The 71,870-nt window shown below is 42.9% G+C and overlaps 2 protein-coding genes across 3 annotated transcripts; both read right to left on the reverse strand.

Moving 5' to 3' along the window:
* Window positions 1-10,779: 10,779 nt before the first annotated feature.
* On the reverse strand, window positions 10,780-15,098 carry LOC103351870 (uncharacterized protein CXorf49 homolog). 2 transcript variants are annotated; one of them, XM_051827208.2, is made up of 6 exons: window positions 13,658-15,098; window positions 12,913-13,069; window positions 12,001-12,031; window positions 11,348-11,371; window positions 11,155-11,196; window positions 10,780-11,048 (listed from the first exon to the last, which is right to left on the reverse strand). In XM_051827208.2, the coding sequence occupies exons 1-4, from the start codon at window positions 14,984-14,986 to the stop codon at window positions 11,353-11,355; spliced, it is 1,536 nt and encodes a 511-aa protein (XP_051683168.1). In that variant the 5' UTR covers window positions 14,987-15,098; the 3' UTR covers window positions 10,780-11,048; window positions 11,155-11,196; window positions 11,348-11,352. The 2 variants fall into 2 exon arrangements, with proteins under 2 accessions (XP_051683168.1, XP_008271011.1); XM_008272789.4 differs by lacking the exon at window positions 11,348-11,371.
* Window positions 15,099-25,348: 10,250 nt separating this feature from the next.
* LOC103351871 (uncharacterized protein CXorf49 homolog) lies at window positions 25,349-30,799 on the reverse strand. The gene is made up of 7 exons (XM_051826900.2): window positions 29,423-30,799; window positions 28,700-28,856; window positions 28,088-28,164; window positions 27,760-27,805; window positions 27,328-27,342; window positions 27,126-27,167; window positions 25,349-27,014 (listed from the first exon to the last, which is right to left on the reverse strand). The coding sequence occupies exons 1-6, from the start codon at window positions 30,707-30,709 to the stop codon at window positions 27,127-27,129; spliced, it is 1,623 nt and encodes a 540-aa protein (XP_051682860.1). The 5' UTR covers window positions 30,710-30,799; the 3' UTR covers window positions 25,349-27,014; window position 27,126.
* Window positions 30,800-71,870: the final 41,071 nt, after the last annotated feature.

Here is a 71,870-nt window from a genome sequence, read left to right on the forward strand (position 1 = left end):
GCTTCCTCGTCCCATGTTCCATCTGACTCTCTCCTCGATTGTCTCCTAAATAATATTGTTCCTCTCCAACTGGCCCCAGATCTCAAACGCCATCACCTCATATTTCTTTGTAATCAGGCATGGTCTACATATGACCTTGACAACCAGTCCAAATGGCCATTTAACAGCACGTTTGAGCCCCGACATTATTCAGGATCTCTACCATTTCTGTGAGCATTTGGAAAAGTAGAAAGAGATTCCCTATGTTAAAGCTTTCTCCTATCTCCGGCCTAAACCTTTATGCACCTCATGTTCCCCAGCTCGAGTCCTCCTGCCCACTAAGGCTCCTACTAAAGATCCAGAACCAGAGTCAAAGCCCCATTGTTTTACATTCGATCCTGCAAATTAGTCCCCATTTTACTTCCCCCCCCCCCATCACACACACTGGCTCAGCCCCTTCCTACTTAGGCCTGGCACAGTTCACTTCCCACACAACAGCCTCAAAGCCCACTATCCACTCTGGCACTGTCCTCCCTGGCTCTCACTGTCTCATTGACACCTCCCCCTCCCCCTCTCATCCAAAAATTCCAAGAGGTAGTATCTGTTTCTATTCCACCTATCTCCTGATCGCCTTTATCTCAAAACCAGCCCTTGTCTATTTCTTCTCCCCCTGCCTTATCTCAAACCCTCTGCTCCAACTTTCTCCCTCCCCCATTCCATTGAACCAGCATACTCTTCCAGCCCCGTCACCACTGCTTCAAACCCTCGACTCCCTTCTTCCCACAGTCCCCAAGTCACTCACTCTCTTATAGCAGCTGGGGAACCTGCTTCCATGTTGCCCCTTCAAGAGTTGGCAGGAGCAGAGGGCATAGTCAGGGTCCGTGATCCTTTCTCACTTGCTGATCTATCACAAATCAAACAAAAACTGGGTTCCTTCACCTCTAACCCAGCATCGTAGATTAAAGAGTTCCAATATCTAACCAAGTCCTGTGATCAGACTTTTCACAATATCTTTACGATCCTCTCCCAGAGAAGCAAAGATGAGTTTGGAAATGGCCTGAATCCATGCTTATGCGATCCATCAAACTAACCCTACCCATCCCATAGGGGCAAATGTGGTCCCCAAACAAGATCCAAATTGGGTTTATAACGCCCTTATGACAAATTGGGAGAGATCATTCAAGGCAAAAAAAACCTTCTGTTTTTGTAGAAAGCCTTACACAGTCTCTCCTCTGATATACCAACTAGACCCAGAGTCACCTGACAGTCGTAGCTTTCTTATAAACCATTTCTTGACTCAGATTCTCCCAGATATTAAAACACCTTATAAGAGGCGGTGGGGGGGGTCTTCCATCTGATGGTTCACCCCCCAATTGGGTGCAATTGCCGAAGTTGTGCTGATCTGAAGCCAGGAGCCAGGAACTTCTAGGTCTCTCATGAGGGTGCAGGGGCCCAGGGACTTGGGCCATCTTCTGTTGCTTTCCCAGGCCATAGCAGAGAGCTGGATTGGAAGTGGAGCAACCGGGACTCCAGCTGGCATCCATATGGGATGCCAGCACTGCATGCAGTGGCTTTACCCACTAATAACAGTGCCAGTCCCTTGAGTGGATTTTTGTTAGGGGTCTTGCTACATACTACTTCACGCCAAGACCCAGTTTTCCCAGCACCATCTGTTGAAGAGATTTATTTTAGTTCCTTTTTTCAAAGAAAAATTAGTAGTGATGCATGGATTGATTTCTGGAGTTTCTATTATGTTCCATTGGACTACACGTCTATTTTTTGCCATTACCAGGCTGTTTTGATTATAGCTGCCCTGTAGTATGTCTTGAAATCTGGTATTGTGATGCCTCTGACTTTCTTTTTGTTAAATAAGACTCTTTAGCTATTTGGGGTCCCTTGTGTTTCTATATAAATTTTAACATTTTTTTCTAGATCTGATGAGAATGTCATTGGTGTTTTGATTGGATTAACACTGAATCTGTAAATTTCCTTCAGTAGAATGGACATTTTGGTGATATTAATTCTTTTAATCCATGAACATGAATAGTTTTCTCATTTTTTTGTAGCTTCTATTTCTTTCTTCAATATTTTGTGATTTTCATTGTAGACATTTGACATCCTTGGTTAAATTTAATTGACGATGTTTACTTTTTAAAAGCATTGTGAATGGGGTTGATCTTAGAAATTCTTTCTCAGTCATGGCATTGTCTGTGTATACAAAGACTGTTCATTTTGTGTGTTGATTTTATATCTTGCCTCTTTACCAAGCTCTTTTCTGAGTTCCAACAGTCTATTAGTGGAGTATTTTGGATCCCCTATGTATAGAATCATGTCATCAGCAAATAGGGATAGTATGACTTCCTTCTTTCCAATTTGCATCCCTTTGCTTTCTTTTTGTTGCCTAATTTCTCTGGATAAAGCTTCCAGGACTATATTTTATAGCAATAGTGGGAGTGGGCATCCTTTTCTGGTTCTGGATCTCAGTGGGAATGCTTCAAACTATGTCCCATTCAATAAGAAGCTGACTTTGTGTTTGTCTTAAATTATCTTGATTTTGTCGAAAAATGTTTCTTCTATTCCCAATTTGCTTAAGGCTTTTATCATGAAAAGATGTCGTATTCAGATGCTTTCTGTGCATCTATTGAGTTTATCATATGTTTTTTGTTCTTCAGTTTGTTAATGTGATTTATCACATTTTTTGATTTGCGAATGTTGAACCATATCCACATACCAAGGATAAATCATACATGGATCTGGTGAATGATCTTTCTGTTGTGTTGTTGGATTAGATTAGCTAGTATCAAGTTGAGGGTTTTTTGCATCTATGTTCCTCAGGGATATTGGTCTATAGTTCTCTTACTCTGTTGTATCTTTTTTCTGTTTTAGGAATTAAGGTGATGCTGACTTCATAGAAAGAATTCGGAGGGCCAGCGCTGTGGCATAGCTGGTGAAGTCACCTCATGCAGTGCTGGCGTCCCATATGGGCACCAGTTTGAGTCCCAGCTGTTGCATTTCCAATCTAGCTCTCTGCTATGGCTTGGAAATGCAGTAGAAAATGGCCCAAGTGCTTGGGCCCCTGCACCCATGTGGGAGACCCAGAAGAAGTTCCTAGCTCCTGGCTTCAGATCAGCACAGCTCTGTTTGTTGCAGCCATTTAGGGAGTGAACCAATGGTTGGAAGACCTCCCTCTTTCTCACTCTGCCTCTGCTTCTGTAATTCTGCCTTTCAAATAAGTAAGTACATAAATAAAACATTTGAAAAAATAGCAGATTAGCAATCTCAAGCATTACTGTCTTTTTTTTTTAAGAGAAAGGTTTATTGTCAGGTGGGGGAAACCCAAAAGGCGGCCCCCCTGTGCATGAGAGTACAGCAGCCTGTACTGGGAGAACAGGTCTTACATAGCTTTGCAGAGGTAAGGAAGTGGGGGCAACAAATACCGTTAGGGTGGGCGTGGAGCTGATGCTTGTGATTGGGCCATTTGGTCACCTGAGTTCTAGTAAGCCAGACTGGGCTTAGGAAGATGATACCATTTTACTAACATTCCCCCCCCCTTTTTTATAAAGCAAGTGTTGTATGAATTACATCAGCTCCAAAAGTCCAGGAGGGGTAGAGGGCCATTTATCTATCTTTTAGAGATGCTTCCTGCTGACATGGGGCAAATAGTTACTCTCAGTGGCGTGGGGCGATGTCTAAAGTCATGATGTCCTGGGTGGGGAGCTGAGTATACCCCTGTATTTTGTTGATAGCCTGGCTGATGAAGGGTTTGGTTCATTCCATTATCACTTCCTGTAAACCCTTAAACAGACAATGTAGTATAAAATCCAGGGTGAGAATAGCAGCCAATGATCCTAGGCGTGGCATTAGCCAAGTGATGAGGGGCTCCATAGGGAGGGAGAGAGGAAGAGTTTGTAGAAAAATTTCCAAATAATCATACAATGTTAAGTGGTGGGGGGAAGAGGACTATCAATACACACAGGTCTGGAGTTGAGCCATTGATGTAAGAGTAGAGGGTGTGATTACAAAGGAATGAGGCCCCAAGTGGGCTAGGCAGGGTCTAGAACATAGGACAGAGTCATTATTAAAGGACCTAAGAAAGGTGTTGTTTAATCCACAAGTAAGTTTTCCCATTGAGAGGCAAAAAGAAACTGAAAGAAGGGGCTTGACGATAATCAGGTGCTTTAATGCATTGCCAGTTATGAGGCCCGGACCTGTCTACCTCTTCACATGGGATACATCATGAGGGAGGTGAGAACCTCCTTGAGGAAGGCACCTTGTTGACTTCCATTACCTAGCTGGCCTGGAAGGAGAGATGGTCAGGTAAAGGCAGGTGGCATCTCTAACAGGAAATTTACAGTTCTGCCTGCAATGTTGCTGGCCCTACTTGGCTGCCCACTGAGCAGCAGTGGTTACTTTGGAAGCTGGGCCAAGTGAAGGGCTTTTCAGCTTAGAGCCAACAAAGTCTGTGTCTCTGACCTGGGCATCCTTCAAATTCAGGGCAGTTCTGTTTCCAGTGACCCAACTTTTGTCTGGCAGAGCTGCCAGGGCTCTTCATAAGCTGCTTTCCTCTGAAGTCCTAGATTTCCATATAAAGCAATGCAGTAGACTGGCCAGTTGGATCTCCTTGATGGCAGATCATTGTATAGAGCAGTCTTAATTGGCTTGCCACCTATCTTTACATTGTTTCTGCTGACTAGATTTCTCTTCCTCTGGACTTTTGTTAAAGCAGACCAGAGGAAACCTTTAAGAGGATGCAAGTCAAGGGGCGCTCAGTCCCATCTCAGATCTTTGGTGGCCTAAACTAGAAGTCTATAGTCACAGGCATGTTCTGATAGTGGTTTTTTCTGTGAGGTAGACAATGCCCATGAGGAAAGCTATGTCTTCACTTTAAAGCTTTCTTTCCCTTTTTTTAAACTTATTTTCTTTATTTATTTGACAGGTAGAGTTACAGACAGAGAGAGAGAGAGACAGAGACAGAGAGAAAGGTCCTCCCTCCATTGGTTCACTCCCCAAATGGCTGCACCGATCTGAAGCCAGGAGCCAGGTGCCTCCTCCTGGTCTCCCATGCGGGTGCAGGGGCCCAAGCACTTGGGCCATCCCCCACTGCACTCCCAGGCCACAGCAGAGAGCTGGACTAGAAGAGGAGCAACCGGGACTAGATTAACCAAGTGAGCCATGGCGCCCGTCCCTTCTTTCCCATTGTTTGGTCTGAAAGGGAGGTTTTATCTGTTTACTGTGCCCGTGCCGAAGTAAATCTAGCTGTGAAATTACAACTTAAGCTCTCCTTTTGGCTATGCTATTATTACAGTAAATGTTAGCCATCCCTTTTATAAGAGCTAAAGATGAAACCCCATATCCTGGAGTGTCCTTCAGTATAGAGTCAGCTTCCCATTTTAAAGAGAATAAAGGGGACAGCGCTGTGGTGCAGCAGGTTAACACCCTGGCCTGTAGTGCTGGCATCCCATATGGGCACTGGTTCTAGTCCCGGCTGCTCCTCTTCTGATCTAGCTCTCTGCTATGGCCTGGGATGACAGAGGAAGATGGCCCAAGTCCTTGGGCCCCTGCACCCACATGGGAGACCCAGAAGAACCTCCTTGCTCCTAGCTTCGGATCAGCGCAGCTCAGGCCATTGCAGTCATCTGGGGAGTGAACCAGTGGATGTAAGACCTCTCTCTATGTCTCTACCTCCCTTTGTAACTTTGTCTTTCAAATAAATAAAATAAATCTTTTTTCACAAAAAAGAGAGAATAGAGAAATGAGGGAACAAGCCAGCTTCCCAGATCACTTACCGACAACAACCGTATCAGGTGAAAACTTAACAAGCAATTTCAACCATTAAATAACAACTTATGAAAACATGTACTGAAAGGTCCAATGCCTTCAATAAATTTAAAGAATATATGTAATTGGAAACATCTCTTAAATATCTAACACAATGTAGCTTGATTGACCAGCAAACTCAAGCACAAACATGTAAAAACATTTTTAGTTTCTTTCTACCAACAAATTTAAAACATCTGATATAGAAATTCAGGTCACATGAATCAAAATGTATCTTCAATTAATTTTAGCAGTTTAAATTTATGAGGAATCCTTTATAAGTCAATTAGAACAGAGTTCTTAATAAATTTTCTCATGCAGATATACAGTATGTATATACATATAACATAACATACAAGATAGAACAATAAAGCAATTTTAGCAATAGCTTCTTAAAATTTTTAACTGTTCAATTCTTAATTTACCAATTGATTCAAATTATTTTCTGCTCTTAGTAGCCTTGATTAACCATACTTTCTCTCAGTTGGAACTTGTAGTTCATTATTGGCTTCATCTGCTTACAGAGCCACCCAAAAGTGCTGAATACAATAGATTTGGCTGGAAAAATTCCATCAGAACCTATAGGAGGACAGCCAAACACAGAACCAACAGTGTTTAGTTTTATGAGCAGGTATTCAAAACTATGGATGACAAATAGCCATGTTTAAAGTTATAAACTCATTAACCAACAAGAGGTATTTATTTTCTTACTCCATACAGTATTTTTTAAAGCACGTGTAGGATTTTACACAACATTTATCCCCTTTAGGCCTCTGGGCCTTTCTCATTAAAATAACCATCATGCCTGGTAACACAAGATTATTAGACTTTTTAACTTTCAGACATTTGTATCAGTAGCATTTTACATTATCATAACTTAAAATTAAGCACCACTTCACATCTTGACAGTACCTGTAATATAATCCAAATAGCCTGATTAGTTGGTGTTTTTACAGGATTAGAGACATATATCCTTTGCTATTTCCAGGGTCCCAACTGGAAATATCAAAGTCCAGAGAATTATAAACTTTTATTTTTTAATGTGATTTTTAAAATGTATGTCAAAGATGCCAAGAAAGCCTAAAATATCTGGTTGAAATAAGATCCCTTAACATCATGACATAATATAGACCCGATCTGACCATTGTTACAAGGTGATTATTCACATGTTTTAGAATAAACATATATTTAAACAAACCATAGCTCTTAATAGAAACTCAGCTGTTTTAAACAATCAGAACTTAAACAGATACATTAAGAGAACATAATAGATTAACAGAACACAAAATCTGTGTCTCTTTGGTCATTCCAAAAATCAGGAATAAAACCTTAAATTTAAGAGCTAGTGCATGGAATCACATCCCATAACTTGGAACAGTTTCAACAGAATCAGAACTAGGGAAGAGAAAATAGCTTACTGGAGCTGGCTAGAAATCTGAGAGTCACCAATTAATCAAAACTATTAAAAAGAGATGCTACAGGTTTTAAACAGAATTTAAGATGATTTCAAAATATTGTAAAAATCTCATTGCTTTAACAGAAGATCAGATTCTAGCTCTATGTCAAATAATAGCTTTTGCTTTCTACCTGCTGTTTTTCTTGATTTACATTTTTAAATAACCCTTTAGAATTCTCCAAATTAAGATAACATTTTCTAAATAAGATAACACATCAAATTCCAACCTTAGCTACTTTCAAGTGGTGTCGAACTATTTTCATATGGACAATTTATGAAAACATATTAGCAAACACAATTTTTCTATAGAATATAAGGTGTTGGGGCCGGCGCCCTGGCACACTAGGTCAATCCTCCGCCTGCAGCGCCGGCATCTCATATGAGCGCCGGCTCTAGTTCTGGTTACTCCTCTTCTGGTCCAGCTCTCTGCTGTGGCCTGGGATAGCAGTAGAGGATGGACCCTGCACCCACGTGAGAAACCAGGAGGAAGCACCTGGCTCCTGGCTTCGGATCGGCACAGCATCAGCCATAGTGGCCATTTGGGGAGTGAACCAATGGAGGGAGGACCTTTCTCTCTGTCTCTCTCTCTGTTTGTAACTTTGCATGTCAAATAAATAAATAAAATCTTTAAAAAAAGAATATAAGGTGTTAAGAGTACCAATGTTTACATTTAGACACATTCATCTCATCTGCTTTTACCCAATTTACATTTAGTAATAACACCTAGATGAGTAAAGATAGTGGTATTATACTGTATCTGAATTAAGGTCAAAATTGCATTCATATGGGATTCTACTCCTTTTATAAGACTCTAACTATAAAACAGTGACAATAATCTAGAGATTACAAAATCTACCTTAGGGATTATAACAAGTATTAGTTACCCATTGCTGTTTTATCAAGTACTGTTACCCATTGCTAGATCATTGGAAAGCTAGTAAGACAAATTGTACAATAAGTTTGGCAAGTTATTGTTTACCATTATGTTAGGTTTAAAGGGAGAGAGCATCCATCAGAGCAGATGGGTGTCCCTCTGGAGATTCCTAAGTAGAATCTGATAGGTGATCGAATAAGGGGCAATTATGGAAAAGAAGATATGTCTGGAAATAGTAATGAACCCAGTGAGTCTTCTGGTTTGAAGGGCCAGTAGTCTTGATCATTACTTCACATAGGTTGAGAGAGATATATGGGTGTAGAATTTCTGAAATTTATCTCAGGGCTCTGTGGTCCCCTTGGTGCAGGGCAGAACAGATGCCAAAGTGGCTAGGTTAAAAGAGAGGGAGTGGCAGAATGGAGGAGGAAGGTCTAGGGAGAGAGAGAGAGGCAGTTTTGACTGTTAACCCAGAGCTACTGAACGATATATGAACCAGGCCAAATGGTGGTGTAGAAAAAGACGAAGCATTTTTCTTTAAGCTCAAGGGTCAAGATGTCTCTCAAAACTCTCTCACTGCCTGTGGCGTCCAGACATGCACTGAAGCTGACAGGGAAGGGAAGAAGGTGAGGGTGGGATTAGCATGTATTATGTCCACTCAGCCTTCCACGCCTGTAACCTTGGGTATATATTTGTCAGAATAGCACATGCAGGGAAGTGATCAGTTCCCTTTACCAGTGGTGTGCTAGACTGGGCCTCTGTCTGGTCAAATATACTGTTGCTCTGTTCCCCTACATGAAGAAAAATTGTCCTATGTGTTTTAAACTTGTGTCATATCTAATAGACCTGATTTCCACAATGGGCTTTCATGGTGAGAGCCTTAGCAAAGGTGTTTTTAAACTAGAGAGTGCCAGCTCTTGTTACTATCTAGATTGGTGACTAGGCAGGTGAAGTTACAAAGAAGCATAGTACAAGGAGTAAAATTCTCCCCAGTAAACCTCTTCTCAGGTATGTACTACATAGGGAGGACCAGACAGAAGTAACCCAAAAGAGGGAACTTAAGAAGGAAGACAAGGGATACCAGAGACATGCTGAAACTTGTCTACACAAGTTCAGGTGAAGTACAGACTCTATCTAATGAGAGTCTGGGTCAAAAAACTGCCCGTCTGCAAACAGGATAATTAGACATTAACCCAGAGCTAACGAATGAAATATCTAGGAAATGCTTACTAATGGGACAAGGAAATCGAGTTTGTAGGAATTGAGGAGACCTGCTGAAGTCAGCTTGACATTCAGTTACAAGGATGGAACAAAACCCATCAAAAGATGTGATTTGCAATGCTTCGTCCTGCCTGACTTGCTCAGAACAAAGATAGAACTTGCTCAGAACAAAGATTGATAGAACAAAGAGCTATCAGAAAGGTGGGATAGGTAACTTGTTTACAGTAAACTGTGAGTTCAAATGGACAGAATTACACTCCCTTGCTGTTCTTATGGTAAAATTGAATCAGGAAGGGGAGGGGCAAAGACCAGTTGGAGGGCCAGGGCTTGGAGCCTGCCTAGCCCATTCCCAAACTTGCCTTTGTTTCTCTGGGGGGAGGAGGGTGTTAGCGACTATCATAGATAAGGCAGGGGGAATATACATAGACAAGGGCTGGTTCTGAGTTAGGGGTGAGCACTGTCACTGCCAGGCTTTGTGCCACAGTGGCAGATTCCAGGAATGAGGCCATGCACATCTTGGGGACCATGATTCTGCCCCCCACACACATGCAGCTCCCTCACTATTTCAGCTCCCTCTCTACCCCTCCTCTCTTCCTACCAGCTGAGGCCTCATGTAATTATAAGAATTGAGGATGCTATGCCTCCCAGGGCAGTGCATGGTGCTAGAATTCACCACAAGCAGAACTGATCTAAGATGTCTCTCATGACAGAAACCCCAGATGTAAAGTCCGTACGGAATGTTTTCATTCAGACACCAGCCCACTGTGTTACTCTATCTCCAAGAAATGGCCTACTGGTCAGTGTTAAACCCTCAGCTGAAGGACTCTAGGCCTCCTGGGTCAAGTGAGAACTTTTACATGCATGGTTTTGTCCCCACTGAGTTCTTTGTTGACGCTGAGGCCTATGATTCTAACACTGACCGCTTAGCAATGAGGAATATGGAGCTCATCACTGAGAAAAGGCCAGAATGCAAAGCATGGGGGAGCTCTGAGAGCAGAGCATCCACTCCAGTTTCCAGGGTGAAGGTCACACAGGATTGCTCACAGGAACCAGAACAGAATCAGTTTCTCTACCTCTAACCCAAAGAAGAACCTGCTCTTTTGTCCTGTGTGTCCAGCACCTGCCCTTTCCCCCACCCCATGCTGAACTGTGACTCCTCTTTCCAACCTTCCACAGAAAGTAAGGAGAGAGAACCACCAGCATCTGGTGGTTATGCCTTTAAAATTTTGGTAAGTAACTTTAAAAGTTGAGGGCTTAGAAGGAACTAAGAATGACACACAGCTTCTGCACGAGCTGTCCCTGTGAATAGTGCCACCAGAGGGAGATCAGTTATTCATCAATAGGATCATACTTGGCAGGGGGTGGGGGGTCGGTGGATGGGATGAGCCAAACTCTAGAAACACTACATAAAGGTGATGGAAAATGGAATTAAAAGATGACTTTATTGTTGCATGAATTAAGCAAGGGAACTGTTCTTAAAATTCTCTGACAGGGAGGAACCTCACACCCTTCAGAGAGAGCGAAACACAAAACATGAGAGGCAATTTAATTTGAAACTGCTGTGAACTGGGATAGGAAAGGAGACAAATGTATGGGTAGAGAGGGGGCACTGGCTGCAGAGAAACTGGAGGAAAGCAGCTGGGTCTCAGCTCCTGGACTCCACAGGTAGTAGCTGCTTTTCTGGTAGAAGATGTTGGATTCCACCTGTGAAGCAGAGCAGAGTCAGGACAAGGTCATGCCCAAACAAGGATCTACCCACATCCCTCCTAAACAGGATGCTGGCAAGGGGTGTGGTGTGTATAACACTAACTTGAAAGGGTCTGGAACTTCTCAGTAAAGGACTGCATCACCACTGAAACAGACAGAACAAGGCAATATAAAATAGGCCTATGGAAGCCTGGATCCATGCCCTCAGGGAGGGGAAAGTGATCACTTAGCCATGCCACCTGCAACCCCTCCATTCATATTCCAACAGCACTGGGACAGGCATACCAACCCATCACCTGAATTATATGTGGAAAAATCTTCTAAACAGGAACAAAATGGACCATTCTCAAACGTTGGGTCATATCAGAACCATCCAGAACATGTTAAAAAGCAAATAATCAAACAACAAGAGAAACCACACAAATCACAGCAAACAGCATTTGAAGTGATAACACATGCAATATTTCTAAACATGGTAAAGAATGTGATCCCTGGGGCTCTTTGGCAAAGTGCAGGCACAATTCAGACAATGCATTTCCCCTTGTGTTCACTGACAGATAATAAATCATGGCTGGGGAACCTCTTGCCCATGGGCTGTATAAAGCCAGTGAAATCATTTGGTCCAGTCCTGCCAAGGCAACAGAGGCAGGATTTTAAATTCAATAAATGTATAGCAGGTTCATTTTTTAGTTGATAATTTTGTATGGCCTGTGATTGATTTTGTAAATATCCAAATGGCCTTTGGCATAAAAAAGTTTCCCCACCACTGCTGTAAATGCAGTTAAGTGTCCAGAGGTAGGCCTCTTTGGTTTTCCTCCTCACAAGAATGTGGGTCCTAATGATGCCACCCACAGCTGCAGCCTACCACTGTCCCGTGTCATGGCACCTGCACAAATTCTCCATGGACTGCTCCAGTCCCAACCTCAGCCCAGCTTAGAATTCAACAAACCTGGTTGCTCTCGTAGATCTTCTGTTTCGTTCTGTAGCACAAGACAATAGCCCAGTAGTCACCAGAGAGAGAGAGAGAGAGAGCGCAGAATGGTGAGTATATATTGGCTTCCTCCCACCCATTCATGCCCCCATCCTTTTCATCTGACACTTCCCATAGCCCAGTACCCAGACTGGCTTGGAATCCTAACTGGAAAGCAGGCGGCCTCTCTCCTGTGGTGTGGGATGGTGAGTAAGGGTCATGGGCGTCAGTTTGACCTGGACATGTATTCCACCATCTTGTTTGGGCTTGCCTTTCTAAGAGCCAGAGAGCACTACCCAAGGACAGCCCTCTATTGCACTTGGCAAGTGCTACCTTTCTGATCTCCAAGGACGGACAGGTGGTTCCAGGTCACCTGAAACAGAATGCGAAATTCCCAGCCTGGGAATGAGGTGGAAAGGGCCTTGCAGGGACTAATATGAGTCTGTCTCAACCCCTCTGACAACAAGTTGCCCCTACTCTGCCCAGGAGCTCCAAACCGCTCTCTGAGCTAGAAAAGTTTCAGCTAATGTGCCATAGTACCTCCCTAAGGCTATGGCTCTTGGTTAAACACTACAAGAGCCACAGGCACAGCCAGATCAAAGGAGAAGCAACACGGCTGTGCAGGACACAAAGGGAAAAGTTCTCTTCCACTGATCATCTACTTCTGGTTTTGAGCTTGGGGCACTGTCACAAACCACCCTCACCTCATAAACCCCACTCAGAGGGTGATGTGGACTAATACCAGCCCTGTTTATGCCCAGTTTCCTATGAAGATTGACCTGGACAGGAAGGGAAACCTGGGAACAAGCCTGAGCCACAAAAAGTGACAGAGTCAAAGGTTTCTCTCCTCAACTCCTCTCCCCTCCATTGAATCTAACCCACTGAACTTACGGGAGTGTGCAGGGTCTCTGGGTATGATATCTCGCTGGCTTGGGGACAAAGATAGCCAGTTTGCCCCAACTTGGTGTTCTCTCATATTAGGGTCCCCGCTGATGAATTCTTTGTGATGACTGTACTGAGAAGGCATCCGTGGTCTATATGCTGGAAACTAAAACAGAAATATTCTCAGAGTTTGGGTAGGGTGTCAGTGCCAGTGTGGGTTGTGTGTGCAGCACCATGGTGAGGTGAGATCATGAGTTAACAAGAGAACTGTAGGCTCATCTCATCAGCTCTTTCTCTCTCATTCAGCCACAGGACAGGAGGCAGAGTTGAGCCAGGGAGAAGGGGAGGGTTTTGTAAGAAGCACAGCCCATGACAGACAGTATTGGTGAACAGCTGGGAGAGAGTAATCAGGAGCCTGACAGAAATAAACATAAAGGCTCTGCAGCCTAATCTGCAAGGGGGTCCCCTGATCTTTTAAAAATCAACTGGTAGTCCTGTCTTCCAACCAGTTCTTCTCTAGTAGGAAGCAGGAAACTTGTCAAGAACAGTGCCTGACACATACCCAGTGCTCTCTAAACCTTTATATCTTACCTGAAGATGTCAACTTTGCATCCTAGTTACTAGGGACTCCCAATGACTATGAGAGGGTAAGGGATGGAGGGAGGTGGCCTAGAGGGATGTGGATTGAGAATGGGGAAAATGGGGGCAAAGAGGAATAAGAGGGAGAGGGAGAGGAAGAGGAAGGCCTACTCACTTGGGTCCTTGGAACAGGATCTCTGTTTGGGCCACCACCTCCTCTGGCCATGGGCTGGGCTTCCCTCTTCCTCCTGGCCCCAGATTTCTTCACAGTGCCTCCCTGCCTGGACTGTTTGGCTCCCCAAGGAAGTGGGGAAGACGTACTGGGTTTCTCAAGCAGTGAAACAGAGAGTGGAGGGAAGCTATCTGGTTCCATGAGAGCTGCTGACTCTCTGTGCCCCCATGGTGCAAAGGCTGTCCTCAGGAGAACTTCTGGGTCAACCCCTAGGGATTTCTTCTTCTCACCTGGATTCCTCCCAGGATTGGCCTGGGGCAGGCACCATGCACTAGCAGGTGCAGCAGCAGCAGCAACACCCGAGAGGTTGGACCTATCCCATCCTGTGCAGGGAATCACACTCTGCAATGTCTTAGAGGAAGAGGGACCCATCTCCCCCACTGGCTGCCCTTCCATGGTCCAACTGAGCCCCTGCAGAATAGAGGTCAACAGAGGGTCTGAAATGTGAGGGAAATCAGCCCTGTCATGGTAAGTCGAGTGTCCAAAACTTTCTGCTGCTTCTTCGGAGCTGCTGCCCTTGGCTTGGCCTCCTCCTTCTTGGTGAAAACTCACACTCATGGGATGCATGTCCCTGAGCTCATCAGAGAACTCAGTGTCAGAAGGCAGCAGGAGAAAGCCTTCTCCACAGCTGCGCTGGATATCGGTGCGAATACTCAAGCCCTGCGTGGTGCCTCTTGTCTTACTGGGGCCCCAGACCCAGCCTTCTTTCCGGGCACTCACGTGCGGAGGAACAGCATAAGCCTGCAGCGACTCCACACTGTGTGAGCACAGCGCACCACTACAGGTGCAGTCTGCCTGGCGGCACGCCCATATGCCAGCCGCTTGGGCGCTGCCGCTTTCTATGCTTGGCAATTGGGGCACCGCCCCTTCACCTGGGCCACGCAGCGGCTGCCCGAAGGCCGCACACACCTCAGCGAACTGGGGCTCAGAACTGGCAGTGCGCTTCCCGTCCAGGGCAGGAGTGCCACGCCAGGCCTGGCAGCCCCAAAGCACCCTTGTTTCTGCCTGGGTCATTTCTACATCGGTCTCAGGGCCAGAGTCCAACTCCAATGGCCACGTGAGGGCCTGTGGGCTTGAAGGCCTGCATTCCCCTCCATCTGCTCCCTGGTCCTGGTCCTGGTCCTGACTCTGGCCCTCACCCCTTCCCACAGGATCCAAATCCAAGTCTAGCCCAGGTGCCCACGGGGCACTAGGGCCACCAGGGCCGGCCGGCTCCTTGATCTTTGGGCCGATACCATCACTAAAGCCACATTCCTTACTGTTGGAGCTCATGCTTCGAGTCTGGGCAGAACCGGCAGAAGGGAGCCTTCCACCTGGTCATGATATCCGCGCCAAGAGCTGGGGGAAGGCACGTTATAGGAGCAGCAAAGTCTGGTAAAGGCCGTTACCACAGGAACCTCCTCAAACACAAGGACTGCGTCTGTGCATTCCACGGCACATAGTGGCCCTCTCATTGGTCGGCCCCAGCCAATCAGTGACCGCCATCTTGGGCCACCCCTCAAGCCTCCACCTGAAAGGGACAAAGTTGCTGGCTGCACTGCCAAGCATGGTGTCTGACAGGGAGGTCACAAGCCAATCAGGTAGTGGACATTGAGTGTCTAGTCCTTGTAGCACCTCTTCCTTTCCAGCTGCCTCTGTCTCAGCACCCACTTTCAAAGGACAGTCGGGTATTGGAGTCTGTTTCCCCATTGTGCAGCTAGGAGTTTAGGGGAGATGACAATATCTGAGTCAAAGTCATAGGAGATTTAAGGTCATGATGACTGTGAATCCGAGAGAAGAAAGGATTGCAAGCATCTAGAAAAATGACCCTAAAATTCATATGGAATCATAAAGAGATCCAGAATAGCTAAAGCAATCCCAAACAAAAATATAGCTGTAGGCACCACAATACCAGGTGTCAAGACATATTACAGGATATTACAGGACAGTTATAATTAAAACAGTTTGGTACTGGCGCAAAAATAGTGTGGACCAATGGAACAGATTAGAAAGTAACCCACGCAATAAAACCAACTAATATTTGGCAAGTGAGATGAAATTATTTCCTGGGGAAAACAGTCTCTTCAACACATGGTATTGGGAAAATTGGATTTCTCCATGCTGAAGTTTGACAAACTACCCCATCTTACACCCTCTAAAGAAATCAACTCATAATGGGTAAGGGATCTAAACCTAAGACTTGAAACCATCAAAGTTCTAGAGCAAATCATAGGGAAAATGCTGCAATATATTGGCATAGGCAAAGACTTCTTGGATAAGAACCCAGAAACACAGGCAATAAAGGTGAAAATAGACAAATGAGATTACATCAAGCTAAGAAGATTCTGCACAGCAAAGGAAACAATCAATGAAGAGGCAATCAACAGAATAGGGGAAAATATTTGCCAACTCTATGCCTGATAAAGGAATAATATCCAGAATATATAAGGAGCTTAAGAAACTCAACAACTACAAAGAAAGTAATTCAGATAAGAAATGGGCTAAGGATATGAACAGGCATTTTTCAAAGGATGAAATAAAAACAGCCAACAGATGCTTGAAAAGGCGCTCAGGATCACTAGCCATCAGGGAAATTCAAATAAAACAACACAGTGAGGTTCCACCTCACCCCAGTTAGAATAGCTATCATCCAAAAATAAAAAAATTGCTGGTGAGGATGTGGGGGAAAAGATACCCTAATCCACTGTTGGTGTGAATGTAAACTGGTATAACCACTGTGGAAGACAATATGGAAATACCTCAGAAAGCTGAATGTAGACCTACCATATGACCCAGCCATTCCATTCCTGGGAATTTACTCAGATTAAATGAAATCAGCATATGAAAGAGTGATCTATACTCCCACGTTTTTTCAGCTCAATTCACAATAGCTAAGATATGGAATCAATCCTGATGCTCATCAGCTCACCTTCTTTCCCTTCCATGCTTCATCATTGTCCATTTCCTCTAGTGGTAAAGCCAACAGCCCTGTTTGCTTAGCTAGACCCTGTGTATTTTGACTGCCAGTGTGGCCATGGGAGATATCCTTCTGAGATCTTAGGGTTGTCATTGGCATAACCACAGTGTGATTGGCTCCCTTGCAGTTACACAGGGCTGAAGTCTAGTGACCACCACTTAGGGCGAGGTGCGAAGTGTAGCAGCCTCACCCTAACTACCTGCCCCTCGAATCCTATCAGATGTCACCTGACGTTCCAACATTCATTACCCATTTTCTTTAAAGGATTAGCAACTGTTCATTAATAAATTCGCCTTATGGAGATATAAAATTTAATTAGATGAGGCTAAACATAAACTGTATCCATTGTATACAATTTACATGTACAAGTGCATAAAACAAGAGCCTACAATTCAGAGAGTAATTACAATGTGTTCAAGTCTGGTTACGACTACCCCAGCCAGGAGACAGTGCATTACACCTTCAGAAGTGCCATCTGTGCCTCTGTCAGGAAAAGAAGCCATGTGGAAAATGCTACAAACTCTGATTCCATTTATGACAAGCTGAAAAGAGAAAACTATTGAGCAAAAGGTAGATCTCTAGTTGTTAGGTTCAGGGCATGAGAGAAGGAGTTAGCTACCATATGGTAAGAAGTAAATTGTGGGAGTGATGTAAAGGTATCAGCATTGTGGTACTGGATCCGTAGCAGTAGGCATGTACCAAGTCCATAGGCAAGTGCAGACATTATCCTGTCATCATCCCAACTTTTTGTCAGCAATTGGACCAGGGCATACAAGTCAAATTTACTAGTTAGCTTTTCTCAGTATGAGGATTGTATGTTTCACTTCTAGTGTGGTGTTGTATATATTTCCTCAAGTTCCACCCAGTGCATACTCCTGAGATGAACCCAATTCAGTCATAGAAAATTGTGGACTTTCCTTTTCATATTGTGTAAGAGTCACTGTATTAATGTGCTGTTTCTGATTTTGGCTACTATGCCATCAATGTGTGCTTCACCCCATTTTTCTCTCAAATTTTCCTTTTCTGGATTTGATGTACAAATGATTCAAATCTCAGAAAACGAGTTGAGTAGTTTTCCAAATTTCAACTTTCTGCAACAGCTTGTGTCAAATTGATATTATGCATTTCTAGGATATTTGACAGAATCTGGTATAGAAGCCTGATTTTTGTGGAAGGCATTTTGACTTATATCTCTCTGCAATGGTTATGCAGTTATTTGTTTTGGATACTCTTGTGTCACTTTTGACAACTTCTGTTTTTCTAGACACTGGTGACCCTTGTCTGCATTTTCAACTAGATTCGAATGGAGGGCGCATCATATCGTTGTTTACCCCAGAGTTTACTTTGTAGAATTTCTGACCCACAGAACAGCTTCAGGGCAAGTGAAACAAGCACACACTACCTCTCCACCCCCTTTAAGCTGCACTCACTTCCTGTTGTCATTTGGTCAAGTTTGCTTCCTCCTTTTCATCTTCTCCCCCCTGGTTCTCCTTGTGATGGGTAGAGAGTGATCTTACCTCCCATCCCTCACTGTGTATTCCATCAAAGGTAAGGTGCCTGTCTTTTCAGAGCTTGTCATTTCAGCGTTCACTTTTGATTTTTTTGTTGTTGTTGTTGTTACTTCCAGACTCCAGTGGAACATGTACTCATTCCCACCTCCCTATTTAGAGACAGACTTTCCCTATCAGGGTACCATTTTTTTGTTTTCATTTCCTCCCTAGATTGTGGGCAACACTTTGAAACACTCATGTTTTATAGTTTTGTATGTAGAGCAGCCACACTCACACAAGAATGTATATTTGCAGTGAAGAAGCTTTTTAGCTTGATGTAATCTGATTTGTGTGTTCTGGCTTTTATTCCCTGTGCTTCTGGGTTTTTTTCTGAGAAGTCTTTGCCTATGCCAGTATGTTGCAGAGTTTCCCCTATGCTTTCCTCTACTAATTGATGGCATCAGGATGTAGATTTAGATCCCTGATGAATGTAAAGTTGATTTCTGTAGAAATTGTAAGGTAGAGGTATTGTTTCATACCTACCATTGTTTCTGAAGCATAGATCCGATTTTCACAGCACCATTTGTTGAACAGACTTTCCTTTCTCCAGGGATTGATTTTACCTCATTTGTCAATTATTAGTTGGTTATAGATGTGTAGATTAATATTTGGGTTTCTATCATGTTCCATTCATTTACATGTCTAGGATTAATCTTGTGATTTATAAAATAAACTGAAGGCATTGTAAGAATTAAGAGAAAAATAAGAAAGGAATGAGGAGGGCATGTGGGATTATAGGTAGAAGGAAGGATATGGTGGGAAGTATCATTATGCTTCGTGTATATGAAATTTGTTCCCCTTATACAAATATAAAGTTAAAATCAAAAATGAGTATTTATTTAGTCCCTCACTGTCCAATAAACTGTATTTGTATGCAATACCAATTTCTACTTAGTATTTCTGTCTCTGTGAAACACAAGAACCTGGTTTATAAAAAGTTAGAAATTCATTCCCCACAACAGAAGGAAACATGAATATTACATGTGATGATCCACTTTCTCTAGAACCAGTTTTTTAAAGATTTATTTATTTAAAAGGCAGAGAGAGAGAGAGAGAGAGTTCTTCCATCCACTGGTTCACTCCCCAGATGGCTGAAACAGCAGGAGCTGCACCAATATGAAGCCAGGAGCCAGGAACCTCCTCCGGATCTCCCACGTGGGTACAGGGGCCCAAGGACTTGGGCCATCCTCCACTGCTTTCCCAGGCCATAGCAGAGGGCTGGATCAGAAGAGGAGCAGCTGGGCCTTGAACAGGCTCCCATATGGGATGCCGGCGCTTCAGGTGGCACCTTTACTTGCTATGCCTCAGCACCATAATTGACAACGCTTTCATTTACCTAAAGTATATCTTTCGAGCCTTGGCTGAGAACCCATTTCCTATTGATGTTTGGATATATTTTGGTATCTCTGTTGCATTGTTCTGTGACTCTTTTTATGCCAATTCCATGGTGTTCTGGTTGCTGTAGCTGCTGTACTATGTCTTGAAATCAGATATTGTGATCCCTGCAGGTTTTTTCCCTCAAGTTTTCATTAACTGGTATCTTTTGTGCTTCCATATGAAAACAATAATTGTTTTCCTTTCTCTGTGAAGGATGTCACTGGTATTTTTATGGAGATTGCACTGAATCTGTAAGTCAACTTGGGGACATATTTACATTATTAATTTTACTAATCTGTATGCTAAGTCTTTTCACTGCTTTCTTCTTAAATTGCTTTCATCAACAGTTTGTAATTTTATTTGTAGAGGTCTTCATATTCTTGGGTAAATGTGTGTGTGTGTGTGTGTGTGTGTGAGTAGCCATTGAGAATGAGACTGCTATTGTGATTTCTATCAGAATAAGTTCTTATGTTTATACTACTGCATGGCACGTGTTGCCTCCAGCTGAGCCCTCTCCTTGCACTATGGACCCACGCTTGGCTCTCCTGGGGCTGTGTGGAGGGCGGAACTTGCACTGCCTCAAGGTGCACGATTCCCTGGCGGCTGGAACCACCACTTGCCGGCACAACATCTTCTTGTTGCCAACTGTTGGTCGCTGACCAGCCATCCCTGTTATATATTGTTAGCCGTCGCAAAACACACCGGACAGCAGAGTAAGGGAAAGGGTTTATTGGGGAACACCCTACAGACCAGAGTGAAGGGGCGGCAAAGGAAAAAGAGAGAAGGAGACTGTGAGAGAGAGACAGAGGAGGGAGAAGAGCGAGGAGAGAAGCCAAGAGAGGCCAAGAGAGCAAAGGAGAGAAGATACCAAGAGAGCACCTGTGCAGGAACAGGCCCTTTTAAAACTTCGCCTGAGGGCGGGCAGGGAAGCTGGAGCAGTGAATCCCATTAGGTTGGGGGTGGAGCCTGGCTCAGGTAGCTGGGCCATGCAGCCACCTGGCTAAAACTGCCAGTTTCCTAACAGTCCCTCCACCTCCCTGGCCTTGACCCCCAGCTGTTGTGGCCTGGTGGGGCCTCCTCCTTTGCAGCCACTCACAACACTAGTTAGCTGGAGGAGACCCCACACTGACTTTTTCCTTAATGTTGGGCATATGTGACAGATATGTCGGGAGTGTGCCGCTGTTCTACGACCTTAAACTTGATGATTTATTTGTAACATAAGTTGCACCTGCCTTCTGATCGCTCAGCAAGGGAGCAAAGATGCAGTGTTATAGCTCTACATTTTGGCAGAGGGGAAGGGTACTTTCTTACCCCTAATAGCTCACATAAAGTAAACTTGTTCCCACAAATATTAACACTGGTATGTCTACATTGGGTGGGTTTCTCTATGTAAATGACTGTTTTCAGGGACTAGACATTTTATCTTATTCGTGGCTTTACTTTATGTGGCAAAGTTGGGTCCAAATACAAAGATAATAGATACTTGCTCTAGTTTTCTTGTTTCCCCAAGACCACTGACAGTGTAACTTGATGACCTCTAATCCTAAGGAATTGCATACCTTTGTTTTGCTGTTAGCAGGGGCATTATATTGACAATTTAAGGAGTCAGGAAACACAGACTTGTGTGCTGCAATTTTGTTGTGAAAAAGTGTGCTGTGTAATGTTGTTTTTGAAAATAAAACTAAACTGGGTTGTGTAACCTTTTCAGGTAAATTAGTTTACCAGTAGAATATTATCTTTGATAGTAGTGTTTTTACCTACAAAAACACTGACTTTGAAGTGCATGTAGACATTGAGATTATCTAAGACAGAACTGTAACTCTTATTTTACTTGTATCAACTTTAGAGTAGAATCCTGCCATCTGTTTATTTTTAAATATATGATTTGTTTTTAAAAATTAAAGTACCTGTGGTTGCAACAAAAATGCTACTGAATTATGTGTATTGCTTTTGCTTTCTGCAACTTTATGTTTTTACAGTCTCTTCATGGAGCCTTTTGGTTTCTTTATATATGCAGTCATGTAATCTACAAAGATAATTTGATTTCCTCCTTTCTTATTTGTCTACCTATTATTTCCTGCCTTAGACTATTGGCTCTGGATGAAACTTCTAGTGCCATATGGAATAAGAGCAGAGAGAATGGACATCCCTATTTTGTTCAAATCTTACAGAAAATGATAACAGCTTTTCTTTACTCAGCAGAATATTGACTGTATGTTTATCATTTATAGTCATTATTATGTTGAGGTGCTTCCCCTCTATATCTAATTTTGTCAACTGTTTCCTTCTTATTATAAATGTTACTGATGAATGTTACTGATGAAGGCTATTGAATGCCTTTTCTACACCAGATGATTTTTAAATTTCATTCTGTTGATGTGATATATTACATTTATTTATTTGCATATGTTACCCATCCATTCATCACTGGGTTAAATCACTCTTTATCATGGTGAATGATACTTTTAATAGATTTATTTATGTATTTTAAAGCCACAGTGACAATGTAACAGAATATATTATATATATGTATATATACTATACATATATATAAATATATATATATATATATATATATATATGGGATAGAGAGATCATTCATCTGTTCTTGATTCCCCAAATGTTCACAACAGCCCCAGCTAAGTCACTGAAGCCAGGATCTCAGAAATCCATCTGGGTCTCCCACATAGGTGAATGGAAATAAAGCACTTGGGCCACCATCTATGAATTTCCAAGAATATTCAGAAGAAACTAGATGGGAAACAAAGAGTGACTAGAACTTGAAACAGGCACTGGTAAGGGCTGCCAGCTTCCAAAGTGGTGCTTTAACCCACTGTGCCACAATGTATAACCCTAAGTGATCTTGTAACAGGATTTGGGGTATGATAAGTTAGGAATTTTTGTATCAGTGTGTAGAGGAAGAAAAAACTGACTAAAGGCAAAAATGCTGGAGGCTTTTAAGTGGGGGATTTCTCGGAACAGGGGATTGACAGAGCTTTCTGAGAAATACTGCAATTGCAATTAGGTCAACTGAAGTGATGGAGTTAGGTCAGCTGCAGAAATTTGGGTGCAAGCAGGTATGACTTTGTGTGATGGTTGTGAGGGTAATGTGTACCTCTAAGATAGCCAATCAAATGTTGTATAACTGATTATTAGAAACCTTAAAGTCATTTGCGCCAGGGTATATAAGACAATGCCCTGTTTTGTTTGGGGCCCATACTCTGGATACCAAATTGATTGGGATTGCAAGCAAAAATAAATGTAGTTTTCCTATTAAGATCCTTGGTGTCCCATGGCTCTATCCAATATTCTTGCTACATTTCTGTGGTATCATGCCCGGGATTCAGAGATGGATATTTTTGCTTCCTTTTTCATCCTGGAACATCTCAGGATAGGTGGCCTCATAAGGTGCCACTGAACAACTTGCCCTGTGGGTGGCTAGCCCATCCCAGCTTGCCTGGGAACACATCCCTGAAATACAAAGAACCCAGTGGGGCACAGGAACAAGATAAAGGAGCACCTCCCATCGGAACTGGTGGAACCCAGGATCAGAAAGTAGCGGATCTGCCTTTTAAGAGGCAGAAGGGAGGTTCCAATATGACAGAGCAGTGATGGGACATTCTGCTCTAGGCTAAGAGAAGATAGTAGAAAAAAAGTGGAGAAAGTGCATGCTCAGGGGAAAGCTGCTCGGAAAACTGCAGGGAGAGGTCCACTGGAAGCAGTGGCAAAGGCCTGGACCTGTGTGGAAGGTGCAGAAGTACAGCAACGAGCAGACACAACAAAGGACTCAGCAGCCTAAATCCAGAAAGGTGCCTGCTCTGGCAAAGATGGTGAGGTCAGACTGCACAGGCCCACACAACTCTTGAAACAGTTGGAGGGAGAGCCTAGTGGACTACACTGTCTTTGAGTCTGGCCCAGAACCCTGAGGAGAACAGGGTGACTGCTCACCCAGAGGGAATAAAAAAGCAGCACATCTCTCTCTCTCTCTCCATGCCCCCTCCACAGCACTGTCCTGCAGACAGCTGTGGGAGGGCTGGTACCATTTTGGACATAAGCAGGTAGCAGCTGCTGCAGCTCTTGTTTGTGAACCCAGCAACTAGTAGCGAGAGTCTCCATCCTGTTGCCAGGGGCAACCATAGCAATTTCGTTGCAATTGGTGGGAACTGTTTCCATCTTGTCAGTGAGGACTCTGGTACACAATTGTGAAATGAGTGGGGCTAAAGCCGGTGGGCATTGTGCATGCGTGTGATCCAGGGATTTTACCATAGGATAAAATCTGTGTTCCCTACTTTGAGTCCAGCTAGAAGGATCAGTCTCAAACCACCTTGGTGGAACACACATGGCCAGCAGCTCTGGGAGCCTCTCAGTCACTCTGTGGATGGGACAGGTTAGTGGGGTGGAGTGGATCTTCTTGCACTCTTTGAGCATAGGAGCCCTGGGTGCTGAGAATGTGAAAACACTGTGACTGTGTGAGAGGGCACAGGGCAATCACTGTGACCCGCTAAATATCCTCACAGCTCCCTGATTGCCTAGGGTGGGTCAATGGAATGAGATCTGGGCTCACACTGAGGACTGCACAGTTCCTTGGTGCAGTCCATGTGGAAGCACAGTTGAGTACTACACCCACCATAGACTAACACTCGGCACTAATTATCGTAGAAGAGAGGAGAAGAGGGTATGGTCAAACCAAAAGAGGCGAACATACCACCTCTTCTGTTAACAAGAGGAGATCTACCATGCCCAACTTCTGTATCACCCTCCATACTTGCCCCACCATGGAGCACTAACGAGAGCTCCCTGACCGCAACCAGCACGCACCTCTGAGTATTCACTGAAAGAGCAAACATTCCACTAAGCCACAGAGGCAGAGATCAAAGAAAAAAGCCATCGGAGAAAAAAATCAACAAATAACTCCACAAATGTCAAAAAATGCAGGAACTCAAGAAACAACATTAAGGAAGACAACATGATGCCCCAAAGGGAACACAATAATATTTCACTATTAGAATGTGAAGTTGAAGAGATGGATGAAATTCCTGAAATGGAATTCAAAAAATTAATCATAGGACAATTCAGAATCAATCAGAAGTAAATCCAAGAATTCAAGAAAACCATACATGAAATGAATGAAAAATTTTTCTATGAATTTCAGGTCTCAAAGAAAAATCAAACTAAAACACTCAAAATGGAGAGATCAATAGATCATATAAAAAAATGTGGTGGAAAGCCTTAACAACAGACTTGAAGAGGCAGAATAAAGAATATCTGAGAGAGAAGAAAAATCTTTGGATATTCTTCAGTCAGTTCAAAAAAAAAGAAGAAATTAGAAAAAATTAAAAACAGTGTTGGAGATTTATGGTGTACTATCAAAACGACCCAATATATGGGTCTTAGGAGCTCCTGAAAGTGTGGAAAGAGAAAATGGATAAGAAGGACTATTTAGTTAAATAATTACAGAGAACTCCCGAATTGGGAAAAATAAAGAGATGTCCAAATACAGGAAGCACATAGCACTCCTAATGGACATGACCAGAAAAGGTCTTCTCCTTAACACATTATAGTCAATCTCTCCACAGTAAAACATAAGGAAAAGATTCTACAATGTGTACAATAGAAACATCAGATTACTTTCAGAGGATCTCCAATTATACTCACAGCTGACTTCTCATCAGAAACTTTAAAGTTGAGATAATAGAAAGACTTAGTCAAGGTCTTTTATTAAAACTGATTTATTTGAGAAGCAGAGTCACAGAAGGAGAGAGGGAGATACAGAGAGACAAATCTTCTATCCACTGGTTCACTCCACAAATGGCTGCAATGGCTGGAGCTGAGCCTATCCAAACACAGGAATCAGGAGCTTCTTTCAGGTTTCCCATGTGAGTGCAGGGGCCCAAGCACTTGGGCCATCTTCCACTGCTTTCCCAGGCCACAGCAGAGAGCTGGATTGAAAGTGGAGCAGTCGGGACTCAAACCAGCCTCCATATGGGATGCCAGCACTGCAGGCGTCAGCTTTACCTGTTACACCACAGTGCCGGCCCCCCTAATACACTCTTATTGGGAATGAAAACTGGAACAAACAACTATTAAGGAAGATTCTATGCAGAGTACTCAGAATTCTCAAAATAGATCAACCCTATGACCCAGCAATCCCATTTCTTGGAATATATCCAAATGAAGTAACATCAGCATACCAAAGAGCTTCCTGCACTTCCATGTTTATGGTCATTCCCAATAGCAATGATATGGAACCAACTTAGATGTCCATCAACTGATAACTGGATAAAGAAAATATGGGGGCCAGGTTTGTGGCACAGTGGGTAAAGCCACCACCTGCAATGCTGGCATTCCACATGGGCCCTGGTTTCTGTCCCGTATGCTCCACTTCCAATCCAGCTCCTTGCTGATGGACAGGGAAAGCAGTGGATAATGACTCAAGTGTTTGGGCTCCTGCCACCCACAGAGGAGATCTGGATGAAGCTCCAGGCTCCAGGCTTCGACTGGCTCAGCCACACCATTGCAATCATCAGGGTAGTGTACTAGTGGATTGAAAATTCTGTCTCTCTTTCCCTCTCTTTAACTCTGACTTTCAAAATAAATAAACACATCTTTAAAAAAAGAAAGAGGAGCTGGTAGTGGGTAAAGCTGCCACCTGTAGTGCCATCATCCCATATAGGTACCGATTTAAGTCCTGGCTGCTCCGCTTCCAATCCAGCTCCCTGATAATGACCTGGGAAAGTAGTGGAGGATGACCCAGGTCCTTCAGCCTCTGCACCCATGTGGAAGACTGGATAAAGCTCCTGGCTCCTGGCTTTGGCCCCGCCATTGCGGCTGTTTGGAGAGTGAACCAGCTGATGGAGGATCTCTCTCTCTCTCTCTTTCTCTCTCCCTGACTTTCAAATAAATACATAAATCTTTAAAAAACAAAAAGGAAAAAATATGGTATATATACACAAAACAGATGCAACTGAAGATTATGCTAAGCTAAATAAACCAGATCCAAAAGGAAGAATGTCATAGGTTTTCTCTCATCTGTGGTAGTTAATACACAGAAGAAACCAAAAAAAAATTGTGTTGACATCTTATCCTTTGGTATAGTTATGAATATTTTTTCCCCGAATCATACCATGTAAATGACAATTTCTCACATTAAAAGAAAAAGTGTAGAGGGAGAACAGTGAAGATTCTTGGGGTACTCCTAATGTTTTCTAATAAATTTGGGGGTTGCTTGTGAGTGGAATCAGAAAATAAAAACACATTTATCTATACAATTTTGTGTATTTCTTATTGTGTACACAGTGTTTCAATAAAACGTTCTTATAAAAAGAAGCTCTGGTGAAGAGGAAGAGGAGGGAAGCAGCTGGAACGCAGCTCCTGGGGTCCACTGATATCTTGTCTGGTAGAAGATGTTCAGTTCAACCTATGAAGCAAAGCAGAGTCAAGTCAAAGCCATGACAGAGCCAGGGCCTGCACACATCCCTCCTAAACAGCTAGGATTGTGGCAAAGGGGCATGGTATGTGTAACACTCACTTCATAGCCCCTGGAACTTCTCTATGAAGGACTGTATCAGCACTGAAACACAGAAACACAACACAGCACTTCAGACATAGGCCTATGGAAACCTGCACCTGTGCCCCTGGGGAGAGGATTCACCTTGCCCCTCCAGCTACAAATGCTGCGCTCCCATCCAAACAGCACTGAGACAGACCCACCCACCCATCACCTGAATTACATGTGGTAGCGTCTTCTAAAGAGGAACAAAATGTAAAAGTTGTTTTCAAACGTTGGGTTAGATCAGAACCATTCAGAACATGTTAAAAAAAAAAAAAGCAAACAATCAAACAACAGAAAAAAGTACAGAAGCCATAGCAAGCAACACTTCCATGGCAAACACATGTAGTAGCTCTAAATGTCCTAAAGAAAAAGATCTCTGGGACTCTTTGGCGAAGTGCACGTGCAGCTCAGACAATGCACTTCTTGTGCACCACCTAGCAACAAATGCACACTAGGTTTCAAGGCAAGCCTGATTAGTTCTCCTCCCCACAGAAACTAAGTTCCCAGTGATTCTGCCCACACCTGCAACCCATCTCCACCCGATGCTTGGCAGCTGACAACGACTACTTGGTCTTCCCCAGTCCAATCCCCTGCCTGTGGTTTGTCATACCTATTTCTTCTCTAAGGTCTTCTATTTCCTGCTGTAGCACGGCACACTGGCACAACGAATGAGAGAGAGAGAGAGAGAGAGAGAGAGAGAGAGAGAGAGAGAGAGGATATTATGGCCTCCTCTCTCCCCATCCATGCCCCTGGCCCTTATATTTAGCACCTCCCACAGCTCAGTGGCCATGCTGGATTGGAATCCTCAATAAAAAGAGTTGCCCTTTCTCCATGGAGTATGGGATGGTGAGTAGGGGACCCTGGAATCAGCCTGACCTGGACACAGATCCCACCATCTAATTTGGACCTGCATTTCTAGAAATCAGAGACAGCATTACCCGAGGACAGCCCTCGATTCCAGGTGGTAACTGCTCCATTTCTGGTCTCTGAAGAGGGACAGGTGGCTCCTGTTCACCTGAAAGAGAAGGCAAAATCCAGCTTCCCAGACCAGGCATGAGGTGGAAAGGACCAGGCCGGTTCTATTGTGAGGCAGCCTCATCCTCTCCTGGCAACCTGTTGCCCCAGCTCTGCCCAGGGACTTCAGCCCTCTCTCTGGGCCTGCCTTCCATGTTCCCCTAGTGTCAATGTGCATGTGACTATGGACCCCTAAGACTGTGAATATGGGTTGCATGCTAGCAGAGTCACAGCTCCAGCCAGCTCCAGGGAGGAGCCACATTGCTGTACAAGTCATTGTAGGAAATGCTCTGCTGTATTGACCCACTACTGATTTTGGAGCTTGGGGCACTGCCAAAGCCTTCCCCTACCTCACAACCATACTGTTAGAATGATTTGACCTAAGGAAAACACTGATGACATCTGTTTCCAGTGGGTGAGCTGCCCGGGTAGGCAGGGAATCCTGGGAGCAAGGCTGATCCCCCAAAAGTGACATATCCAGAGGTTTTCCTCCTCCACCCTGCCCCTTCACTAGAATCAAACCCCCCTGGACTCACCAGAGATTGTAGGACCTCTAGATGTGGCACCTCCCTGGCTTGGGGATAAAGGCTGAAAATTTGCTGCGACTTGTGGATCTTGGGTGTCAGAGTCCCCAGTGCTGAATTCTCCATGAGGTACATACCAACAAGGCCTCCCTGACCTGCGAGCTGGAAGCTAAAAAAGAAATTTCTCATAATCAGGCTAGTGTGTGGGAGTCAGTGTATTTGGATCTGAGGTGAGATATTTCTGTAATAGGGAGGGCAATTTAGAATCTCATCTCATCAGCTCTTTGTCACTCAGTGAGCTCAAGACCAGGAGATACAGCTGAGCCAGGGAGAAGTATGGGGATAATAAGCCCAGGCCCCCTGTAAAACAGGGTTGCAAGGAGCCAAGGAAACCAAACATTGAAGCTTTGCAGATGAGTGCATCAGATGTCACCTGACCCGTGCAAAATCAGCTTTCTGCCTTCCATCCCATCTATTCCTTGGGGCAGAGGCAGGAATTATGCAAGTGTCAGGAACAGGGCTTGCAGAATACCAAGAGTACTCTAAACTTTGTTCCAACCTTCAGTACCCAATTTTGGCATCATAATGACCAAGGGCTCCCAAACTACAACTGAATAAGTGATATATGTAGCAGAGGTGGAGAGGTGTGTGCTGGGGGTGGGGAGAAAGATTGGGAAGGGGAACAGGGACAGACATATATAAAGAGTGGGAGGAGGAAGAGGAAGGCATACTCACGTAGGCCCTTTGTTCTGGACTTCTATTTGGGTCAAACTCTCCTGCATCCACAGACTGGGACTTCCTCCTGGCCCCAGATTTCTTCCCAGCACAGCCCTGCTTAGACTGTTTGGGTTCCCAAGGGAGCGAAGAAGATGTGCTGGACTTCCTAAGCAGTGAAATACCAGACACTGGAGGGATAGTGGCTGGATCAATGGGAGCTGCAGCTTGTCTCTTGCCCCATGGTGAAAAGATTGTCCCCAGCACAACTCCAGGGGCATTCCCTGGGGATTTCTTCTCCTGTGACGACTGCCTCCTAGGACTGGCCTGAGGAAGGACCTCTGTACCACCACCAGTAGCAGCAGCATCACCCCTTGGGAATCTAGGCCTGCCCCCTCCCTTCTGCATTTTCTTTGAGGAAGTTGAGGAAGAGGGCATTGACTCGCCCAGGACCTGCCTTTCCATGGCGCAAGTGAGACCCCAGACAGTAGAGGTCAAGACAGGGCCTGAAATGTGAGGGAAAGTCTCCCTGCGATGAAACATCAAGCGTCTGGGGCTCTCTGCTGGTTGCGCTAGATTACTACACTTGGCCTGGCTATCCCGTTTCAGATGAATGCCCGCCCCCCTGAGCTGCATGTCCCTAAGATCATCGGAGGACTCGGTGTCCGGAGGCAGCCCTGCCAGGCCTTCACCACAGGTGCGCTGGTCATCAGTGTTGGTGCTCGAACGACGTCTGGCAGCTCTTCTCTTACTATGGCGCCGGCCGCGGCCTTCTTTCCCGGGAGCATTCACGTGCCGTGGGGCAGCACAAGCCTGCATCGACTCCACACAGCTCCAGCCCAGCGCGCCTCTACCACCGGGTCCTGCCTCAACGTGCGCCCTAATGGCGGCCGCTTGGGTGGCGCGGCTTTCTATGCTCTGGAATCTGCGCATGGCCTGGAAACCTGTGTGGCTCAGTGGCTGCACAATGTCTGCACACCCCTCAGTGAACCGGGACATGGATGCTACAGCACCCTTCCTGTTAGGGGCAGGAGTGCTAGGCCGATCCTCATTGCCCCAAAGCCCGGCCACTCCCGCCTGGATCACTTCCAGCTCTGGCTCTGACCCAGAGTCCAACTCTAGTTGCCACGGGATGGCCTGCAGGCTTGAGAGACAGCCCTCTGCCTGGTCTGGGCCTTGACTTCGGCCCTCATCATTTCCCGTTGGCCCCAAATCCAAGGCTAGTCCAGGTTCCCAAGGGGCTCCAAGGCCACCACGGCTGACCTGCTTCTCATTCTTTGGGCCAGTACCATCGCCAAAACCAGACATCTTACTCTGATAGCAAGTCTAGACAGACTACGCTAAAAGGAGTCGGTCGATCTGCCCATGATCCTCGCTGAGGAACAGCCAGGATGTGGCAAGAACACAGATCTACGTAAGGCCGTTATCGCAAGGGTTGTAGGGAAGCTTCTCAAACACTGCGAGACTTCCGTTCAAATTTTCTGCAGGACGCCGTGCTGTTCCCATTTGTCAGTTTCCAGCCAATCAGCGTGCTTTCTCTTGGGCCACCCTTCCAGGCACCAGCCAATAGGAACAAAGGTGCTCGTACGGTTGCCAAGCAAGGAGACTGAAGGGGCAGATCGGCAGACAGCCCCAGTGGTGAAGACTGAGCAGGGATTGTCCCACCTCTGTTTTTCTCACTACATCTGCACAGGCACTCCTGATCTGCTTTTGAAGGACATCCAAGTCTCAGAGCCTCGGCTTCCCCATGGTACAGCTTCCCCACGGTTCAGGGTGATAACACCATCTGGCTCAGGGCTGTATACAAATGAAGATAATGATGACTGTAAAGCCCTCAGAGTAAAAAGGATTGGCAAGCCTCCGTGCCATAAGTAGATCTACGTCCTGATAGCAAAATAGGCAGGGAAGCCCGTTCTCAGTGATCAGAGGAAAACTCCATTTCCCCTAACTGCACACATAGCAAATATTTTAGAATTTATCCTTGGGCCGTCTTTGTTGCAAAAGATTCTTTTAGATGTGTAATCAGAGCTCATGACACTTTTTGTTGGCCTGCTGGTTTGGTGGACAGTTTGCCCCCAAAGGTACCATACCCCTAAACTCCAAGTACTTACATTCCAAGTTAAATCATACAAGTGGGTTTTCCAAAGCTCAGTCGACAACCCCAAGAGATACAATCACTGATCACGAAGATACAACTGGAAATCAATTTTGCGATGCCATGTTTGCTACAATTAAACAGCTAAAGCAGTCCAAGGATAGCAGAGAATGTGAGCAAGCCCGTGCTTTCGCCCTCTGCTGGGGGCAAAGGGAGAAGCAGCCTTTGAACAGTGATTTTCCAGAATCCGTGGAATGCAGATTATACCACATGCCATGTGTGCCTGGAACTCTGCTAAGGACTATAGATCCATACTAATTCATCTTCATTGGCTTCTCCAATCCCTTTCTCACTCATTCCCCCAGCCTTATCACAAAGTAAGAATCAAGCACAGAGAGATTCAGCATCTTTCCTAAGGTCATTGGGCATGCCAGCATTAGAGACAGGAGGAAAAGAAGCAGTCTGTCACCAGAGGAAGTGTGATTATTTTAACTTTTTTATTTCTTAACCAACCAGGACAGAAACAATAGCGAGAGTGAGAGAGCAAGCTGCTTTCAATTCCCTTGAGTAAATTACCAGGAGTGAGATGGTGATTCTGAGCAATTTTTCGTATGTCTGTTGGCCATTTGGATTTGCTCTTTTGAAACATATCTGTTCAAATTCTTTGCCCATTTCTTAAATGGATTGTTTGTTGTTGAGTTTCTTGATCTCTTTATATATTCTGGATATTAATCCTTTATCAGTTTCATAGTTTGAAAAAATTTCCCCCATTCTGCCAGTTGCCTTTTCATTTTGCTGAATGTTCTTTTTGCACTGCAAAAGCCTCTCAGCTGTATGTAATTCCATTTGTCAATTTTGGTTTTGATTGCCTGTGCTTCTGCAGTTTTTTTCCCAAGAGGCCTTCACCTATGCCAATGTCTTGCAGGTTTTTTGCAATATTTTCTAGTAATTTGATGTTATCAGCCTGTAGATTTAATCTTTGATCCATGTTGAGTGGATTTTTTGTGTAAGGGGTAAGGTAGGGGTCTAATTTCCTACTTTTGCATGTGGAGATCCAGTTTTACCAGCACCATTTGTTGAAGAGACTGTCCTTGATCCAGGGAATGAATTTAGCTCCTTTGTCAAAGCTAAATTGGTTGTAGATGCGTGGAATGATTTCTGGAGTTTCTATTCTGTTCCATTGGTCCACATGCCTGTTTTTGTGCTGCTATTAGGCTGTTTTCATTATAACTGCCATGTATTATGTCTTCAAACCTGGTATTGTGATTCCTCTGGCTTTATTTTTGTTGTGAAATATTGCTTTAGGTATTTGGGGTTTCTTGTGGTTCCATATAAATTTTAGCATCATTTTTTTTAAAACCTTAGAAGAATGCCATTGGTATTTTGATTGGATTTGCATTGAATCTGTAAATTTCTTTCAGTAGTATGGACATTTTTTATGATATTGATTCTTCCAATCCATGAACATGGAAGATTTTTTCTGTCTTCTTCTATTTCATTCTTTAATGTCCTGTAATTTGCATCATAGAGATTTTTTACCTCCTTGGATAAATTTATTCCAAGGAATTAAACATTTTTGTAGCTATGGTGAATGGGATGAATCTTAAACATTCTTTCTGTGTATACAAAGGTTATTGATTTTTCTGTGTTAATTTTATACCCTGCCACTTTACCAAACAATTTTATAAATTCCCATAGTCTCTTATTGGAATCCCCTAAATATAGAATCATGTCATCTGTAAAAAGGGATAGTTTTCCTCCTTTCCAATTGGTATCCTACAATTTCTTTTTCTTGCCTAATGGATCTGGGTAAAACTTTCAGAACTATATTAAGTAGTAATGGTAATACTGGGCATACTTGTCTGGTTCCAGATCTTAGGGGGAATGCTTCCAAAGATGCTGGCCATGGGTTTGTCATAAATTGCCTAGGTTGTATTGAGGAATGTTCCTTCAATACCCAATTTGCTTAAGGTTTTCATCATGAAAGAGTGTTGTATTTTATCAAATGCTTTCTCTGCATCTATTGAGAGAAACATGTGGTTTTTTTTCTTTAGTTTGTTAATGTGATGCATCACATTGATTAATTTGCTAATGTTGAACCATCCCCGAATATCAGGGATAAATGCCACTTGGTCCAAGTGAATGATCTTTCTGCTGTATTGTTGGATTCAATTAGCTAATATTTTCTTGGGGACTTTTGCATCTCTGTTCACCAGGGGAATTGATCTGTAGTTCTCTTTCTCCGTTGTATCTTTTTCTGGTTTAGGAATTAAGGTGATGCTAGCCTCATAGAAGGAGTTTGGGAGGATTCCCTCTTTTTCAGTTGTTTTGAAGGGCGTGAGAAGAATTGGAGTTAGTTTTCCTTTAAATGTCTGGTAAGTGAAACTATTCAATCCTGTGCTTTTCATTGTTGGGAGGGTCTTCATTACTCTTTCAATCTCCGTCTTGGTTATTGGTCTGTTTAAGTTTTCTATGTTTCCATGACTCAGTTTTGGTACATTGTATGGGTCCAGGAATAGATCCATTTCTTCTATAGTTCCTAACTGTTGGCACATAGCACATTGCAGTCATTTCTGCTGATTCCTTTTTTCTCTTTGGTACCTGTTGTTACAGTTGCTTTTTCATCTCTGATTGTATTGATTTGGGTCTTTTTTTTGCCCCTTTTTTTGGTTAGTTGGGGCAATGCTGAGTCAATTTTGTTTACTTTTTCAAATAACCAGCTCTTCATTTCCTTGATCTTTTGTATTGTATGTTTTTGGTTGCTAGTTTGTTTGTGTCTTCTCTAATTTTAATTATTTCTTTCATCCTACTAATTTGGGGTTTGGTTTGCTATTGTTTTTCTAGGTCCGTGAGAAGTAATGATAGCTCATTTATTTGGTGCCTTTCAAATTCCTTGATGTAAGCTCCAATTGCTACAAACTCCCCTCTTAACACTGCTTTTGCTGTATCCCATAAATTTTGACATGATGTGTTGTCATCTTCCTTTGTTTCCAGAGAATTTTTCATTTCTCTTGAGATTTCTTCTGTGACCCACTGTTCTTTCAGGAACATGTTGTTCAGTCTCCATGAATTTGCATATGTTCTAGAGATTCTTGAATTGTTGAATTCCAGCTTCATTCCATTGTGGTCAGAGAAGATGCATGGTATAATTTCCATTTCTTTTTAATTTCCTGAGACTTGCATTGTGGCCTAGTATATGGTCTATCCTAGAGAAAGTTCCATGCACTGCTGAGATGAATGTCTATTCTGGAACTGTGGGATGAAAAGTTCTGTAGATATCAGTTAAGTCCATTTAGTCCATAGTGTCTATTAGCTCTGCAGTTTCCTTGCTGATTTTCTGTCTGGTTGATCCATCTGTTGCTAAATGTGGGGTGTTGAAGTCGCCCATTATTATTGTATTGGAGTTGATGTCTCCCTTTAGATTCCTTAACATTTCTTTTAAATAGCCAGGTTCCCTGAAATTTGGTGCATATACATTTATTATAGTCACATCTTCCTGTTGAATTGATCCCTCAATAATTACCTAGTACCCCTCTCTTGTCTCTTTTAAACCTTTTTTTGTTAAATTCTGTTTCATCTGATTTTAGAATGGATATACTGGCTCTTTTTTACTTTCTGTTAGTATGAAATATCTTTTTCTGTCCTTTCATTTTCAGTCTGTGTATATCTTTGTTGGTGAGGTGTGTTTCTTGTAGGGAGCAAATACTTGGGTCTTGTTTGTTAACCCATTCAGCCAGTCTGTATCTTTTAAGTAGAGAGTTGAGGCCACTTATATTCAAGGTTACTATTGATAAGTAATGACTCGATCCTGACATTTTTCCATGAATATTCATGTTTTTGTTCTGGATTTCCTTTGTACTTTCACGGGGAGATTCTCTGCCTTCAGATTCTTTCATAATGATGACTACCTTTCTGTGTGTTGCACATCCTTAAACCTCTTTTGTAAGGTTGGATGATTGGTGACAAATTCCTTCAATTTCTGTTTGTTTTGAAAGGTCTTTATTTCACCTTCATTCATAAATGAGAACTTTACGGGATACAGTATTCTAGGTTAACAGTTTTTTTCTCTTAAAACTTGGACAATTGGAGCCAGCTCTGTGGCGTATTGGGCAAAGCCTATGGCACTGGAATCCCCTATGGGTGCCGGTTTGTGTACTGTCAGCTCCTCTTCTGATCCAGATCTCTGCTTGTAACTTGGAAAAACAGTGGAAGATGGCCCAAGTGGTTGGGCACCTGCACCCAAGTGGGAGACCTGGAAGAAGCTCCATGCTCCTGTTTTTGGATAGGCTCAGCTCCAGCCATTGCACCTAATTGTGGAGTGAACCAGTGGATAGAAGACCTTACTCTATCTCTTGCTCTCTGTGACTCTACCTCTCAAATAAATCAATCTTAAAAAAGATCTTGACTATGTATTTACATTATCTCTTCACCTTTAAATTTCTGATTGGAAGTCAGCTATGGGTCTAATTTTAGATCCTCTGAAAGTAATCTGGTGTTTCTCTCCTCCACATTGTATAGTCTTTTCTTTATGTTTTACTGTTGAGAGTTTGACTATAATCAAGGTGTAGATCTTTTTTGTTTATATTTATTAGGTGTTCTATGTGCTTCCTGTATTGGATGTCCCTTTCTTTCTCCACATTGGAGAAGTTTTCTATAATTATGTCACTAAATAGGCCTTCTAACCCATTCTCTTTCACACCTGCAGGAATTCCCCAAACATCTATGTTTGAGCATTTAATAGTATGCCATATATCTCCAACACTGTTTTTAACTTTTCTAACTTTCTCTTGTTCTTTTGGTCTGACTGAAAATATTCCCAAAGATTTCTCACCTAGTTTGGATATCTTTCTTCTGCTTCAGCAAATCTGTTGTAAAGTTTTCCACTGCATTTTTAAATTTGACCTATTGAATTCTTCATTTCTAATATTTCACTTTCATTTCACTTTCAAATCTCAACTTTATGGGAAAATTTTTACTTGTGTCATGTATGGATTATTTTAATTCATGAATTTGCTTCTCATTGCTTCTAAATAATCCTATGATAAATCTTTTGAATTCCATTTCAGGTATTTCATCAATCTCTTCATCTTCACACTCTAGTAGTGAAGTTTTGTGTTTCTTTAGAGGGGTTTCATGTTGTCTTCCTTGTTCTTGGTTCTTGAATTTCTGCGTTTATTTTTAGGCATTTGTGGAGATGCTTGTTATTTTTTTTTTTTTTTACCTCCGGTGGCTTTTATCTTCGAACTATGCTTCTGTGACTTAGTGAAATGCCTACTCTTTCAGTGAATACCCAGAGACATGTGAATACCCACTGGCCAGGGAGCTCTGGTCAGTGTTCCACTGTGGAGCAAGTATCTAGTGTGACACATAAATTGGCCTGGTAGATCTCTTCTTTTTAACAGGAGATGTATGGTCACCTCTGTTGACATAGTCACACCCTCACCTCCTCTCTTCCAAGGTGATCAATGCCCAGTTATTAGCCTTCATTGGGTGCAATACTAATCCATGCTTCTGCATGAACTGCACAAAGGATCCATGCAGTTCTTTGTGTGAGCAAAGATCTCACTGCAATGACCCACTCCAGGCAATTAGGGAGCTCTGAACATGTGGAGCAGCACACCATGGTTACCCAATGACTCAGTTACACCCTCACCCTCTCATGCAGTCACAGTGTTCTCACAGTCTCAACACATGCAAATGCAGAGTATCCACTCCACCCTGTTAGCCTGTCCCATCCTCAGAGAGGCTGATAAGTTCCTAGAGCCTTCTATCTGCGGGTGCTCCACCTAGGTGGGTAGAGCCCTGGAGAATGTGATATGTTGAGAGGCTGGGGGCACCTCCCAGCGGTATGTGGGTGCCCAGACCCTGCAGCCAGGATCATAGTCAGTTGGGAACACAGATTTCTACCTCTGGTAAAATCCCTGGATCACACCTATGCATAATAGCCACCAGCAGCAGCCCTAGTCATTTCACAATCATGCTTCTCTCCACTGATTTCTGGGCAAGTAGAAGAGTCTCTGCAGCTGGCATTAAAGTCGGAATGGTTCCTTCTCACTGCCTGTTGCCAGATGCATGCACCCCAGCTGCTGTGGTTTCCTCTGTTGACAAGATGGTGTCTGTCCTCAGCAGTTGTTGGATGTGTGCACAAGAGCTGCCACAGCTGCTATTTACTTATCCCAAATGGCAGTCGCCTTCTCACAGCTGGTTGCCAGATGCCATTATGCAGGCAGAGAAATCTGTCCTTTTTTTCTCTCTGAGTAAGCCGGCACCCTGTTTCCTACAGGGCTCTGCCAGACTCAAAGATGGTGTAGTTCACTAGGCTCTCCCTCCAGCTATATCACCAGTGACATGGGCCACTGCATTCTGACCTCAGCTCGCTCTCCAAAGCTGGCACTTTCTCTGACTTGAGGATGCTATAGTTGTGTATTGTCCATGCTTGTTGCTGTGTGTCTCACCTTCCACACGGCTCCACAGCATTTCTCCTCCTTCCACAGAATGTCCACTGCAGTTTTCCCTCCAACTGTCCCTTGAGAATGCATTTTCTCCACTTTTTACTATTTCCCCCAAATTACAGCAGTCTGCCCTGTCCTTATTCTACCATCTTGGAATCCCCCATATGGTTTTTATTTTAATTTTATTCTCTAATTTTTATTATGTCTTTCCCCCTACTAATTCCGGGTTTGTTCTCTTCTTGTTTTTCTAAGTCCTGGAGACGTTATTAGGTCATTTAATTGATACATTTCCAATTTTTTTGATGTAGGCACTAATTGCTGTAAACTTTCCTTTTAACACTGCTTTTGCTGCGTTTTGATTTGTTGTGCTGTTATTTTCGTTCTTTTCAAGGAATGTTTTTGTTTCCCTTTTGGTTTCTTCTATGACACACTGTTCATTCAGGAGCGTGTTTTTCAGTCCCTATGTGTTTGTGTATTTTCTAGTGCTTCCTTATATTGTTAATTTCCAGCTTCATTTCATTGTGGTAAGAGAAGACACATGGTACAATTTTGATTTGTTTTAATTTGTTGAGATTTGCTTTGTGGTCTTGTATATTTTCTATCCTAGACAATGTTCAATGTACTGATGAAAACCACGTATATTCTCCAGCTATGGGATGAAATGCTCTGTTAATAATTAGTTATTTGGTCAATAGCATAGATAAGCTCTATTTATCTTGTAGACTTTGTCTGGTTGATCTTTCCATTGATGAAAGTGGAGTGCTGAAGTCCTCCATTATTATTGTACTGGAGCTTTTGTCTACCTTTCTATTCATTAACACTTCTTAAATAGCTGGGTGCCCCAGCATTGGGTGCATATACGTTTACTACAGTCACATCTTCCTTTTTAATTGATCCCCTTAATCATTACATAATGACCTTCTTTGTCTCTTTTGACATTTTTTGTCTTAAAGTCCATTTTGTCTAATATGAATATTGCTACTCCTGCTTGCTTTTGATTTTCAATTGCATGGAATAGCTTTTTTCCATCCTTTCACTTTCAGTCTGTGTATCTTTATTAGTGACATGTGTTTCTTGTATGCAGCATATATAGATTGGTTTTGTTTTTCAGTCCATTTAGGTAGTCTGTGTCTTATAATTGAGGAATTCATTCTGTTTTCAAGGTTATTATTGATAAGTAATAATGTTGTCCTGCCATTTTCCCATAAATATTCATATTTTTTGTTTTGAATCACTTTTGTTCCTTTACTGTGTGATTTTCTGTCTTCATATTATTTCATGATGCTGATAATCTTTCTCTTTCTCTGTGTGTATTACGTTAAGTATCATTTGTAAGACTGGCCAGGTGGTGACTTAATATTTCAATTTTTTCTTGTCTTGTAAGTTCTTTATTTCATCTTCATTTACAAATGAGCACTTTATTGAGTAAATATTCTGGGTTTAATGAGTGGTTTTTTTTTTTTTTTTTTGTCTTTTAGCAATTGGACTGTCTCTCTCCATTCTCTCCTCACATGTAGGGTTTCTGCTGAGAAATCTACTGTCAATCTAATTGAATATCCTTTAAAGGTAATCTAGTGTTTTCCTCTTGTATATTTTATACTATTTTCTTTGTTTTACTTTTGAAATTTTCACTGTAATGTATCATGAAGATCTTTTCTGATCACACCTAATTGTTGTTCTATGCTTCATCTATTTGGATGCCCATAACTTTTTCCAAATTGGGGGAATTTTCTATTATTTCACTTAATAGGTTTTCTTTTCTTTTCTTTTTTTTTTTTTTTTTTGACAGGCAGAGTGAACAGTGAGAGAGAGAGACAGAGAGAAAGGTCTTCCTTTGCCTTTGGTTCACCTTCCAATGGCCGCCACGGCCGGCGCGCTTCGGCCTGCGCACAGCGCTGATCCAATGGCGGGAGCCAGGTACTTCTCCTGGTCTCCCATGGGGTGCAGGGCCCAAGCACTTGGGCCATCCTCCACTGCACTCCCTGGCCACAGCAGAGAGCTGGCCTGGAAGAGGAGCAACCGGGACAGAATCCGGCGCCCCGACCGGGACTAGAACCCGGTGTGCTGGCGCCGCTAGGCGGAGAATTAGCCTAGTGAGCTGCGGCGCCAGCCTTAATAGGTTTTCTAAGACATAAACTCAGGAACTCCTAAGAAAGGTATATTTGATTGTTTGATGGCATCTCTTATTTCCAAAACACTGTTTTTGACTTTTCTAATTTTGTTCTTTTTTTGTCTGACAGATTTAAAAAGATTTGCAGTTCAGATATTCTTTATTCTGCCTCATCAATTCTGTCATTAAGACATTCTATTATATTTTCTTATCTTTTATATTGAATCCTTCATTTATAATATTTCAGTTTGATTTACCTTCAATATCTCTATTTCTTTTCTGAATTTCTTGTCCATTTCATGTATGAGTTTCTTTATTTCATATAACTCCTCTGTATTTTTGTGTAATCTCACAATCATTCTTTTGAATTCCTTTCCTCCTTGTATTCACAGTTCGTCATTAATGTGGTCTGAATTTCTCTCTCTTTTTTTAAACTTTTATTTAGTAAATATTACTTTCCAAAGTACAGTTTATGGTTACAAAGGCTTCCCCCACCCATAACTTCCCTCCAACCCGCACCCCTCCCATCTCCCACTCCCTCTCCCATTCCATTCACATCAAGATTCATTTTCAATTATCTTTATACACAGAAGATCGATTTAGTATATATTAAGTAAAGATGTCATCAGTTTGCACCCACACAGAACATAAAGTGTAAAATACTGTTTGAGTACTAGTTATAGCATTAATTCACATTGGACAACACATTAAGGACAGAGATCCCACATAAGGAGTAAGTACACAGTGACTCCTGTTTTTGACTTAACAATTTGACACTCTTGTTTATGGTGTCAGAAATCTCCCTAGGCTCTAGTCATGAGTTTCCAAGGCTATGGAAGCCTCTTGAGTTCACTGACTTCGATCTTATTTAGACAAGGTCATAGTGAAAGTGGAAGTTCTCTCCTCCCTTCAAAGAAAGGTACCTCCTTCTTTGATGGCCCGTTATTTCCACTGGGATCTCACTCGCGGAGATCTTTCATTTAGGTCCTCTTTTTTTTTTTTTTTTTTTTTTGCCAGAGTGTCTTGGCTTTCCATGCCTAAAATACTCTCATGGGCTCTTCAGCCAGATCCGAATGCCTTAAGGGCTGATTCTGAGGCCAGAGTGCTGTTTAGGACATCTGCCATTCTATGAGTCTGCTGTGTATCCTGCTTCCCATGATGGATCGTTCTCTCCCTTTTTTATTCTGTCAGTTAGTATTCACAGACACTAGTCTTGTTTGTGTGATCCCTTTGATTCTTAGACCTATCAGTGTGATCAATTGTGAATTGAAATTGATCACTTGGACTAGTGAGATGGCATTGGTAAATGCAATCTTGATGGGATTGTATTGGAATCCCCTGGCACATTTCTAACTCCACCATTTGGGGCAAGTCCAATTGAGCATGTCCCAAATTGTACATCTCCTCCCTCTCTTATTCCCATTCTTATATTTAACAGGGATCACTTTTCAGTTAAATTTCAACGCCTAAGAATAAATGTGTGTTGATTACAGAGTTCAACCAATAGTAATAACTAGAACAAAAAATACTAAAATGGATAAAGTATTAAATTGTACATCAATAGTCAGGAGAAGGGTTGATCAAGTCACTGTTTCTTATAGTGTCCCTTTCACTTCAACAGGTTTCCTTTTTGGTGCTCGGTTAGTTGTCACCCATCAGGGAGAACATATGATATTTGTCCCTTTGGGGCTGGCTTAATTCACTCGGCATGATGTTTTCCAGATTCCTCCATTTTGTCGCAAGTGACCGGATTTCATTGTTTTTGACTGCTGTATAGTATTCTGTAGAGTACATGTCCCATAATTTCTTTATCCAGTCTACTGTTGATGGGCATTTGGGTTGATTCCAGGTCTTAGCTATTGTGAATTGAGCTACAATAAACATTAAGGTGCATACAGCTTGCTTGTTTGCCAATTTAATTTCTTTTGGGTAAATTCCAAGGAGTGGGATGGCTGGGTTGTATGGTAGGGTTATATTCAGGTTTCTGAGGAATCTCCAGAATGACGTCCATAGTGGCTTTCCCAGTTTGCATTCCACCAACAGTGGGTTAGTGTCCCTTTTTCCCCACATCCTCGCCAGCATCTGTTGTTGGTAGATTTCTGAATGTGAGCCATTCTAACTGGGGTGAGGTGAAACCTCATTGTGGTTTTGATTTGCATTTCCCTGATTGCTAGTGATCTTGAACATTTTTTCATGTTCCTGTTGGCCATTTGGATTTCCTCTTTTGAAAAATATCTACTGAGGTCCTTGGCCCATCTCTTAAGTGGGTTGTTTGTTTTGTTCTTGTGGAGTTTCTTGATCTCTTTGTAGATTCTGGTTATTAATCCTTTATCTGTAGTGTAGTTTGCAAATATTTTTTCCCATTCTGTCAGTTGCCTCCTCACTTTCTTGACTGTTTTTTTGGAATACAGAAACTTCTCAATTTGATGCAATCCCAATTGTTAATTTTGGCTTTGACTGCCTGTGCCTCTGAGGTCTTTGCCAAGAAGTATTTGCTGGTACTGATATCTTGCAGTGTTTCTCCAATGTTCTCTAATAATTTGATGGTGTCGGGTCGTAGATTTAGATCTTTCATCCATGTTGAGTGGATTTTTGTGTAAGGTAGGGGTCTTGCTTCATGCTTCTGTACGTGGAAATCCAGATTTCCCAGCACCATTTATTGAATAGACTGTCCTTGCTCCAGGAATTGGTTTTAGATCCTTGATCAAATATAAGTTGGCTGTAGATGTTTGGGTTGATTTCTGGTGTTTCTATTTTGTTCCATTGGTCTATTCATCTGTTTCTGTACCAGTACCATGCTGTTTTGATTACAACTGCCCTGTAGTATGTCCTGAAATCTGGTATTGTGATGCCTCCGGCTTTGTTTTGTTGTACAAGATTGCTTTAGCTATTCGAGGTCTCTTGCTTCTCCATATGAATTTCAGCATCATTTTTTCTAGTCTAGATCTGTGAAGAATGTCTTTGATATCTTGATTGGTATCACATTGAATTTATAAATTGCTTTTGGGATAATGGACATTTTGATGATGTTGAGTCTTCCAATCCATGAGCATGGAAGATTCTTCCATTTTTTGGTATCTTCTTCTATTTCTTTCTTTAAGATTTTGTAATTCTCATGGTAGAGATCTTTATCGTCCTTGGTTAAGTTTATTCCAAGGTATTTGATTGTTTTTGTGGCTATTGTGAATGGGATTGATCTTAGAAGTTCTTTCTCAGCCGTGACATTGCCTGAGTATAGAAAGGCTGTTGATTTTTGTACATTGATTTTATATCCTGCTACTTTGCCAAACTCTTCTATGAGTTGCAATAGTCTCTTAGTAGAGTTCTTTGGATCCCCTAAATAAAGAATCATATCATCTGCAAAGAGGGATAGTTTGACTTCTTCCTTCCCAATTTGTATCCCTTTAATTTCTTTTTCTTGCCTGATGACTCTGGCTAAGACTTCCAAAACTATATTGAATAGCAGTGGTGAGAGTGGGCATCCCTGTCTGGTACCAGATCTCAGTGGAAAGGCTTCCAACTTTTCCCCATTTAATAGGATGCTGGCCGTGCATTTTCCATAAATTGCTTTGATTTTATTGAGGAATGTTCCTTCTATACCCAATTTGCTTAGAGTTTTCATCATGAAAGGGTGTTGCATTTTATCAAATGCTTTCTCTGCATCTATTGAGATAATCATATGGTTTTTCTTCTGCAGTTTGTTAATGTGGTGTATCACATTGATTGATTTGCACACATTGAACCATCCCTGCATACCAGGGATAAATCCCACCTGGTTGGGTGGACGATTTTTCTGATATGCTGTTGTATTCTATTGGCGAGAATTTTATTGAGGATTTTTGTGTCTATGTTCATCAGGGATATTGGTCTGTAATTTTCTTTCAATGCTGCATCTTTCTCTGGCTTAGGGATCAAGGTAATTGTGGCTTCATAGAAAGAATTTGGGAGGATTCCCTCTTCTTCTATTGTTCTGAATAGTTTGAGGAGAATTGGAGTTAGTTCTTCTTTAAATGTCTGGTAGAATTCAGCAGTGAATCCATCTGGTCCTGGGCTTTTCTTTGTTGGGAGGGCCTTTATTGCTGTTTCAATTTCTGTCTCAGTTATGGGTCTGTTTAGGTTTTCGATGTCTTCCTGGTTCAATTTAGGTAGGTTACATGTGTCCAGGAATCTATCCATTTCTGTTAGATTTCCCTGTTTGCGGGCATACAAGTCCTTGTAGTAATTTCTGATGATTCTTTTTATTTCTGTGGTATCTGTTTTTATGTTTCCTTTTTCATCTCTGAATTTATTGATTTGGGTCTTTTCTCTTCTTTTTTTAGTTAGCTGGGCCAATGGGGTGTCAATTTTGTTTATTTTTTTTTTTTAAAAAAAACAGCTCCTCATTTTGCTGATTTTTTGTAATTTTTTTGATCCAATCCTATTGATTTCTTCTCTGATTTTAATTATTTCTCTTCTCCTTCTAGATTTGGGTCTGGTTTGCTGCAGTTTTTCTAGATCCTTGAGATGAATTGAAAGCACATTTATTTGGTGCCTTTCCAATTTCTTGATTTAGGCACCTATTGCTATAAACTTTCCTCTTAACACTGCTTTTGCTGAATCCCATAAGTTTTGGTATGTTGTGTTGTTATCCTCATTTACTTCCAGAAAGTTTTTGATTTCTCTTTTGATTTCTTCTATGACCCAGTGTTCATTCAGGAGCATGTTGTTCAATCTCCATGTGTTTGCATATGCTTTAGTGATTCCTGATTTGCTAATTTCCAACTTCATTCCCCTATTGTCTGAGAAGCTTCATCATATGATTCTAATTCTTTTGAATTTGCTGAGACTTGCTTTATGGCCTAGTATGTGGTCAATCCTAGAGAAGGTTCTATGTACTGCTGAGAAGAATGTAAATTCTCTATGTGTAGGATGAAAAGTTCTGTAGATATCTGTTAGATCCATTTGGGCTATAGTGTCATTTAAATCTACCGTATCCTTGTTGATCTTCTGTCCAGTTGATCTGTCTATTTCTGAGAGTGGAGTATTGAAGTCCCCCAGTACTATTGTATAGTTTTTCTTGTGAGGGTGCTGGGTAGCCTCTGAGAAGGAGCCCTATATTCAAGGTCACCATAGTCCCTGGGTCTAGCTTCTGTGCTGGCTCTGTGTGGCCACATGAACATTTCCTTCATTCTCCAACAGGCCCTCTTCTGGTTCTCCCCTGAAGTACTCCTTCTAGGGGGTGTCATAAAGCCCGCTGTGCACCCATATTCCTCCTGCCCTTCAGGAGGAACTCAAGACTCCTCTTCCCAGCTCCCATCCTTCTTATCTTTCCTCAGAGAGTCACAACCCAGCTCCACACTCATCCTTTTCTCTCTTGAGCATCATGTATCCTGATCCATCCCTTGACTTTCCTCTGGAGACTTTCCTACACATTTCTTTCCACAGGTATGAGAGAGCATGCTTAGCCTCATCTTACCCTTTGTCATCTTTCTGGCCTCCTGGTCTCCCTCTGGTGTCACCATGCACAGGGACGTCTCAGCCAGAAGCCGCGTGTCATCCTCAATTCCTCTTCAACTCTCATCTTGGAAAATCAGTTATCAGATGATGGCCATTCTCCCTACTTAATTTCAGTATAGAGGTGGAGGCAGGAGTCACATCCCAGTGGGTGGTGGAGGAAAGGTCAAGTGAAGGACACACAGGAGAAAAGAGTAGGCTTGTCTCTGGGTACAAGGAGGAAGTGAATCTGTTCTGGTGCTTGTGGATCAACCCGGGGACCTTCCCCCTTGGCAGTTGGAAATGATGTTCTGGTGATCAGAGATTCCACATGCTCCACGTCCTAGCCAGCCAGCTGCATCTTTTTGAGCAACGGTTTCATACTCCAACTGAAAAGATCTGTTTCTTTCTGGATAATGGACTGAATGTTCAGGTTGTTCCTGGTCAATGTCCTTTGCTCACCCACATAACACAATTTTTTCTGAGCATTGTATTTGTGTATCTCAGGCCAATCTTTCCAACTGCTCCTTCAGCTCACACCAGATTTTGCCTCTATTTCATGCTCTGATTTCACCCTCAATGACAGTTGGGGTGGGTTGCTCCCTTCAGTCAGAATCAGGGAAGGGCAGATCTGAGACTATGATGGACAGATTCATGTTTGATTGACATGAAGGTAGTCTTTCCAGCTCCTGTTCGTGACATGATTTGTGTTTAGTCAATAAAGGGTAGGAATGAAACGTGATCACAAGTTGCCCCTTAACATTATCATGGAGCTGAAGTGTTCTTTTTGCTCAGTGACACTGACACCATCATGATGTGATGCCACAAGGCATTATCCATGTGTTTGGGGTGATGCTGGTGTAAAGAAACTTGTATTGCCAGTTGTATAAAGGACAGCACATGCAATTCTGTACAATGTGTAATGCTTGATAATAAACAACAGCATTACAACTCTATGCATCCTCACTAATATTTTGAAAACTTTATTGTAAACCAGCATGCCATATTACAAGGTATCTGCATGGAGTATTTGTTACTGTTTCTCCCAATTGTATCAAGGGGTCTTGCTGGGGGCTGATGCCACATCATCGTAGGTTAAGCCTCCACCTGCAGTACCAGCATCCCATATGGTCACCGGCTCAAGTCCTGGCTTCTCCACTTCTGATCCAGCTCCCTGCCCATGACCTGGGAAAGCAGGGGAAGATGTCCCCAGTGCTTGGGCCCCTGCACCCACATAGGAGGCCCAGAAGAAGCTCCTGGCTCCTGGCTTCGGATCAGCCCACCTCCAGCTGTTGAAGCTATTTGGGGAGTGAACCAGTGGATGGAAGACCTCTTTCTCTGTCTCTTTTCTCTCTGTCTGTAACTTTGCCTCTCAGATAAATGAATAAATCTTTTAAAAAAGACATCCTGCTGAGGGATTGGCCTGTTTTTTGTAAGTACACTATACAGTGCTTGAATGCCAAAATCAAGTAGTGATGTACTACTCATGATGGATCCACATAATTAAGTAACACATGAATGTGTAGCATTCAAGAGAGATGGGGGGAAGTCTGTGTTTTTATGAAAAGAATTATTGGGGATGATCTCCATTGGATGAGACAGTTTTGACTCATGGAATAGAGAGTGAAGCAGAGGTCAAGAACACATACTGGGTCAAGTGAACAAAAACAAGGGTGGGATCTACTGTTTAAAGGAGGTTTTTAAGTCCTAACATGCAGGAGGGCACTGACTATAATGGCAGGGAATCAGAGCACTCAAAATGGTGGAGTCCCTGGAGGAGGCTCTCCGTCCTACATCCTACTCTGAGATGAATACTATGACTCAGGAATTCCCTGTGTTTGAATGTAATGATCACTTGGCTAGTGGCTGCCTCAGAGTGGCAAGGATGGGTCTCATGACTGACAGGGAGCTCCTCGGGGAGACAACTGTGATCTGAGCTAACCAAGACCTGGGAAGGATGGGTACAGTGAGGATGGAAAGGAGAGAGTGGCTGTGCTTGGAAGTTTGATCCAGCTTGGCACTCCCATTCCCTGTATTCTCCCTCCATCTCCATGACAAGACTGTGACAAGAACTCAGAAATATCAGAGCAGAAAAAAAGTGAAAAAGACAAATACAAAAGAGCAATGAAGGTGCAGTGCTGTGGCATAGCAGGCTAGGCTTCTGCATGAGGCACAGACATCCCACATGAGTGCCAGTTTGTGTCACAGCTGCTCCTCTTCCCATCCAACTCTCTGATTATGACTTAGGAAAGCAGTGGCAGATGGCCCAAAGTGCTTGGGCCCCTGAACCCATGTGAGAGACCAGGAAGAAGCTCCTGGTTCCTGGCTTTGGACTGGCTCAGCTCCGGCCATTGCAGCCATCTGGGGAGTGAACCAGCAGATGGAGGACCTCTTTCTCAGTGTTCAATTTTCTCTGTGTGATAATTGAATTAAGGTAGTATAGGAGACCAATTCTTTTTAGGAAATACAGGCTGAAGTACTTAGAGATGCTGTATTCTAATATCGTCAATAAAGTGCATTAATTAAAGAAAATAATGAAACCCTAAAAATATGCATACATACTCCATCCCCTTACAAATTCACAAAGAGAGAGAGAGTGTAGGAAGGAGGGAGGAAGAAAATAAATGTGACGAAATGGTAACAGGAAGTGAATTCAGTGGAAGGAGAGATGGATGCCTGTTTCACTTGCTCTGCAAGTATTCTGTAAGCAAGACATTGTATGAAGTAAACTCTGGGATAAAGGGGGATATGATGGATCCTTTCATTTCAACCTAATTGAAAAAGCAGACAAGGGTCACCAGTTTCTAGAAAAACAGAAGTTGCCAAAAGTGACACAAGAGTTTCAAAAATGAAACATTACATAACCATTATAAAGATATATCAGTAAGCAAAATCCTAAGTCAGACCTCCACATCTAATTCTGTCAAACATCCTAGAAAAAAATACTATCAATTTGACACAAGCTCTTGCAGAAAATTGAGAAAGAGGAAACTCCTCAACTCATTTACTGAGGTTTGAATAGCCTGCCTACCAAATCCATGCAAGAAAAGTTCGAGAGAAAAATCACAGGTTGAGCATACACTCATGACATAGAAGCAAAAATCAGAAGCAAAACATTAGGAAATGGACTCCTACAGGATAAAAAGGTGATGATATTGTATAACTGAATTGGATTCATCCCAGTAGTAATCACCTGATGGAACTTCAGGAAATAAATATATCCAACAACACACTAAAGGGAAAAGCAGAATCCTCACACTCAGAAAAAGGTAATGAGCAAATTTTGCTGTTTGTTTGGGATTCATTAGTCCAATTTCTGACAAAAAGTCAGAGTGATGGAGGGATAATGTCTATACTGGCCTGTGGGCTTAGTACAGGCCTACTGCTATTGATCCAGCATCACAATGCACATACCTTTACATCACTCCCACAGTTTCTTTCTCACCATCTGGTAGTTATCCCCTCAATCAACTCGTGATCCTAACAGCCAGCAATCTGCTTTATGTTCCTATAGTTTTCCTCCACCAGGTTGTCAAAAATGGAATTGAGAGGATTCCAAAATGGCGGATTAGGGAGCGACAAGCTGTGCTGGGCTAAGGATAAGCAGTGAAAAGTGTCAGAAGTGCACTCTCAGGGGAGAATTGGAGAGAAAATCCACTGGAAGTCCTACAGGAGGAGGAGGAATGCTGCGGACCTGTGTGGAGGGTGCAGAAGTGCAGCACGAGCACAAGCACAGCTGCAGCAGCTGAGAGCAGAGTGGGCAGCAGTCTGGAGATGGAGGTGAGACCAGACTAGAGCAACCTGTTGTGATATAGCTGGAGGGGAAGCGTGGCACGGGTCCAGACTGGAGCCTGGGGGTTGATAGTTGCTGGCAGTTGCTGATGGTTGCCCACAGACCCAGTGGAAGTGGGGTAAGCATGTTTGTCTCACCCCAGTTTCCCCACAACAGCATCTACTGCCCAGCTGAGGGAGGATGGGCACCATTTTCGGTTAGGACAGCAGCTCCGAAAGCCTTTGTGCACATGCACAGCAGCTGACTGAGACAGGATGCCTAATCGGCAGTGCTGGTGGTAGTGAAGGACGGGCAGCAGTGTTCGGCAAGTGGCTGTTGCATGTGTATATGATCCAGAGATTCTAGCACAGGAAAAGGTCCGAAGTCCCCTCTGACGTTAAGCTTGGCTGGGAGGTGGCTGAGCAGCCACATGGGATAGTGAATTGCCTACAGCCTCCCAGGGTCAAGATGCCTAGCTGGAGCAGTCTAAGGGAACATCTATCTCTCTATTAACTGGACAGGCTGGCAGAGTGGAGAGAAACCTCTGGACCCAGCAATTGTGTGAGCCTTGTGTGCTTAGACTATGGGGACTCGGTGGATAAATGAGAAGATGCAGGGTGTAGCTGGGTATTGAGATCTACCACGCCCAACTTGGGTGTTACTCTGGTTACTCACTCCACACTGGATCACACACCAGAGCTCCCTGGTCATCACCACTACACATGTCTAGGTATTCACTGAAAGACCAGACATTCCACTAAGTCACAGAGGAATAGCTCAAAGATAAAAGCCATCAGAGGGAAAAAAAACCAACAAAGAATCAACTCCACAAATGTCTAAAAACAAACACAGAAATCAAGAAACAATAATAAGGAAAACACCATGCCCCCTCAAAGGAACACAACAACATTTCAATAATGCAAAAAGTTATCATGGCATTACTCAAAAGCAATCAGAAGCAAATCCATGAACTAAAGAAGATGATATATGACATGAATTAAACTTTTCCCATGAAATTGAGATTTTAAAAAGAAACCAAAATGAAATATTAGAAATAAAAAATTCAATAGATCAAATAAAAAAAATGCAATGGAAAGCCTTAACAGCAGACTTGGTGAGAGAGAAGAAAGAATATCCAAACCGGAAGACAAAACTTTGGAAATCTTACAGTCAGACCAAACATAAAGCAAGAAGAAAATACAAAACTTTAAACTAGTGTTGGAGATTTATGAGATACTATCAAACGACCCAATATATGGGGCTTAGGAGTTCCTGAAGGTGTAGAAAGAGAGAATGGGATAGAAGGCCTATTTAGTGAAATAATTACAGAAAACTTCCCCAATTTGGAGAAAGAAAGGGACGTCCAAGTAGAGGAAGTGATGTAGGCAGGCATACAGGTTAAAATTGATTAGGTTTGTGAACTGGAAGACCACACCTTCACCACGCCCCTCTGTGACCTCATGCCCCTACCTGGCCACACCTGAGCACCCACTGGCCAATCAGGTTAATCAACCATTCCCCTTTGAAAGTGGATTAAAAGCCTGGGACACAGTGTGTTCGCCCCTTCCTTGCTTTGGCCATTTGCCAGTAAGGGCCTTTCTGCAGCCCTGCATGTCCAGGGTGCATGGCCTACGGGCCACCCACCCCATGCTTCCTGGCTTAGATGCTCCTCCGCATGACTGGTTCCTGGTACTTGGTATGAACCCAGATTTACCTCTCTCCTATAGATAGGTCCCTCACTCACCTATGCATCTTTCACACTGAATAAAAACCTAAAAATGTACCATGCTGCCTCATTCATTTATGCTGGTATTCAAAATTTTTCTCTGAATATTAGGCAAGAACCCACACGGGCTTATTAATATTTGGAATTTATTAATAAGCATATGATGATATCTTATGGCATCCCAAATTCCGGTAACATATATGGTACCCCAGGTGGGACTTTTGGGGAACTTTAAGGGGGCCACATTCATATATATTTTAGGGGGTCCAATAATGATTTTAGAAGCATGTAGAACTCCTAACAGACATGACCAGAAAATATCTTCACCACGACACATTGTAGTCAAACTTAACAGTAAAACATAAAGAAAAGATTCTAAAATGTGCAGGAGTGAAATGCCAGATTACTTTCAGAGGATCTCCAATTAGACACACAGCACACTTCTCATCAGAAACCCTATAGGCAAGAAGGGAATGGTGGGACATAGTCCAAGTCTTTCTTTTTTAAAAGATTTATTTATTTATTTATTTTAAAAGCAGAATTATAGAGAGGCAGAAGCAGAGGCAGAGGTGGGGGGGAGGTTTTCCATTTCCATCCCCTGGTTCACTCTCCAGATAGCTGCAATTGCAGCCCAGGAGCCAGGAGCTTTTTCCAGGGGCCCAGGGACTTGGGCCATCTTCTACTGCTTTCCCAGGCCACAGCAGAGAGCTGGATCAGAAGCTGGCAACACAGGTGGTGTCTTTAACTGCTATGTCACAACACTGGCCTCATAGTCCAAATCCCAAAAGAAAAAAAGTGTTTGGGGCTGGAGCTGTGGCACAGAGGGCTGCAGAGTTCCTAAAATGTAATGTATTTTTTCTTCATACTATTTGTTGAACTCTTTACTTAGTGTAAGGTTAACTTTAGGATCGTTAAGTAAACTGAAAGTAGATCTTTGTAAAAATTAAGAGTGAGAATGGGAGAGGGAGGAGAAAGAGGGGTTCGAGCTTGGGTGGGGGGTAGGATGGGAAGTATCACTATGCTCCTAAATCTATGTATATGAAATACATGAAACTTGTATAACTTAAATAAAAGTTTTAAAAAGAATTTTCTCCGAGAGTTCTTCTAGCTCTGATAATCTCTACCCCCATGATTCTCAGACAGGAAACACAAAGAGAAAAATCAGTTGATGCCTTTGGTCCTAGAATGATGGGAAACATCTTTCACTTCCAAAATGTGTCCCAAGAAACAATAGTTTTAAGAACAAAGATGCAGAGTAAAGGGATGAAAAATTTCTGACAAGAACCAGATAAGACCTTTGAAAGCTTAAATCATCATTTACAGTATTGTTTACTGAAAAAAAAAGGTTTTTTTAAAATTTCTGTTTCACACCTAATAAAAGGAGATGACTGATAGCAGCTGGACTTTTCGAAGAAGGGATTAGAGAGCAGAACAGTCATTATAGTGAGAAATGCAGTTTATCTTTAGGCAGGAGCTTGGCCTCAGAGAATAATTTTCACTGAATTTCATCAATTGAAGAAATAAATAACCATTTTACTGTAACTTCTTGATCCTGTGAATATCATAAACCGGTGAGAGCCCTCCCTGTGCTCATCCAGTGGGACTAGAAACAAAACCAGGGAAAACCCACTGTAGGCTGTAGGCTGACTTTTCAGGGAAACTTTTATAGCATTACTTTCCACAAACAAGCCCTTGAACCACTGCGTAGTGCCACCTGTCTGTGTGACAGGGTCCACAACTGGAAGCTGAGCCAATACCTCAGAGATCTCAGTTTGTGCCTAGGAGGAAGAAAGGAAGAAAAGTTGCTGCTGTGGAAGCAGTGGTGGCTGGGTGGAGGGAGCTTTGAGTTGTTCCAGGGCAAATGAGATACAGCTCATCAGAACAACAGTCACCAACACTGCCATCTGTGTGGGCAAAATTAACCCAGAGTCTAACAGCGGACGGTAAGGACCAGGAAAAACTGAAAGTGCAAAATCCTGGACATCCGCTACTCATTTACCACCCAACAGCCTAAGTGCCACTGCCCTCAGGTGGTAACACTAGGGTATTACAACCGAGGAACATTAAATTCAATTTGACTTACTTGACAAAACATTATTGTACATACTAATAGGGCGCAGTATGATATTATGACACAGGTATCCAGAGTGTAATGACCATATCAGGTTCAGTGTCATTCCCATCCCTCAAACATCTATCATTTTTTCATTCTGAGAACTTTCAAAATCCTCCTACCTAGGCATTATCCTCCTTCATAGGTATTTTGAAATATATGCTAGAATTAACTGTAGTCATGCATTGAACTGTAGAACATCAGAACCTCTGCATCCTATCTCAGTGTATTCTGGAACCCGAGAACCAACTTCTCTCCCTCATCGTACATATTATGGTGTTTTTAAAGACTTACTTACTTATGTATTTGTTTATCAAGTATACTGACAGAGAAGGAGAGACAAAAAGAGGTCTTATATCTGCTGAACAACTCGCCAAATGCTCCCAACAGCCAGGGCAAGGCCAGGAGGAAGGCACATGCAAGGAACACCGTCAAGGTGTCCCACTTGGATGGCAGAGACCTGCTTTCTTGGACCATCATTAGATGTTTTCTCAGGTGCATTAAATGGAAGCTGGCTCAGAAGTGACAAAGCCTGGACTCAAATCCATTCTCAGATATGGCATTCAGCCATCCAAAGCAGCAACATAACCTAGCGCATATCAATGCTCACCCTTAAATGTTAAATATCCTGAGTGTGATGTTTACATTAAGGCTGTACAGGAGACCATTTTATTTCTAAGAAACAAATGGTGAAGTATTTAGTGTGATGTATCAGAACGTCTTCAAGTAACTCCAGTGGTTCAGTAAATGTCTTAATGTGTTTTGTGTACCTAAAAGAAAATACCTGGGGCTGGATAACTTATAAAGTAAGGTATTTATTTAGCTCACACTTCTGGAGGCTGAAAGTTTGAAACTGGGCAGCCCTATCTGTTTGACCTCTGGTGAGGGCCTTCTGGCTACATCAGAGCATTGCAAATGGCATCATGGGAGTAGTACACCACTTGAGAGGGAGACAGAGTGCCCATGGAGACAGAGCAAGCAATGTTATAGTACAGAATGTGAGCCACAACCTACTACATGAGACTAGCATTTTTTTTTTCTTTCATGAGGGTGAACAAGATCCCAGCACTTCCCACTGCCCTCAAGTCTTATGGTTGCAACACCTCCATACTGCTCCATGGGGACCAAGTTTCCAGCACATGAACATTCAGGGTCACACTCAACCATGTCCAAACCATAGTGCAAGAAGATGGTGAGCAGGTACAGGGGTGCAGTTGGCTTGGAGGAATATCTTCAAATATTCTATAGCACAGTGGGGTGACTGTGATGGACAGCAATTTATCATAGGTTTCAAAATAGTTAGCAGAAAGGATTCTGAATATTCCTGACACAAACAATGATAAAAGGTTAAGGTTATGGATATACTAGTTGCCCTGGTAATTACACACTGCATAGGTGTATTGAAATACCACGAAACGCATCTCATAATATGTACAATAACCATATGTTAGTTAAAAACAAAAAAAAAAAACAGAAAAAATAACATCCATCTATTCACACACACTCACAAAGAGAGAGAATAGGAAGCAGGGAGAGAGGAAGCAAAGGTGACCAAGTTGTAAGGGGAGGGGAGTGCAGCTGATAGAGAGATGGGTGCTTGTTGCTCTTGTCCTGCAGGTATTCTCTTGGTCAGAAATTCTACCAATTAACTCTGGAATACAGAGGGGATAATACGGGTCCTTTCATTCCAATTTGGTTGAAACTACAGACAAGGGTGACCAGTTTCTAAAAAAAACAGAACATGCCAAATCTGATAGAAGAAGTTGCCAATCTGAATCATTCTATAACCATTACAGAAACACAACCATAGTCAAAACACTTTCCACATGGAACCTCCAGGTTTCTCCAGAAAATCCCAACTCACACCCTAGGAATAAATAAGCTAACTTGACACCAACCCTAGTAGAAGATGTAGTAGGGCCATGGTTGAATGGGAGAGGGGAATTATTCTAACTGGAGACTCCTGGGCCAGTAGTTGAGTGGCTGGGACCCACAAGAGTGTCAAATTTGAGTTGCAGACACCACAGCATCCCATATTTGCCAGAGGATGATTCAGCTTCTGTCCTATCTTGGTTTCACTATCATCAGGAAAAGCATATTTATTACAGCCAACTTGATGCAGGAGCTCCAACAGCACTCAATCAAAAACACAGGCAACATTATTTTGTTGTGGTAATGTAGGTATCTAAGGAAAGGAGCTGACATCTGACAACTACAGCTGAACTGCTGCCGCACAGTGGTGAACATAGCAGTTCGCTGAATGATAACCCCAACCAACCTGCACAGACTGCTGACTGACAGCTCCAGACAATCAATGGTTTGCCAGCTGGGACTGACCTGCTGGAAGACAGCTGTGGTAGACCCGACATATGAGATGCCAGCCCAGCCTGTGTGACAAGTCCCTTTCTTGTGCACTATCTAAACTACCTTCCCTTTCTGAGCAACCCAAACCTCCCTTTGTGTACATCATCTAGGTTGACCTCCCACAAACCCATAAGCCCTCTCCTCCCATGTAGCAGAAACTCAGAGCCAGCTCTATGTGGCAATGTCCAACATGACTACAGGATATGTCTCCCCATGACACTTAGGTCATTACAGTGTTATTATGATAAAATTACCATGCTCCATCATGCACCTGACTCCATGACAATTCTGCTATTTCCTAAAAATGGCACCGAAGTGGGTGGTGGATGAGCTCTACCCCAATTCCACCCATTTCTGAATATTCACTTGGGCTCCACCTGGAACAACACCCACTATGCTTCTGCAAGGTGTTTTAAAAAGGAGGCTTAACTTTGTTGAGGGAGCTTTCCTTTGCTGAGGCATTTTTCACTGTTGCTGGTTTTTCCTTGATGCAGGGTTTTTCTCAGGGGTCCTTGTTGTATTTTGGCAGTTCATTTATGCACTCTATCTTTCTAGCTAACCTATGTACATGAGTTTGCACATTTGCTTTGCTCTAAAATTCTGTACACCTTGGGGCTTACACTTTGAATTTTTTCACATAAGGAGGGCAGAACCTGCAATAAACGTAGTCAGGAGCCTTGCATCCCACAACAACATGAAGCAAAAATACTGACCATCCTGACCTTCACCAGCAAGATACAGAGGTGACACATCTATACCACAGCTGCCTGTATTTCCTCAGCAGCTGATAACACTAGAAATCAAAAAGCTTTGGGGCTGGTGCTGTGGTGCAGTAGGTTAATACTCAGCCTGTGGCAGCAGCACCCCATATGAGCATCAGTTCTAGTCCCAGCTGCTACTCTTCCGGTACAGCTCTCTGGTATGGCCTGGGAAAGCAGTAGAAGATGGCCCAAATACTTGGGCCCCTGCACTTATATGGGAGACCTGAAAGAAGCTCCTGGCTCCTGGCTTTGGATCAACTCAGCTCTGGCAGTTTTGGCCATTTGGGGGTGAACCAGCAGATGGAAGACCTTTCTCTCTATCTCGCCTTCTCACTGTCTGTAACTCTATCTCTAAAGTAAATAAATAAAATCTTTTAAAAAAATCAAAAAGCCACCATCTCAGCAGGCACTACGAATGTGAACATAGACTCTGGGACACCAATGCAGGTTTCCCATCCCATTGAAAATGCATCTGTTCCTAGGCCTTCACTCAGTGTGTTAGAAGAAAACAGAACCAGATGATGAGCTGCTATTTGACTCTTAACAGTTCACAGAAGGTGGCCACTGGGAAAATCACAGTAAAAAAAGAAGTGAAACACCTGAATTTCCATGTACTCTGATGTCAAGTGCCAGTTCTGTGAGCCCCAGTGGACTCATCATCAAAATTCCTGAGAAGGGAATGGGTGGGCATTTTGTACAGCAGATAATCTCCAGCTTGGGACCCTCACAACTCAAGTCAGAGTGCCTGGGTTCAAGTCACAGCTCTGCTATCCATTCCTGCTTCTTATTAATGCACACCCTGGGGAGCAGCTTGTAATGGCTCAAATCTTGGATTCTTACCACACATGTGGGAAACTCAGATTGAATTATGGCTTCCAGGTGTGGCCCAGCCGCAGCCATGGTATGCATTTGGGGAGTGTACCAGAAGATGGGAGTTCTCTTTGTCTCCCCTTTTCCAATAAAATAAATAAGAAAAATTGCAAAAACCAAGATGAAGAAAATTCTAGGAGCCAAACCATGAAGCCACTCATAATTCAGACACCGGCGCTGAAGGCAAAGAGGATTATTTGAAGCCAAATGGGCCATCAAAGGCTGGCTGTGCTGTTCTCCACCCAACACGCAATTGTGGCTACAAGCAGAAAGCCACTAAAATACTCAAGTCTAAAGGAAAATGGCATCAGAGATTAAAGTAAGGCTCCTTTTCTGAATGTGTGGATAGAAACACCACTAATACCGTGAAACTAGAGGATCTTGGGCATGACAAGTCGATGCAAATGGAGGAGCTGATAGGCCAGGCATATCAGCTCAGACCTGAACTATATAGATGGCGGCTCATCAGGTCAATGAAGCAGAACCAGCAAGAGAGCAGTTACAAGATCTGAGAGAGCCAAGAGCCAGACAGAAGGCATCTAACCAAGAACTAGAGACATAACTGGGACAACTGGAGCAGGAAGGCCACTATGTGGAAGATGATCTGGATCGACCCAGGAGCACACTGCAAAGCATAGTTCAAGGTGGAAAACAAGAAATTCAAAAACGAAAGAATCAGTGTGGGGAGCAATCCGGACTAGACTAAGTTACTCGAATTAAGACTTATTCTATGCATCTGCTCTCCCACAATATGGCGCTGGGAGAGAAGTAAACAGCTTCCGCACAGCTGCCTCCAGTTCAACCAATTAACTGTAGGACTTGCTCCTGATTGGAGAGCAGCGTACTCGGCGTGTGGGCAGCCGAGTTGGGATTGGCGGAGGAGGACTATAAAGGAGGAGAGAGACGGCATGCACCAGAAACATCTATGGGGAACATCTAAGGGAACCCGTGCAGCCCCCAGAGAGCCGGCCGGCGGTGTGCCGCTCCCCTGCGGAAGTGGGGAATGCGGCCAGGGGGAACTGCCCTTCCACGGAGGTGGAAGGGATAGTAGCCAACCCGGGAAGAACCAGCAGCAAACCCGGGGAGGGCCGAGCAGACGAAAAGAACAGCGCAGGGTCCTGTGTCGTTCCTCCACGAAGAGGGGGAGCGACAAATCAGCTTAGCAAGAAAGCATTAAGGCATCGCTGTCAGCCTGAGGGAGAAACAGCAGCAGACTATCAGCAGCAGAGGCTGCCAGCCCAGCAAAGAACTCCCTGATCTTCCATGGGAGTGCCTAGGGCAGAAAATTAACTTTGACCATGGAAGCACTAGCACAGTGTCTTCTCTTAACACGTCTGGAATGGACAATGGTGAAGCTGTATGTCTGCAAAGTGTCCCCGATCATCTAAGGGGACACACACACAGTCTGGCAGGAAAGTGTGGAAACATTTGCAAAACTGCTAGTTCCACTGATCAGTTTAGCATCCATCTGGGAATTTTCTTCACAGACAGGCTATAGCACAGGGCTTTGAAACTATATTTATGGGGGCCGGCACCGTGGCTCACTCGGTTAATCCTCCACCTGTGGCGCCAGCATCCCATATGGGCGCCACGTTCTAGTCCCGGTTGCTCCTCTTCCAGTCCAGCTCTCTGCTGTGGCCTGGGAGGACAGTGGAGGATGGCCCAAGTGCTTGGGCCCCTGCACCCACATGGGAGACCAGGAAGAAGCACCTGGCTCCTGTCTTTGGATCAGTGCAGCGCCGGCGGTAGCAGCCACTTGGGGAGTAAACCAACAGAAGGAAGACCTTTCTCTGTCTCTGTCTCACTGTCTATAACTCTCTCTCTGTCTGTCTGTCTGTCTCTCTCTCTCTCTCTCACTGTCTATAACTCTACCTGTCAAATAAATAAAAAAAGAAATTATATTTATGAATTTGATTCACCTGATGGTGTTATTGACTCAAATACCACAAATGCACCATGATCAAGCATATAGCAAATGAATGAAGCCCAGTTGTTTTGATGACTTCTTGTCTCTTTCTAGATTTGAAATGTGCAACAAGGCCAACTGCCTAATCATGATACAAGCACTCTGCTGCCTGAATCTTCCTCTTATTTTCTTCCTGTGCCAGAGTTTCTAAAACAGACAAAAATTTGACAGGCTCAGCTCTGCTTTTTCAGAGTTCAGTTGTCCTAATATATGTGGACAGAGAGATACTAGAGTTAGTGACTTCTGAGCAGACCTACCTATATTCTAGGTGACACTGATGGTGGGTTTATCCAGAGAAACTAATTGTATTTGGTACAAATATTAAAAGTTTTCTTGCTGGATAAATGAGTCTGTTTCTGTATTTCCATGTATTTTGCTTTATAAATAGAAAATTACTTTTTACAGGTTAGAGGCCTGATTGGAGTAAGTATTTTTATAAATGCATCAGTAAAGTTTACTATCTTTTTCTTTTAATAAAAAAGGAAATTCTTGCAGAAAATTGAGAAGAAGAGATTCTTGTTGACTCAGTCTCTGAGGTTTGAATTATCTGCATACCAAACCCCAATATGGACAGTTAGAGAGGAAAATCACAGGTTCAAGCACACACAGAAGCAAAAATCAGAAACAGAACACTAGCAAATGAATATTACAGGATATAAAAGAAATAAGTCCACCATATGCCAGCACTAAATTGGATTCATCTCAGGAGCACATACTGGCTATACTTCAGGAAATAATGATGTACAACAACACAATAGAAGTGAAAAAAGCATAATCCTTATATGGAGAAAAAGTAATGAGTAAACTCTACTATCAGTTTGGGATTCATTGGTCCAATTTCTTACAAAAAGTCAGAGTGACATCCAGCCCTGCAAAAGATGCTTAAAGATGTGTTACACACAGAAACAAAGAAACACGGTCATCAATATGAAAGAAGGTAAAGGAAGGAAACCAAGGAAGGAAAGCTCACAGCAAAAGATCACAGGGAATTCAAAGCATATATTAGAACTTATCTTTGGCAAATGGCAGGGCAAAGTTACCACTTATCATTAGTCACATTGAACGTGAATGGCCTGAACTGTCCAGTTAAAAGACACCGTTTGGCTGATTGGGTTAAGGAACAAAACCCATCTATTTGCTGCTTACAAGAAACACATCTTTCCAACAAAGATCCATACAGACTGAAAGTGAAAGGCTGGAAAAAGATATACCATGCCAACAGAAATGAAAAAAGAGCAGGCGTAGCCATCTTAATATCAGACACCATAAACTTTACCACAAAAACCATTAAGAGAGACAAAGAGGGACACTACATAATGATTAAGGGATCAATTCAACAGGAAGATATAACAATTATCAATGTATATGCACCTAACTACAGGGCACCGGTTTATCTAAAAGATTTGTTAACGGACTTAAAGGGAGACTTAGACCCCAATACAATAGTACTGGGGGACTTCAATACTCCACTCTCAGAAATAGACAGATCAACAGGACAGAAGATCAACAAGGATACAGTAGATTTAAACGACACTATAGCCCAAATGGATCTAACAGATATATACAGAACTTTCAAGCCTACAGCTAAAGATTTTACATTCTTCTCAGCAGTACATGGAACCTTCTCTAGGATTGACCACATACTAGGCCATAAAGCAAGTCTCAGCAAATTCAAAAGAATTAGAATCATACCATGCAGCTTCTCAGACCATAAAGGAATGAAGTTGGAAATGAACAACTCAGGAATCCCTAGAGCATATGCAAACACATGGAGATTGAACAACATGCTCCTGAATGAACAATGGGTCATAGAAGAAATCAAAAGAGAAATCAAAAACTTTCTGGAAGTAAATGAGGATAACAGCACAACATACCAAAACTGATGGGACGCAGCAAAAGCAGTGTTAAGAGGGAAGTTTATATCAATAGGTGCCTACATCAAGAAATTGGAAAGGCACCAAATAGATGAGCTTTCTATTCACCTCAAGGATCTAGAAAACCTACAGCAAACCAGACCCAAATCTAGTAGGAGAAGAGAAATAATTAAAATCAGAGAAGAAATCAACAGGATTGAATCAAGAAAAACATTCCAAAAAATCAGCCAAACGAGGAGCTGGTTTTTTGAAAAAATAAACAAAATTGACACCCCATTGGCCCAACTAACTAAAAAAAGAAGAGAAAAGACCCAAATCAATAAAATCAGAGATGAAAAAGGAAATGTAACAACAGACACCACAGAAATAAAAAGAATCATCAGAAATTACTACAAGGACTTGTATGCCAGCAAACAGGGAAATCTATCAGAAATGGATAGATTCCTGGACACATGCAACCTACCTAAATTGAACCAGGAAGACATCGAAAACCTAAACAGACCCATAACTGAGACAGAAATTGAAACAGTAATAAAGGCCCTCCCAACAAAGAAAAGCCCAGGACCAGATGGATTCACTGCTGAATTCTACCAGACATTTAAAGAAGAACTAACTCCAATTCTTCTCAAACTATTCAGAACAATCGAAGAAGAGGGAGTCCTCCCAAATTCTTTCTATGAAGCCAGCATCACCTTAATTCCTAAGCCGGAAAAAGATGCAGCACTGAAAGAGAATTACAGACCAATATCCCTGATGAACATAGATGCAAAAATCCTCAATAAAATTCTCGCCAATAGAATGCAACAACACATCAGAAAGATCATCCACCCAGACCAAGTGGGATTTATCCCTGGTATGCAGGGATGGTTTAATGTGCGCAAGACAATCAATGTGATACACCACATTGACAGACTGCAGAAAAAAAACCATATGATTATCTCAATAGATGCCGAGAAAGCATTTGATAAAATACAACACCCGTTCATGATGAAAACTCTAAGCAAACTGGGTTTGGAAGGAACATTCCTCAATACAATCAAAGCAATCTATGAAAAACCCACAGCCAACATCCTATTGAATGGGGAAAAGTTGGAAGCATTTCCACTGAGATCTGGGACCAGACAGGGATGTCCACTCTCACCACTGCTATTCAATATAGTTCTGGAGGTTCTAGCCAGAGCTATTAGGCAAGAAAAAGAAATTAAAGGGATACAAATTGGGAAGGAAGAACTCAAACTATCCCTCTTTGCAGATGACATGATTCTTTATTTAGGGGACCCAAAGAACTCTACTAAGAGACTATTGGAACTCATAGAAGAGTTTGGCAAAGTAGCAGGGTATAAAATCAATGCACAAAAATCAACAGCCTTTGTATACACAGACAATGCCATGGCTGAGGAAGAACTTCTAAGATCAATCCCATTCACAATAGCTACAAAAACAATCAAATACCTTGGAATAAACTTAACCAAGGACGTTCAAGATCTCTACGATGAAAATTACAAAACCTTAAAGAAAGAAATAGAAGAGGATACCAAGAAATGGAAAAATCTTCCATGCTCATGGATTGGAAGAATCAATATCATCAAAATGTCCATTCTCCCAAAAGCAATTTATAAATTCAATGCAATACCAATCAAGATACCAAAGACCTTCTTCTCAGATCTGGAAAAATTGGTGCTGAAATTTATATGGAGGCACAAGAGACCTCGAATAGCTAAAGCAATCTTGTACAACAAAAACAAAGCCGGAGGCATCACAATACCAGATTTCAGGACATACTACAGGGCAGTTGTAATCAAAACAGCATGGTACTGGTACAGAAACAGATGGATAGACCAATGGAACAGAATTGAAATACCAGAAATCAACCCAAACATCTACAGCCAACTTATATTTGATCAAGGATCTAAAACTAATTCCTGGAGCAAGGACAGTCTATTCAATAAATGGTGCTGGGAAAATTGGATTTCCACGTGCAGAATCATGAAGCAAGACCCCTACCTTACACCTTACACAAAAATCCACTCCACATGGATTAAAGACCTAAATCTACGACCTGACACCATCAAGTTACTAGAGAACATTGGAGAAACCCTTCAAGATATTGGCACAGGCAAAGAGTTTCTGGAAAAGACCCGGGAGGCACAGGCAGTCAAAGCCAAAATTAACTATTGGGATTGCATCAAATTGAGAAGTTTCTGTACTGCAAAAGAAACAGTCAGGAGAGTGAAGAGACAACTGTCAGAATGGGAAAAAATATTTGCAAACTATGCAACAGATAAAGGGTTAATAACCAGAATCTACAAAGAGATCAAGAAACTCCACAAAAACAAAACCAACAACCCAATTAAGAGATGGGCCAAGGACCTCAATAGACATTTTACAAAAGAGGAAATCCAAATGGCCTACAGGCACATGAAAAAATGTTCAAGGTCATTAGCAATCAGGGAAATGCAAATCAAAACCACAATTAGGTTCCACCTCACCCCGGTTAGAATGGCTCACATTCAGAAATCTACCAACAACAGATGCTGGCGAGGATGTGGGGAAAAAGGGACACTAACCCACTGTTGGTGGGAATGCAAACTGGTCAAGCCACTATGGAAGTCAGTCTGGAGATCCCTCAGAAACCTGAAGATAACCCTACCGTTCGACCCAGCCATCCCACTCCTTGGAATTTACCCAAAGGAATTTAAATTGGCAAACAAAAAAGCGGTCTGCAGCCTAATGTTTATTGCATCTCAATTCACAATAGCTAAGACCTGGAACCAACCTAAATGCCCATCAACGGTAGACTGGATAAAGAAATTATGGGATATGTACTCTTTAGAATACTATACCGCAGTAAGAAACAACGAAATCCAGTCATTTGCATCAAAATGGAGGAATCTGGAAAACATCATGCTGAGTGAAATAAGCCAGTCCCAAAGGGACAAATACCATATGTTTTCCCTGATCGGTGACAACTGACTGAACACCAAAAAGGAAACCTGTTGAAGTGGAATGGACACTATGGGAAACGGTGACTTGATCAGCATAGCCCTGACTGTTAATGAACAACTTAATACATTATCCCTCTTAGTAGTTTTTTTGTCTGTTCTACTTAATATGACTTGTTTAATTCTGTAATTAATACACAGTTATTCTTAAGTGTTGAATTTTTTTTTTTTGACAGGCAGAGTGGACAGTGAGAGAGAGAGACAGAGAGAAAGGTCTTCCTTTGCCGTTGGTTCACCCTCCAATGGCCGCCGCGGCCGGCGCGCTGCGGCCGGCGCACCGCGCTGATCCGATGGCAGGAGCCAGGAGCCAGGTGCTTTTCCTGGTCTCCCATGGGGTGCAGGGCCCAAGCACCTGGGCCATCCTCCACTGCACTCCCTGGCCACAGCAGAGGGCTGGCCTGGAAGAGGGGCAACCGGGACAGAATCCGGCGCCCCGACCGGGACTAGAACCCGGTGTGCCGGCGCCGGTAGGCGGAGGATTAGCCTAGTGAGCCACGGCGCCGGCCCTTAAGTGTTGAAATTTAACTGAAATGTGATCCCTGTTAAACATAAGAGTAGGAATAAGAGAGGGAAGAGATATATAATTTGGGACATGCTCAAGTTGACTTGCCCCAAATGGTAGAGTTAGAAACATACCAGGGGACTCCAATTTAATCCCATCAAGGTGGCATGTACCAATGCCATCTCACTAGTCCAAGTGATCAATTTCAGTTCACAATTGATCATAATGAAAGGACTAAGAGTCAAAGGGAGCACATAAGCAAGTCTAGTACCTGCTAACACTAACCGATAGAATAAATAAAGGGGAGAGTGATCCAACATGGGAAGTGAGATACTCAGCAGACTCCTAGAATGGCAGATGTCCTAAATAGCACTCTGGCCTCAGAATCAGCCCTAAAGGCATTCGGATCTGGCTGAAAAGCCCATGAGAGTATTTCAGGCATGGAAAGCCAAGACACTCTGGCAAAAGATCTCTGTGAGTGAGATCTCAGTGGAAAGAACAGGTCTTCAAAGAAGGAGGTACCTTTCTCTGAAGGGAGGAGAGAACCTCCACTTTGACTATGACCTTGTCTAAACAAGATAAGAGTCGGAGAACTCAAGGGGCTTCCATAGCCTTGGAAACTCATGACTGGAGCATAGGGGGATTGCTGATGCCATAGACAGGAGTGTCAATTGGTAAAGTCAACAACAGGAGTCACTGTGCACTTACTCCTCATGTAGGATCTCTGTCCTTAATGTGCTGTGCATTGAGATTTAATGCTATAACGAGTACTCAAACAATATATTTCACTTTGTGTTTCTATGGGTGTGCAAACTGTTGAAATCTTTACTTAATGCATACTAAACTGATCCTCTGAAAAAAAAAAAAAGAAACTATCAACTCCCAACTTGACTCTCACTGGGATTAAACATGACAATAGGTCTGATCTGATTTCATCATCATTAAAAAAAAATCATCCATTATTTTTCACTTTATGTTTCTGTGTGGGAGCAAACTGTTGAAATCCTTACTTAATGTATACTAAGCTGATCTTCTGTATATTAAGATAATCGAAAATGAATCTTGATGTGAATGGAAGGGGAGAGGGAGTGGGAAAGGGGAGGGTTGTGGGTGGGAGGGACGGTATGGGGGGGAAGCCATAGTAATCCATTATTCGTACTTTGGAAACTTATATTCATTAAATAAAAGTTAAAAAAAAAAGTCAGAGTGATAGAGGAATGATTATTCTGGCCTGTGACCTTGGCACATGTCTACTGCTATAGACCCAGCACCACAATACAGATACCTTTACATCACTCCCACAATTTCCTTTTTACCATCATGTAGTTATCTCCTTCTTTCTGTCCCTGACCCTGATGGCCAGAGATCTGCTTTCTGTCCCTATAATTTTTCCTTTCCAGCTTATCACAAATGGAATCAGTTTGTAGCCTTTTGCATATGCCTTCTTTCTTGACAGGGACCAAAATCAGGCCTTCTGAAGGGGCTGGGCACTGTCTCTGGGCCTACATGAGAATTACTTGGCTTGAACACATTACAAATACTCACATAGTTGTTGGCTCATATTCCCTGGTCTTGTGTGGTGGAATGAGAAGGCTGTGCCAAGATGGTGCTGGCAAGCAAGCGAGACGTGAGTTCAGTTACTCAGGAATTGGTGGCAGAACCCACCTGGCAAAGGAGCCTGCCTAGCAGCAGCAGGCAGTGATTGGTTAGGGCATAAACCGCCCCTTGACTGGACTGGCTGCCTCAGCTGTATAAACTGCTGCACCAACTGAGCTGCATGCCTCTAGTCCACTTTCACCCGACTCCTGGTGTCTGTGTTGTGACTCCGCACCTCTTGTCCCAACCACGCGTCTCCTCTCAAAACAAATCCACAACAACCCACTTGTACATATAAATTCTCTGTACATAATGGATGTTGTTTTATATTTAGCCTCAGCTAATTAAATTGTTATGTCTTGATAAGGTATATTTATTAAAGAGCAGTTGCTAATCCTTTAAAGAAAGTGACCGTGTGTTGGGAAGTTGGGAGAGTGGTGACCTCTGGATGGATGGGAGTGGCAGGTGGTTGAGCTAGGACTACCAGTGCTGTGCTCCTCACCCTAAGTGGTGATTGTATAACTACAGCGGAACCAGTCATGCTGTGGTCATGCCAATGGCACTCATGGAACCTCACAGGGATAGCTTCTATGGCCACCCTGGCAGCTACAAGGCACAGGGCTGAGCCAGGCAAACAAGGCTGTTGGCTTCATAACTGGAGAAAGTGGACAATCAGAAAACATAGAAGGGGAAGGAGGTCACTGAGGTCCATCTGAACAACTAGGACAGACATGAACAAAATTGTCTGAGTTCGCCTCACAATTTGTGACAGCCAGGACTAAATCCATGGTTGTTCCTCTTACAATGCCAGGATCATCTCCTCTCCCACACTTACTGCCTCCCACTCATTGGGTGGTTCACTAATGCACTTGCGGACTGTGAGGATGACAAAATCTTCTCTGAACACAGAGCACAGTGTCACACTGAAGTCCTGTAACTTCTGATAGTTCCACTTCGCAGTCTTTGGCCTGACCATGTAGCAAATCAATACACCTTCAGTAGAATGTATGCATCCAATTTTGAATTTGGATCATTTTCCAGGATAGTGACTTCCAGGACAGTACTTGCTGGCATAGCTTAACAGCAAGCCATGTGTCCTGGAGGGTGAACACATCACACTCCGCAGTGTAAGTGCTTTTAGTTTTAAAATTTAATTAATTTTTGAAAAGTTTTGGGCCGGCGCTGTGGCATAATGGGTAAAGCCGCTGCCTTCAGTGCCACCTTCCCATATGGGTGCCGGTTTGAGTCCCAGCTGCTCCACTTCCGATCCAGCTCTCTGCAATGGCCTGGGAAAGCAGTAGAAGATGGCCCACATCCTTGGGCCCCTGCAACAGTGTGGGAGATCCGGAAGAAGCTCCAGGCTCCTGGCTTCGGATCCGTGCAGCTCATGCCATTGTGGATAATTGGGGAGTGAACCAGCACAAAGAAGACCTCTCTCTCTCTCTCTCTCTCTCTCTCTCTCTCTCTCTCTCTCTCTCTCTCTGTGTAACTCTGACTTTCAAGTAAATAAATAAATCTTTAAGAAAAAAAAGGTCTTAAAGATAGGGGCCGGCACTGTGGCACAGCAGGTTAAACTGCTGCCTGCAGTGTCAGCAGCACTGCAGGGTACTGGTTTAAGTCCTGGCTGCTCCACTTTTGATCCAGCTCCCTACTAATGTGCTTGGGAAAGCAGTTGAGGATAAGCCAAATTCTTGGTCCTTGCACCCATTAGGGAAATCCAGATGAAGCACCTGACTCTTGCCTTCAGCCTGGTCCAATCCTGGCTGTTGTAGCCATCTGCTGAGTGAACCAATAGATGGAAGATTTCTCTCTCTCTCTCTCACCCTCTCTTTCTGTAACTGCCTTTCAAATAAATAAACCCTTTTTTAAAAAGTTTTAAAATGGTTTAAAGCCATTTTATGCACATATAGGGTGTGATGTGACTTTCTGACACATATTGTGATATTAAATCAGGGTAAATATATCTATTTTGTTCAATATATAAAAATTTTCATGGAGCCGGCGCCATGGCTCACTAGGCTAATCCTCCACCTTGCCGTGCCGGCACACCGGGTTCTAGTCCTGGTCGGGGCGCCGGATTCTGTCCCGGTTGCCCCTCTTCCAGGCCAGCTCTCTGCTGTGGCCAGGGAGTGCAGTGGAGGATGGCCCAAGTGCTTGGGCCCTGCACCCCATGGGAGACCAGGATAAGTACCTGGCTCCTGCCATCGGATCGGTGCGGTGCGCCGGCCATAGCGCGCCAGCCGCGGCAACCATTGGAGGGTGAACCAACGGCAAAAGGAAGAAATTGTTCTCTGTCTCTCTCTCTCACTATCCACTCTGCCTGTCAAAAAAAATTTTTTTTTCATGGAGAAAATATAAAAAAATCCTGCCTTTTTTATTTTTTGACAGGCAGAGTGGACAGTGAGAGAGAGAGGCAGAGAGAAAGGTCTTCCTTTTCTGTTGGTTCACCCCCCAATGGCCACCGCAGCCGGCGCGCTGCAGCCAGTGCAACACGCTGATCCCAAGCCAGGAGCCAGGTGCTCCTTCTGGTCTCCCATGTGGGTGCAGGGCCCAAGGACCTGGGCCATCCTCCACTGCACTCCCGGGCCACAGCAGAGAGCTTGACAGGAAGAGGAGCAATCGGGACAGAATCCGACGCCCCAACCGGGACTAGAACCAGGTGTGCCAGCACCACAGGCGGAGGATTAGCCTAGTGAGCCGCGGCGCCAGCCAACCTTTTAAGATTTTTAAATAGAAAGACACTTAGTACAATATCTGTACTCATCATTATCTTACTGCACATTAGAATCCCATAGCTTCTCAACTCTCTCCAGCTATAACTTCGTACTGTTAATCAGACCTGTCTCATGTCTCCCCCTCCCTTTCTTTCCCAGCATTATACTTTGAATTTCTGTACAACTGTTAAACTTTTTTTTTGATGGAGCAAGGACATAAGCCTCAGCTATTTTAACCCCTTGCCTCAAAGCAGAGCAATTCCCTGAGGGACTTCTTTGCCCCTACATTCTTTCTGAAACCAACTCAATCCCACGCCCTTTATTGTTCCCCACTCCACCCTCTACATTCTTTTACAACTAACAAGCCTGCAGAGAGAAAGGCCCACCAAGTATGGAAAGTCCTAGAAAAACCTGCACAAATTAACTCAGCTCCCCCCACTGTCTTCCCCCTAGACCCTTAGCCTACCTGAAACTATGTAAGACCCAACCTGCCAGAGGGCTGGGCTCTCTGCCACATGCTTGCTCTTTGTGCACACCAGTTATTAGCCACCTCTGGGAACTTACTCCCTTTGAATAAACTCATTTTTGGCTATGAATCCATACCCTGTCTCCTCTCAGTTATACCCCCTCCTTACATTTTTAGACTCCACATAAGAGAGAGGTCAGGCAACAATTGTCTTTCTGTGCTTAGTTTATGTCACTTAACAGAATGACCTCCAATTCTATCCATGATGATGGGAATGACAAGATTTTATTCTTTTTATGCATGGATCATATTCCATGATGGATGATTGAAAAATGTCGTACAAATACATCACAGAACACAGGATGTCACTGTTTCTTTGCTATTGTGAATTGTGTTGTAATAAACATGGCTATGGAGATATCTCTTCAACACACTAATGTCATTCCCCCTGATTGTATACCCAGGAGTTGCATTGCTGGATTATATGGTAGATACTGTTTTCTGCTTTTCCAAACAAACACCATACTCTTTCCCTTGATGACTGTAATAATTTGCATTCCCACCGTGGATGTGCAAGCATTCCCTTTTTTCCGCATCCTCACCAACACTTGTCATCTTTTGTCATTTTGTTAGTAGACAATCTAACTGCATAGAGGTGAAGTTTCATGGTAGGTTTGATTTCCAGTTCCCCAGAGATAGTGATGTTGAACATTTTATCATTTTACTGTTGGCCATGTGTCTTCTTTAGGAAATAAATATCTGTTTGGATCTATAGCACATCTTTAAATAGATTATTTGATAGTTCATTAAGTTGTTTGAGTTCCTTATACATCCTGGATTTTAACCTGTTGTCAGATGTATAGCTTGCAAATATTTTCTCTCATTCTGAAGGTTTTCATATCAATCTACTGATTATTTCCTTTGCTGTGCAGAAGCCCTTTAGTTAAATGAAATCTCTGTTACATATTTTTGCTTCTGTTTGCTATGCTTTTGGGGTCTGATTCAAAACATCTTTGCCCATTCCAGTGTCTTGAAGTATTTACCCTAAGATTTCTTCTAGTAATTGCAAGCCTTACATTGAGGTCTTTACCCCATTTTGAGTTGAATTAGGAACATTGTGCAAGACAGGGTCTAGTTTCATCCCTGTGCTTGTGGACATTCAGTTTTCCCTGAACCACTTATTGAAAGGACTCTCTCTCTCTTTTTTTCTTTTTTTTGAACACATATTCTTAGCACTGTTGTCAGAGATCAGTAGGCTATAGACATTTGGGTTTAATTCTAGGGTCTCTATTCTGTTGCAACGGTCTATCAATCTGCTTCTATGCCAGAATCACACTGACTTACCATAGCCTTGTAATATATATTATATTGTATAAAGTCAGCCCATGTTCTTAGAGACACATTTGCTGAATTTTTTTTAAAGTTTATTTATTTGAATGGCAGAGAGATAGACAGACAGATAGACCCACTTTCCATTCTCTGCTTAACTCCTTAAATGCCACAGCGTCCAGGTCTAGGACAAGCCAAAACTGAGTGATGGGAACTCATTCCAAGATTACCACAAGGAAGCTACTTGGGCCATCACCACTGCCCCTAAGACTGCCCATTAGTGGGAAGTTGGAATTGTGAGTAGAGCCAGGACTGTCATCCAGGTACTCAGATATGGGATGCAAGCATACTAGTCAATGTCCTAACAGGCCAAACAATTGCCTTTGTAATATAACAATAAATATGTGCATATATCTAATTTATTTTAATACATTGATTTATTCATTCATTCATTTGAATGTCAGAGTGACAGAGAAACAGAGTTTTTTAATAAAATATTTATTTATTTATTTATTTGAAAGGCATAGTTACAGAGAGAAAGAGAGAGAGAGAGATCATCCATCTGCTGATTCACTCCCCAAATGGCTGCAATGACCAGTGCTGGGCCAGGCTGAAGCCAAGAGCCAGGAGTTTCTTCCTGGTCTCTTGTGCTGGTGCAAGGGCCCAAGGACTTGGACATTCTCAGCTGCTTTTGCAGATGCATTAGCAGGAAGTTGGATCAGAAGTGGAGCAGCTGGGACTTGAACCAGCACCCATATGGGATGCTGATACTGCAGGCCGTGGCTTAACCCACTGTGTTGCCACAGTGCTGGTGAGTGAGAGAGAGAGAGAGAAGGAGAGAGATCTTCTATCCACTGGTTCACTCCCAAGATGATCACAACAGCTAGGAATGACCAACCCATAGCCAGGAGTTAAGAACTACTAGTTATCCATGTCTCCGACATGGGTGGCAGGAACCCAAGTATATGACCCACCATCTGTTGCCTCCAGAATGCATTAGAAAGAAGATGGAGCAGAGGCAAAGACAGGATTCAATCTCAGGAATTGTGATATAGAATGTAAGTGTCCCAAGCTGAGACTTACCCCACTGTGCCACATCAGCTACCCCCATGTAATGTATTGTTAACTCAGGTAGGATAACGCTTCCAGCTTTGTTCATTTTATTCTTTTCATTAGCGGAACAGCTGGGACATGAACCAGCACCCATATGGGATGCCAGCACAGCAGGTGGCGGCTTTACCTACTATGTCACAGCATGGGCCAAGAAGTGAGATTCTCTCATAAG

Source organism: Oryctolagus cuniculus, chromosome X, assembly GCF_964237555.1.
Source record: "Oryctolagus cuniculus chromosome X, mOryCun1.1, whole genome shotgun sequence".
Classification (NCBI taxonomy): domain Eukaryota; kingdom Metazoa; phylum Chordata; class Mammalia; order Lagomorpha; family Leporidae; genus Oryctolagus; species Oryctolagus cuniculus.

Bases quoted from the DNA above. Each gene is read 5' to 3' on its own strand.
- LOC103351870 (XM_008272789.4), bottom strand. From the start codon at position 14,986: ATGAGCTCCAACAGTAAGGAATGTGGCTTTAGTGATGGTATCGGCCCA. The intron at 13,070-13,657 runs GTGAGTAGGCCT...TTTCTGTTTTAG, and splicing joins ATCCTGTTCCAAGGACCCAA to TTTCCAGCATATAGACCACG. The intron at 11,197-12,000 runs GTTTGTTGAATT...TGTCTGTTTCAG, and splicing joins AGATCTACGAGAGCAACCAG to TGGTGATGCAGTCCTTTACT.
- LOC103351871 (XM_051826900.2), bottom strand. From the start codon at position 30,709: ATGTCTGGTTTTGGCGATGGTACTGGCCCAAAGAATGAGAAGCAGGTC. The intron at 28,857-29,422 runs GTGAGTATGCCT...TTTCTTTTTTAG, and splicing joins GTCCAGAACAAAGGGCCTAC to CTTCCAGCTCGCAGGTCAGG. The intron at 27,806-28,087 runs GTAATGCTGTCT...TCGTTGTGCCAG, and splicing joins GAATCGAGGGCTGTCCTCGG to TGTGCCGTGCTACAGCAGGA.